At 36.4% G+C, this 72,089-nt stretch overlaps 1 protein-coding gene across 1 annotated transcript; it reads left to right on the forward strand.

Annotated features, from left to right (window-relative positions):
• The first annotated feature begins 17,461 nt into the window (after window positions 1-17,461).
• LOC149818102 (filament-like plant protein 4) lies at window positions 17,462-42,507 on the forward strand. The gene is made up of 6 exons (XM_089984734.1): window positions 17,462-17,638; window positions 26,103-26,223; window positions 26,766-26,943; window positions 27,104-29,471; window positions 29,653-29,716; window positions 41,435-42,507. Exons 2-6 carry the CDS (start codon window positions 26,113-26,115, stop codon window positions 41,891-41,893), a joined length of 3,180 nt encoding a protein of 1,059 aa, XP_089840860.1. The 5' UTR covers window positions 17,462-17,638; window positions 26,103-26,112; the 3' UTR covers window positions 41,894-42,507.
• The last annotated feature ends 29,582 nt before the right edge of the window (window positions 42,508-72,089 follow it).

The raw sequence follows: 72,089 nt of genomic DNA on the forward strand, positions 1-72,089 counted from the left end.
GAGTCTGCATTCCAGTGAATCTGAGAAATGAATGGAATTTTTGTTAAAAATTGAAACAATTATTCAAATGACGGAGGTCAGGGGCAAAGAAGGAATTTTTGGTTTTTTGGAAATTTTGGGGTGTTCACAATGGAGCATGTGCATTTCATCGCATCAAACGATACCCGCAAGGGTTTATCGTACAACAAATGGTGCCAATTAACTAAGGCACAACATCTATAGCCATTAGCAATCTCAATTATGTTTCACTTTTCAGCACCTTCATCGGTTTAGAATGATAAATATAATACAAATCTCTTTTGTATGTTTTAGGTAGTTTAGTTCCTTTGAAGTTGTGGCTCAACAAATTGTTGCCCATAACTGCCCTATATGTATATCAGTCAATATAATCATCCAGTTCTTATGCATCCTGTGTGTTTTGTATTATTTTTTTGCCTTAATAAAATTATGGATGATATATCAGCTGAAGCAGAGGTTTGGATTGACATCGCTGTTATAAATGTTCAGATCATCCTTCATGAATATGTGGTTACTTGTTCAAGAGTTGATAAATAGACATTTATGCTTCAGATCATACTCATATCAGATCGTTTTATTTTCCAATTTCCTTTTTTTTGTGTTTCCATTTTTACTTTCCAGTAGTGGCCATTATTCATATATGAGAAGATTATTTTATGGCATACAACATTATCTGTATCGTATAAATCAGTTGGTCATGCCAAGGTGCTTTGAATCTCAGAATTTTGTGTATGTATATTTCTGATTCAACGATGGCTATATTAATGAATGGTTGCATATGAAACCTAAGTATGAAGTTCTGTGTGAGATAAACCTGCTTCTCAGTCATCAGTTTGTAATTATCAGCTAAAGGAAACAGGTCCAACTCGGGTTTCTATTGCCCATCTGACGCCCCTTTATGTTTATGCTATTTAGAACATTCAAGGTCAGATTTACCATTTGACTAAATAAGAGGAGGTCCAGATTTGTTCAGTCATTCCTTGTACTGTGGGTTCATTTACTGCATGTATTTACTGATTTTTTTTTTATGCCAAGTTCTAACTTCTGTAGGTTTATGTTTTCTAGCTAATCTTCATCTGCATATAATGAGAGTTAGTTACATTTATTTAGCATTTAATTTCAAGTATTTGTTATTTATAACTTAATTTCTTTTAGCAACTATTGACTTTATCGTTTATAATATGATTAGTTAGATCTTATTCATGGGTCTATCTCCATCGTCAAACAGTCTTAGTCCGATCCTTTGTAGGAACTACCCGTAATAACGAATTTGCAAAATGGATCTGTTTATCATAAAGAGATTTGTTGTTCCTGACCCTGCTTCACTTTAATTGTTATTTGAACAAAAAGATCACAATAAACTTTTGGTAAAAGTTATGTCTTGGTACGAGTGGGGATAGCATTTCTCTTCTGCATGTCCATGGAGTTTTGAAAAATTCAAACATCTCTGAGAAGAGATAGATATAGAGGTAGGAATTTGTCGAACGAACCGCACTCCTTCGTATACGTCAGGAGTCCATTGATGAAAAGGGGCTGGGGAAAGCTTGAACCCAATTCCTACAGTGATGGATATAAGCGCAATCGAAATTCCTGGGGAGTTATACATTTGTGTATTGATAAGACCGTTCACTATTTCTTGAAGCTCGATCTCTCCCCCGGATGAACCATATAGCCAAGAGAAACCATAAACCAGAATAGAAGAGCTTGCCCCACCCATGAGTAAATATTTCGTAGTAGCCTCATTAGACCGTACACCTTCATTAAGCCCTCACACTCATATTGCATATCACCACCCTCTTCTATAGCCATTTTAATTTCATTATGTACCCTTACTCTAGCACATCCTTATGATACCATAGACATTGTATTTGACCATTTTTTTTCTTTTTTTTAGCTCGTCGATCTCATTATCTATATATCCCCTGTAGATCACGTTGTACTGCTGCTATGTATTCCATTCCTTATCCTTTATGCTCATTTGTATTTGCATTAGCATATAGTCAGCCTATTATATAGTCTGTTATCCATATTTTCAGAACCTAGGTATCAATCCCTGTATAATCAGAACTCATTCCAGTTTCAATTTAATTTAATCACCTGAGTCAACCCTCCTTCCTGCAGCTTTATATCCATTATATCCTTATTATTTAGTATATTAATATAGCTATCGGTGTCGCTGTTTTGCATATCTAATCCTTGCAGCAGGCCCATCCTTGTATTATTGCTATCTTATATCAATAACCACCATTTGGTTTTTTTACAGCATATCAGGATGTATATCATAATACCCGCATATGTATATTATACTGATAGCTGCATATAGACATTTAGGCACTTTCCTGTGCATTCCATTCAGGCTTTTGATATCAAATTGTGCATTCCTATTGTAATCTACACATAATCGTAGGTGTGTTAGTGTCAATATGAGACGCCCAATTTCTCTTCTATATGTTGCATTTCTTGTACCAACTCTCATTTGCAGGAAAGTCTGGAAAGCGCCAGTTCTCTTGATTTTTTTTTCTTCCTTTATTTCGTTTTGTTAACAATGTAACTCTCATTTGCCTCGTTCTTCTTTTTGGTTTTTCTCATTAGGTTGTGGTGTTTGACAGAACCTTTAGGGATTCTTTTTTGCTCTTTGTGAGCGAAGACGGGATGAATGGAATTGATGTTTGTTGTGTAGGGTTTTGTTGCTTGGTCGAGAACTAGGGTTTAAGATTTTCTACTATTCGTGTTCAGGTGGAGCCAGTCGATTGTTTTGCCTTCTAAATGAGATTTTGTGGCATTTATGTGTTAATCTTATTGTGACTTGGTGCTAGTGTTTTCTTGCATTTTTTGGTTTCTGAACCGGTTACACTTTTGTGAAAAAAATGATACCTTTTTTTCTTTTCTTCATTGGATTTCGTTCTTTTTCTTTTGTTCTCTTGATAAATATGGCATTGTTGGTAATGAACTGTTTTCTTTTACTTTATCTTCCTTTTTATTTTTGTATTAACTCCTCTGGCACATGGCATCATTTTTTTGTTAGGTACTTTACAAACCTCGAAGCTTGTGTTTTGTGCTTATTGTCATCTGGAAGAAGTTTGTGATTGTGGGGTTGGGTGGTTCTCTGTTGTGCCTAGTTTATGGTTCTGTTGATGGCTTTAAGAAGTCACTACTTGAAGTCAGTGACATCAGTTACTACATGTAGGGAATATCTTGAAATAAGAAAAGGTCTTTGTGCTTATAGATTGAGCCATATACTGAATATGTTATGGGATTTATTCATCCATGCATATGTACATCTCTGCACTGCTGAATGGTTTATACCATCTTTTATATGGAAAATAGTTGGCATGCTATCTTTGCTGCCCATATGCATTTTGTCACTCACGAGTTGTTGCCTCATTCTTTTTGTCTGGTGCTGGCTCTTTTATGTATAACATTACTTTGAACATTTGTATTGTGTGTATAATAAAAGCTTGAAATATATTTTGCAAACTGGTGCCATCAATGACAAGTCTTGATAAAATCTAGCAAGTCTAAGAACAAATTCTCATTATGTACAAATCATGAAAACCAAAAAACATTATAACGCTAAATCTAGGAATATATATATATATATATATATATATATATATATATATATATATATATATATATATATATATATATATATATATATATAGTTTGAATTCCTGCAATATCCTGATTATGTGATTCATGCATTGTATTTCAAAATCACTGTGGATGAACACGAATGACACGTGCACCAACTCTTAGGGAGTTGATGAACTCGGTGGAGTCCATATTTACGGCCCTAGTCGGAATATGGACGAGACCCAGATTCAGCATCTTTTTACTAGTCACACAGAGCCTACACCCTTAGGCTATCTTCAAAATACACATCTTTTCAATTTTACAAAATATTGTGAATTAAATCAATTAAACTCTGAACATGTTCATGACCACAGTCGGAATATGTGAAGAGTTTACTTTGGCCTAATACACATTTTTCCAACAAATTTCTCAGAAAATCTTTCTGGATATCTTTCTCAAAGTGCATTCATCCATTCAAATCATCTGCATCATGGCATCATCTGTTTTTCTCATGATTTTCTCGAGAAAATTTCATTCCAAGGAAATTGATTCCTCAAGAAACTCAAAAAAAATTCAAAGTTAGATTTCCCAAGTCAAGTTTTTCCACGATTTTCTTTGGAAAATGTTCTTTTCTTAAGATTCATTTTTCAAAAGGAGTTTCTCATCATTCTCAAGAATCAAAATTGATTTTCAAATAATTTCAAGGCTAAAATTCTCAAAATCTCAATTTCCTGAGTTTTGATTTTCCTTCTCAAAAGAGTTTTCCTATAATTTTTCAATCATTTTTTAAAGAAAGTTTTCAAAGTTGGAATTTTCCCTGACAAACATTTTCCCTTTAAGTGTTTGCCCTTTTCTCAAGAATTCTCTCTATTTTCCCAAGATTCTCATTCCTTCATGATTTTCCCAAATCTTTATAAACTTTCTTGAGATTTCAAATCTCTTCATCAGAGTTTTCTGAGAAATTGATTTCTATCTTTTGCCTTAGAAACATTTTCCAACTTCAAAAGCAATTTTTTAAGCATGTATCATATTTTCCAACTTGCATTTTACAAAATTTCATAACACATGCCTGAATTCTTTGTGCATTTAGGATAGAACACGATTTTGATAATTCAACTAAGTCAAGCACACATTTGGTCATTGGTTCGATTATCCCTGTTAAAGGCGACAGGAACGATCGAACCTCGTACCGACAGGTCGAGCCCCATCTTATGGATTTTCCTGCTATTTTCAAAACGGAGGCGAGTATTTTCAAACAATTTTCAAAACTCTGGTCAAGATTCTTTGACTCGCGGAATCGTTTCCCCTCTCTCCCGCAGGGAAGGGAAAAAAATTTGCGACGATAACATCGTCTCTAACCCATAATAAGTTAATTGATTAGCAATTTAGCACAAAGAAAAAGAACTCCTATTAACAATTGTTTTCATTATTTATATTTACTAGATAATCGGGCCCGCCTATATGGCCGGGATTTATAAAATCAAATGGTAAAAAAAGTCTGTATCAAATATATTTATCAAGACTGAAAGTTAACATAACTGGAATCATGAATATATTGAACCCCAGAGTTGAATCAAGATGGGTTGGGTTTGGGTCGAATTCTTAGACCTGATTAAAAATATGTATATTGAAGACATGGTTCGCTACATACCCGAACTTGTTAACCTGCATGAGTCCACAATTTTCACCTGCATCCAGACCTGGACCCAAACCTGAATTAAATTGATTTGGATTTTGGTATAACTTTTAGACCTGATTTTAGAATTAGGTACGATAAGATCAAACATGAACCTTTATAGCCTAAATTGTTAATAACTGATCATGCATAATATTCATATTTTATTAATCATTATTTATGCATGATTCATGTTAAAATCGCTCTAAAATCCATTTTTGTCTCTAGTTTTAAGAAACTGCATTGAATTGAATTTTATCAGAAAATCAGGTTTTTCAAAGCTTTCCCTGCAGTTTTAGTGTTTTTATTAGATTTAGATTTTCTTAATTGTAGTTCAATTAGTTTAGGCTTGTATTAGCTAAATTTTAATTAGTTCAGTATGTTTTGATTTTTAGAAAAATATGTTTTTCATAAGCGACCTTGTTTTGGAAATTAGTGAAAATCTTTGAATTCTTTTTAAAAAACCTGTGTTAACCTAATTAGATCATTATAACTACATCTTTTCCATCTATGAAGACTGTTTTTCCAGCAGCCCTCACACCCCTTTCATCTTGCCTCTCTCTTCTCTTTCTCCCTTGCTCTCTCTCCCTCTATTGTCGATTTCTCCTCCTCTCTTCTTCTCCCCTTCTTTTTCCCCCTCTGTTTCATCAAGCCTCGAACTCCTTCTTCATCAGCATCCTCTTCTACTTTGTCGGGGCAGCGTGGATGAAGTTGGAAAGACCACTTTCTCCTCTCAACCAGCCCGTCGGAAGCAATCCGCAAGGTGATCTTCTTATCTCCCATCTCAGAAGTTTAGGACCATTCATTGCATGCATCCTATTAATTTTTTTTCTGCATATTCATCACATATAGCACTACTGATTTTATATATTATGTTTTAGGTAGATTACAATGCCTTCCATATTGCCATTATTGTTTCCTAGATTATAGGATGTTCGTTTCGTTTTTGCAAAGATCACACGGGTAGTAGAATCGCTAAGCCATCAATCAAATCTGCATGGATTTCTATTCACACATGTCCAATTGATCAACTTCAATCAGCACTGTGTGATCATGTGTTTGGTCACGATCCAAACCACCACAACCAACATCAATCATGTCGGTCTGCCTGATTGATGGTGGCCATGGATTTGAAATGATTATTTTGTTTATGACATCGGATCATGATCTGTAGGTCAATATAGGTATAATTAATAGTAAAATCATTTTTTTAGGAACCCAGCACAACATCTCACGCTGTAATTAATTGTTCTTCACGTAGCATGTTTGACGATACCAAGGGAAACTGCGTGAGAGGTTGTTGCTATTAGTATTAACAGTCATTTCATTAGGGGTTATTAGTGGTTCAATTGAGCGTATTTAGTTGTTCTATTTGTCAGCTAGTGTTAGGTAATTTTGTTAGTTTAAATAGATCAATAGATTTATATCTATGTTAGGTTATGTTTTTTTTTATAGGTTAGTTGTTTGACAGTTTTATTCAATCAACGTTAATAGTTTTTTTGTTTAGTTTCTTTACAATAGCACCTTTTGTTTATTTTTAGTTTTGTCATTAGTTTCTTTGCAGCAACGCTTTTAGTTTTTTTTGTTAGTCGGTCTTTGCATATAGTGTTTTATTCTAACGTAGGTTAGAGTGATTAAATTTCATTTGGGTTAGTTGTTTTACTTAATTCATTATCATTAGATGTGTAGCTATGTTAGTAATTATATGTTTTAGTTGCATAATTGTGTTAACTGTGATTCACTAGTTAATTATTTGTTGCATTAAGCGTTTAGTAGTTTAGCTAGTGACTGCCTTAGACGTATTGGTTCTAGTGAATTTATTTCAAGGTTGAGCTGTACTGTATGCTGCATTGTTTCCTCTCAACTCAAATAGTCAAAGTCATCCTGTTTAATTTAATTAAATCCAATTTAATCACTTTATAAGTTTCTGGTCCTTTGTTTCATAATCTGTTAAGTAAGTTATTACAAGTTAGTTCATGTCATTAGTTTATTTCATGTTAATTACTTTATGTTTTTTTTTTGTGATTTATCTTCAATATTTTGTTAATTTTCTTGTAGATTTCCTGTTTATGCTGTGTGTTTTGTTTTTTTTTGTGTTTTGCAGGGAAGCATTGGAACGTGCGATAGAGCCTCGTTCGTGCCCTCACAGTACCTTTTGAAGTATCCTCAAGCCCTGAGAAGTGCCCTTAGAAAAGCAAAAGTTCAAGAAAATATGCATTACCTCAAGAAGGGACAAAAAGATTTGAAGCACTGAAGCCTTTTCTTTTCGTTTTAGCTTAGGATTCTTAGTTCTTTTATTTTATTGGGTTTGTAATAAAACCATTTATTTATTTTGTGTAAGCCCTCTACATAGGGTCGTACTTCCTTAGTTAGTTAATTATTCAATTAACTCTTTTTATTTATTTTTTTGCAATAAAGAGTAGTTTAACTTGTGTGTTTGAATACAAGTATTTCCCGTTCCCTGAGATCGACCCAGACTCCACCACTTGTGTGAGCCAGTTTTATATTTTTGGTGTCTGGCTTTCACTAGATTTTATACAAAATATTATTTTAAAAAGAGTTTTCATAAAACTCACACCAATAACCAAAGGTCATGACTGTCCCAGGCCAATCTTTCGGAGGGGCATATGCAGAGCGGAGCTCTATTGAGTAAAAAATGCATCGAGTGTAGGAACGCATGGTATGTGTTCGGTTAATTGATGACGTGTGGTGATAACAGTTATGCATGAAAAAGTAAGTTCATGACAATTATGCATGAAAATGACCAATTCCATGCATAAACATTTTTTTATGGCCAATGAGAGAGAGAGAGAGATCATTTTATGCCTATTAAGGAGGGAGAGACCCTTTAGAGAGTGAAAAGAAAAAGGTTTCTTCTTGCCATGGTAATTAAAGAAAGAAAGAAGAGGGCTTATATATAGAGAGAGCAATTATAAATGGTAATTGATTTTATTTTATTTTATAATGTATTAAGTGCTTTTTGTGAAAATTTATTATCAATTGGCATGACAAGAATGTCAATTAAAACAAGGTTATAAATCATCCAATTGTTTGCACCTAGTACCCTTGCTTATGGTTTTAGAGTATTTAGGATTGTTCTTTGGCTTTCCTTGGAGGCGCTTACATCTTCAAGAACAATAAAGTGGCCACCGACTTTGGGTGATAGTGCAGGGTCTAGTCTTATCAGACCCAATTCTGGATCATGTCTAAAAGTTAGACCCAAACCTGACCTAATTTAATTTGAGTTTGGTATAGTTGAAAATTGTGGACTCATATGGGTTAATGGATTCAGGTATGTATCAGATAAGGTCTTCAATAAACTAATTTTTTAATCAGGTATAAAAATTAGACCCTGACCCGACCCACTTTAATGTGTTTGAGTTTGAGTATGGCTGAAAAATATAGACCTATATGGGTTAATAGGTTCGAATATGATCAGTTTGGGTCTTAATGGGTTTGGGTTTTGATACGATTGATATTCTATACCTAATCACCAATTAATCATAAAATATTTAAATTAATAGAATTGACTATTCATTAAAAAGATTACATGTTAACAAATGAGAAGCTTATCAACTATTCTAAACAATAGTGGGTTGGATACGAAGCAGGTTTGGGTTAAGTTTATTTCAACTATTAAACAAGTTCAGATACATAGATGGTTTGTGTTTGGGTTGGTTCAGTTCAATTATAAAATGGGTTCAAATATATAATTAGTTCAGGTTTGGGTCGGTTCAATTTTACATTATGTAAAACCATTTGGGTCAAGTATAAAACCTAGGTTAGGTCCAAGATGGTCTCGATCCTTAATTTGATAAAAAATATGACCTATTTTTTGTTATGGGTCTATATTTTGGACCCGACCTCAACCCATGAGTCTACATAAATTGAGTAGGGTCAGGTATAATCGGTTTGAGAAGTTGGGTCTATATAACAAACCCAATTACACACAATTTGTTTATGGTCTATTGAACATTGTTTCCACACCATGTAAATACTTGGAACAAAATGTTAAATTTTCTTTAGCCAGGTATTCCTCAACAATTAAGCCTTCATGCTGATTTTTTTTGCGTACATATGATTTTAGCTTACATAAGTACCTAAAATATGTACACAACAATTGTAATCATTGATAATACATGATTGGTTAAAAATCATAATAGTATTGCATTTATAAAGTATTATTGTATGTACCTTTCGATATGATATATTCATTTGTATGCAATTGGCCCACCCAACCAAACCTCTAGTGCTAAATGAACAGACAAATACACCATAATATCAAAAAATGAGGGCAAAAAAATCTTTTCTCGATAACATAATATCAAAACAATATACTCATGTAGTTCTTGCATCTCATCCTCGTTCACAACCTTCGAGCACAAGTCCTTGAAAAATGTGTAGAACTCAATAAGTATTGTACTGACCTTCTTGGGTAACATCCTTCGTAGCACCAAATAAAAAAGTTGATGTAATAACACATGTCAATCATGACACTTTAGGCCAATAATATTATGCACTTTCTTGCGTATACATCATGACACGTTTGTCGAATAACCATTTGAAAATTTTATATTCTTCAATAATTTAAATAATGTAGTTTTCTCCTTCTTACTCATAGAAAAGCATGCAACATGGATGAACACTCTAGTAGAACTAGCACACCTTTGTGGATGAAGTGTATGTTGTATATTCATTGTCGGCAAATCAAGATGAGTATTGAGATGATCTTTTAACTTCTTATTCATGTCCAATAACATTTCAATGTTATTATCGCATACATTCTTCTCGATGTACATACTTGAAAATAAAATCGAATTAAGCATGCATTCACTAAATAAAAATTTAAATTAGTAATTAAAATAAAAAAATCTAAAATCTAAATCATACTTAAAATAAAATCAGATTAAGCATGCATTTACTAATAAATTTATAAATTAACAATTAAATTATAAAACTCTCAAAATTTAAAGCATACATAATAAAAAAAATTAGATTTAGCATGCATTCACTCAATAAATTATAACATTAGAGATTAAAATATAAAACCCCTAAAATCTAAAGCATACACTAGAAAATAACTTAGATTTAGCATGCATTTACTCAATAAATTAGAAAAAAAAGTGAATTATAATTCAAAACTCCTAAAAATCTAAAGCAAAAAAAATCAGATTTAGCATACCTTGGGTGAGAACATCAGAGAAGATGTTACCGAGAGTGAAGGGTGCTAGAGAGGATGCCGTCGGGAGTGAAGCACGTCGGAGAGAGAGAGAGGACACCGATGGTTGACAAAAAGAGGAAACATAAAGAGATGGAGAAAGAGAGGAAGAGATAGAGAGAGAGAGAGGGTGTTGGCAGTGGTGGCCGATGATGGTGGCCAAGAGAGAAAGAGAGCCTACGAACGAGTGCGAGAATGAAAAGTTTTTTTTAATGTCTTTTTTACTGGCACACTTTTTATGTGTGCAAAGAAAACCACTTTTTTCTAGTGCAATTCTTTATTGTGCAAGAAAAAATTACTTTTACTTGCGCACTTTTTGTGTGCGCTAGCAAAAGATCATTATACTGGCACAATACATGTAGCGCAAGTATACCCATATTTTCATTGGCATGCTAGGAGGGGTGCGCCAGTAAAAGAGTTTTTTGTTGTTGTAGTGAAACTTATTGAATAAGTTGGAGATAGTTATTGTAAGCTCGTTGAGATTCTTTTATATGATATATAAATCACTGAACCCTATTTTTGGATCATCCAATAGACACCCCCACAAGAAAAAAAATAAAATAAAATCATCAGCCGCAAATTGGCTGGCCTCTGGTTGGTAAATCTCTTGAGGTCTCCCCTGCCTACCGGGAGTACACAGCTTCGTCCTTGATGCAAGGAATGCCACCCACGGGTTTTGGACTTGTGACGTCCCGTCAACTTGGTGACATTCTCAAGTTGCCCTTACCAAACGAGCGGAGCCCTTGTGGACGTCAAGCATAGTGACAAATCTCACTAGATTTATGAAAATTTGGTGAAAATATCCCATGAATTTACTCGAAAGTTAAAAATGATAATTTCTCACGATATTTTCAATTGCTTGTGAGTTTTTCATCTAAAACATAAATATATATCACATTCTAAACGTGATATTTATGTTTTTTATTGGCTATTTATCATGAAAAAACCATGTAGTTTTATTTTTATATATTTTTTATTTATATTTTCTTATAACATTTATTTTTTATTGCCAAGCTTTTGCAAAAAAAAACACAAGATTTAAAAAAAAAAATCAAATTCTAGCGAGTCTTTAGCTGCCGATATTTTGCCGTTTTTAACTATTGTCACTATGGCGTCAGCGTCAAGGTAACCGTCTTAACCTTGTCATTGTAATTGCACTTCTTGCTTGGGCCATTGCCATGTTGAGCACAGTACAGAGGTGGGCCACGTAGGGCAGGATGGTCCTGGGGGCCCACTCGAGGTTTTTCTGGCTTTGATGAGGATTCTTCTTTAAAAAAAGTGCGCCCTACACTAGAATGACTGGATAGTCAAAGACGCTTTATACAGTAAGAAATGAGTTTAGGATCATGTAATTGCGATATTTATGAAGCATCTTCTAGGTCTTCAAAAATCAGCAGCCCAATATGTATCAAAATTTAACTATTAAAATATCACAACTAGCACACAATATCAACTTACATGCAAGTTTTTAAACAAAATTCTAAATTAGTGAAATTAAACTAAAAAAATGAAATGTAAATGTAATCAATGGGAGATTTTTAAGCAAAAACACAAGCAAATGAAAAATAATAATTTTAGATAAAAAAAAATAGATGAAGGCATGAAACAGGAACACAATATGAACGGTGTTTGTCATTTTAAAATTTAAGATTTGGGAGGGCATTTTCGTTATTAAAGTTCCTTGTCTAAAGCCCCCCTTTTCTCTAATTATTTCGTTTATTTCTTCTTTTTTTTCGGTTTGCACAAAAACACTTTCCTGCGTACGAATTAGGAACGGTGCCAGCCTTTAAGATATCCACGTGTATATTGGTGGTCCCACTTTCGGCCGTGCGACCTTTACATGGGGCCCACCCCTTCATTTTGTATGTTCCTTTCTCGATGAACACTAAGACAGGACCGTCCGCCACGTGTCCAAACGCGCGACAGGTCACAAGGGATAGAAGGTGCTTCGCGGGCCCCACGGGCGGCGGTGCATATTGGCGTGAAAAGGACAGAACCGCCACGAAAAAGTAAATGACTAAAGTATCCTTCATCATCTTTGGGACACGGGTCTCGCTGTGGTTGCCCTAGGGGAATGGGAGTTGGGAGCCAAGGGGAACCTTTTCCTTCCTTGCTGGCAAAAGGGACCCCCGGTTCCCTTCTTGTATGGTCCCCAAACGCCTTAGATTGTAGGGTAGATTGGAGATTGGAGTTTGTCCTGATGGTTATAGATACCCCCACTATCTTTGGTGGATACTGTTGAATTAGTGACAAAACTAAGCTAATTTTGCCTAAGAGGGTTGGCATTTTTGTGACAAATATCGCGAGATTTATAAAAAAAAATCTTGTGATAATATCATGAGAAATTGCTTGAAAGTTTAAAGCATCAATTTCTCACAAGTTTTTTAAAACCGTGACAAATACAACGAGATTTACATTTTTTAACATATATTCATCTTGAAAACCCTTGAGAATTTTTTAAATGTATTTTATTTATATTTTTATTGCCAAGATTTTGCCAAAAAAATGTGAGATTTATGAAAATTTCAAAATCTCCCAAGCTTTTTTACTGTCAATATTTTTGCCATTTTAAACTTTTGTCAATATGGTTGTCATGATGGGATGGGGCCGCTGCTGCACTGACACTAATTGTTTCATTCTCATGGTTGTTCTTCTTAAGCCAACTCCTTGCATAGGAGTCCTAAACTCAGAGTTTTAGGCTGCCACCACGATGACGGTAGGTATGGCAGGCTGAGCCAGGGCAACCAAGTATTTGTTCCAGTGCAGTTCTGGTAACACTAAACTTTTTGGGAAAGCCATAACGAGCGATGTTTTAATATGGTCCAAAAGCCATTTCTGGAAATGGCTGTTCAGTGATGAGGAGAATATCTCTCCTGATTTCCCAAGAATCGGTACCCTAACACATCTACAAAACTAAAAACTATAAAAAACAAAAAAAAATGCTGAAAAAATAATTGAAATTCATGAATAATCTATGGTCAAACTTTCTTGTTGTCTCTCTACAATAAATATATATAGTAAGCAATAAAACAGCCATAAACACCTTGATGTTAATATGAACTTAAGATAGGTTCAATTCTAAACTATGTTCCAAATATGACTCAAAAACCAATATGGATCTATATAAAATAAGATTCCAAACAAGACCCTAAATTAAGATTCAAACTAAATAATTACAAAAAAAATAAATAATAAAAATGGTAGTGCCTTGCTTTTGCTCCTACGTCAGGAGAATACCCAACTTTGACATTGAAGCAAGGGATAATGCTTCATGGGTTTTGAACTAACAATGGCCTTTCAGCTTGACAATGTTCACGAGTCGCCCCTACCAAATGAGCAGAACCCTTGTGAGCAGTGATTGCTACAATGGAATGGCTGACCATGAATATCTTGATGAAAACTTCAGTGGGGCTCTTCTAGTCGTCTGTTTTGTGCTTTTAAGATGCTAACTAGGCTACAACCTATGCACACTTTTAGATCATGTAGGGTTATAAAGTGACTTTTAGAGCACAGTGGTGTTCACTACAGAAGACAGAGTATTGTCAACATGCTAATCAGAGAAGACAAGAACAATTACAGATAGTAAGGGAGCGTTTGACTGCCATGGATCTTTGAAGGTCTGATAAGACTTTTGGTTCTTCAGCATGGGATCTTAGCTCGTCGGTTATGAGATCTTGAAAACCTTACTAAACATTTGAATCTCTAACCCTGAGAGGAGGCGCAGCGCTTGGGCCAGAGATTGGTGTATTAAAGATCCTAATATTTAAGATCATAGGCTCTCACCTCACCTGGCCTAGTGGGATGAAACCTAAGCCGCTAGCCAGGTACTGGTCTGGGTTCAAATCTTATGGGCGTCACTTAGGGGTGTTAATGGGTCGGGTTTGGTTCCGACCCAAGTGGAACTAGACTTGAACCAGATTTTTTGGTATGGTATCGGGTTCAGACCCAGGTCTAATTGGGTCAACTATAAGAGAAACCATACCTGAACCCGATAAAAACTACATGAACCAGACTCAGACCGTACCTGATAAAATAATATTTTTATTACTTTTATATTGAAAAATTGTGGGTCTTAATCGGAATAGGTTGGGCTCGAGTTTGGTATAAAATTCCACAAACTATACCCTGGTCCATATATTAATTAGGGATGACAATGGACTGGGGCGGGGGACAAGGTCTCCACCCCTGCCAGGGTTTGGATTTTAACTTTCACCCCCGCCTCCATCCCTGTTTCATGTCCTCCATCCTCGGTCCAAATGGGGGTGAGGCGGGGTGGGCGCGCACCCATTTTTCCTTGGTTCTTTGCCATCTCTTAGAAGGATTGAAGACCGAGGGGGCAGGAGAAAGTGTAAGTCCATGGCCGCACGAGTTTTGATTTTAACCTTCATCCCTGCCACAATCCCCGTTTCATGTCTTTCATTTCATCCCTGGTCCAAATGAGAAGAGGTGGGACGGGGCTCGGTTTCCCCCCAGTCTACTGCCATCCTTATTATTAATCAGACCTTTGGATCCGAACCTTTGTCTTAATCAGGTCATCTTATTTGTCACCGTACCCAGACCCTATAGGGTTTGGTCAGGGTTAACTCGACCCATTGACACCCCTAGTGTCACCCCTTGCCCAAGAAAAAACGTGGTTAATCCTAGAGGGCAAGGGGTCAAATTACATAGTAAGCCAATCAGAGCATAAAAAATGATAAATACATTAATAAAAAACAATTTAATATAGAAGGTACGAGCGGAACATCATATATTAAAGATTGCTTGGCACATGTAATACACATAAATTTACTACCACCGACACTTAGGGTTAACGTAAGAACGGTTGATTGATCTGCTAGAACTAACACGGGACAAGTTACCAACAAAGACTTTGATAGAATACCTAACAAGCGACAAAAAAGAATGTGTAGTGACGGGTTGACAAGACCCACGTCATTCATCAATACAGCATGAGTAGTAGGTTGTCATCTGGTCGGGTTTGGTTCGGTTTCATGTGAAACCAGACCTGACCCTGATTTTCGGGAATGGTATCGGTCCGTACTTGACTCTAATCATATTCACCAGAAAAGAAATCATACCTGGACCAAATAAGAACTACATGAACTAAACTTGAGCCATACCCAGTAAAATACTATTTTTTATCATTTTTACATTAAAAAAAATTACGAGTCTAAATCGAAACTTGGGTCAGGCCCATGTCTGGTATAAAATTTCAAAAACTATACCCGGCGCCATGTATCAATCGGATCTTCAGGTCCAGACTCGGGTCATAATCGAGTCTTCTTATTTATCACCTTATCCAGACCCTATAATGTTGGGTATGGGTCCAGGTAAACCCGACCTGGCGACACTCTGAAACAGTAGGAATTTGCTGCCAAAAAAAACTAAACCAAAAAGGAATTAATATGCATTTACGAACATTATGAATGGCAATCAATATTACATATCTTTAATTGAATTGCAACAACCAATCCAATTAGTATTTTCCGTACTCGTTGATGTTGGAGGTGGAAAAGGAGCCGACCAGCTTGTAGTTTGGTCAGCTCAACTTTTCGAACAATGTCAGTGAGTCAAATCTGAGCCAGTGCTAATGTTGTCAAGCCTAGCTGAACCTCACCTCAGCTCCCTTGCCCATTAGAGAGTGCACCCAGCTTTTGCCTGGCAGCAAGGGAAGCACACCCTACCAAACTCAATTTCTGAGCCGAACAGTGAGCTGCTCGTCTTGTTTCTATGCCATATCATGGGCTTCGTGCCATTTACCAGCTCTAATTTGGTATATATGTATTGATATTTACAAGAATAAACCATCTCCAGGAAGAGAGACTTAGTCGCGGCTCTGTTTGCCGTACTTATGGCCGCGTAAAACTCTGTGGGCCTACTCTTTGCCCCCAACAAGTTGCCATGATTAGCCGTGGGCGATACTCGTGAGATTTGAGCCTAGACCACCTGCCACACCTGGGCCCATCCCATTACGATCATACCCCTTTTAGAGGTTAATTTGATATATGCATAAATTTGTTTTAAATGGTAAGAGTATTCACATGTCTGCATGCATCCCAAAATTAAGGGGCACATCCGTCATATAAAAAAGCTGAGAGCACGAACAAAATTTTCGGAATTCCTTCTTAAGACAGAAGAAATAACATTTTTTTTTTTGTTAAAACTCAATTCACCCGCTTAATTTTCACACTGGATTATATCATTTTCAACGATCAAAAGGGTCATTTTCGGTAATTATGGATCTCTCTCTCTCTGATAACTACGTTGAACAATTACAACTTTCAGTTGGACCATTTTAGGCTTTTTTATTTTTATTTTACCTTTTGCCCAAGTCTTTATGCTAAAAAATATAACCAGAGGAACATCGGAGTGTTGTTTCGCAATGACAAGATGGCTACGAACTTCCTTACAAATGCCAAAACTATCTCCATTTCGCACCGACAAGGTCTGCCAGACTTCCACGATAGTGAACGGTGTGGTGAGACGGATCTGTGTGGATCCGAATCCGGATCAAATTTTGAGGGCCAGGTCTTAATTGGGATTGGTCCCACGCTTTTTTTTTTTAAAGGCAAGCTAGAGTTAGGTACACCCCTACCAAATATCTCTTAAGCTCCATATGGCAGAGTGATTCGATCCGGGGCCTTGCACATGACACAGCTCTCAGTGATAAATTTTTTTTTTGAAAGACAAGCTGGGGTTAGGCTGATCCTATAGGAACAATAGCCGCCCCATAGAGCAGAGGGATTCCATCCTGGGCCTTCAGCTTGACACAGTACCCCGCTTACCACATGGGAAACCGGTGGTCCCACGCTTTTCTTGCCAAAGCCAAAAAGTCCCAAAACGCAATAGGGCCTTAGAAGATCTCAGTCAGTGGGGATCTTTTCGGTATAAGAAATACAAATAGGGTTATTTTCGTCATTCAGATGTTGTCTTCGCCGCCGTAACAGCAAAGGGTTGTCAGTGGGAAAGAATTCGGGGGAGGACCGGAGATTTGTACTGTCCAGCTTATCTTAAATGGACACCTCACTTCTCTCTCTCTCTCTCTCTCCTCGCTCTGAAGAGAGCGTTACACATCCGAAGAAGCTTTCCTTTTCCTCCCTCTCTCTCTTGCAATTTTCCGTGGATTCGATTTCTTGGAGTTCATTTTCCAGGTAAAATTCTTCGTCTTCCTCCTTTTTTTCCTTCTCTCCTGCGCTATCATTTTCTCGCATTTCCGGAATTCTTCCACCTTTTGTTCTTTTTTTTAAACATCTTTTTTTTTCTTCTTCTTCTCGTTTCCCTCCTTTACTTTTATTTTCCCTCCTTTTCTGCTTTTTCTAAGGTCTGGAAGGATGCTCTGTTTTCATGTCGATAATGCGTTTCTTTTTATTGCTCCGACTCGTGAATTAGTTTAGTTTTTTGCGTTTTTTTTCGTCTTTGTTCTACTTGAGCTTTGATTTTTCTTTTCTGTATTGTTTCTTTGTATATTCTCAGGATTGAGGGTTAGTTGAGACGATCTTGCTTTTAGTGCGTGCGTTTTGAAGATCTGTGTGGATTCTTTAGAGCATTTTTTTTTTTGTTTTTCTTATGATTTATTTGTTTTTTATGTGGAGAATAGGCTTTTATACGTAGGATTCGTTTGCTGGAGATTCGTTATGAGGTTTCTCTTGAAATGCAGAGTTCTGGATCTATCTGTGATGTTTGCGATGAATTAGTCGATAGGAACTCGAGATCTCTCTTGATCTGTGCTTCTGAGTGTGAAATTAGGAACCCGTTTTTGGAGAAAATTTCGAACCCAGGCTGGTTTGAATAAAGCTGTAGAAAACCTGATCTTTTTGGCCCGATTGTTGATTTGAGGCATTTTTGATCGGAAGCAAATGCGTGGCTTTGTGAGGTTGATGCATTGTGGTAGGCGTCCCATGGTTGGAGGGATTGATTTGTGTGTTTTTGCCATCATCTGTTCTCTTCTTGGATGTCGGCGTCTTGAATTGGACCGTGATCTGTTTCAACTGCGCATACAAAAAGAAAGAGCCTATCTGGTTTTGAAATCCGCTGTTTGATACTTCACGAACCGATTTGCCTGTTGCATTTCTATTGATGTGTATTTTATTTGTAAAATGAGTTCATTAGTAGTATGCTGGCATTGGCACTTCAGTGTCATCTCTCGGAATTGAAAGATAAGTTGAATATATATATAAAATCAAGCATGTACATCACATCTGTATGGTCAGATTTTAGAAAAAATCCTTCCAAAGCCCGGTAGGCTTGAAAAGTGGTAGGCAGCTACCACTTCCTCTCTCTCTCTCTCTCTCTCTCTCTCGATCGAGAGAGAGAGAGAGAGAGAGAGAGAGAGAGAGAGAGAGAGAGAGAGAGAGAGTAGGTGGTAGCTGCCTACTCCGTTTTGTACCTACTGTCAGACTACCATGCTTTGAAAGGGTTTTTTCTATTTTTTCTAAAATTTGACCATAAAGATGTGATCTACTTTCTTGATTTTATAGGAATCGACTCTTGGTTCGTCCGATTCTGACACGCAGGTAGGTTTTTATAAGATTTAAAAATTGACGGTCTACAATTTTAAAAAATATTCAATGCTTAAAAAGTCATTTTTATCGAAAAAAACATGATCCAAGTGTCATTTCCTACCAAATTGACCATGCCGAACACATCTGCAGGGTCAGATTTGCGGAAAACAACCCTGCAACACCTATTTACTGGTGGTAGGCTCAAAAAGTGGTAGGCAGCTACCAATTTTCCTATATATATTTATATATTTATATATTTATGTAGTTCATGGACTTAATGGCACCACTTCTTATGGAGTTCATGGATGGTTTGATTTTACCTTGTGTTTCTGAAGACAGAAGGTTGATAATCAAACCTGGACAATGGAACATAGTGCGTGTTGCGCCTATGTTTTTTATTCAAAGATATTGTAGGACAATCGGTTCTCCTTTCTTAAGTCTCTGGTTAGATTAATGCCTGAATTGTTGCAAATACATATATAAAGTTCTAGGATCTTTTACACGATTAATTAGATAAATTAAATATAATATGCAAGCTGGTCATCACTAGAATATTGTTCATTCTTGTTGATCTTTCATGGGGTTATACATTTTGATAACCTAAATTCTAGTGAGCACTGGTGTACTTGGAAATGACAGGAATGACCATATCAAAATGGGTAAGGAGCAAGGTTACCAGACTAGGAAGCGGAAGCGGGATACGAGAAGTGAGGTATTTTAAAATTTATAAGCAGGAAGCGAGGAATCAATTTAAAAGAAAAAATAGGAATAAAAAAGGAAGTGATATGAGATTGAATGGGAAATAAAATACTAATCAAATGGGAAGGGAGTAAAAACTAAAATGAATATTCTTAAATTTCATGATTTTGTAGTGTTTTAATTAAATTATTTTCAAAATCTAAAAATTATTATTGCAAAGTTAGAGAAAGTACATGAAAAGTGAGTGGAAAGCGTGAAAGGAAGCATATGAAAAGCATGATAGAAACACATAGGAAGCATGTAGGGAAGCAGGAGAAAAACATGAGAAACATAAAAGAAGCGTGCAAGAATCGAGATTCCCATCAAGTTTTGTAAGTGAGGAGTTTCACGCTTCCAAAGCGAGTTTTTGAGAAGCGTGCTGAAATGTAATGGGGAGCTTAAATTAACAAGGGCAAGTGTCAAGAATGACACTAAAGCATAACCCTTAAAAAGGGTATAACTGGAAAGAAAATAAAAATAAAATTGTATTCTTTATTGATATGAAAAACAATTGCTTAAGAAGCATTGGAATAAAATACAAGAGGGGCTGCACCCCTTTATATACACCTCTGAAAGAGGACTCAATAGAGCTGTTGGACACAGTCCAACAGCTCTATTTAGAGCTGTTGGAATGTGTCAGTCCAACAACTCTATTAAGAGCTGTTGGATTGTGTCAGTCCAACAGTTCTATTGCTAGTCAAGTCTGGACAGGATTTGACTAGCAACAGTCATTCTAGTTCAAACTGAACTAGATGACATAAAGACAAAAAATAAAAATAAAGGAAAAAAATTACAAAAAAGAAAGAAATGAAAAATGTATTTATATATATATATAATAATATAATATTATTATATATACATATATGTACAATTTTACATTTTAACACTCCCCCTCAAACTTACGGTACAATGAGAGAAAGTTTGTCTAAGAGAAAGTGAAATCGGGGAGTAGCGAGAGGCTTTATAAAGAAGTCTGCTAACTGATATTCTAAAGTGACATATGGCAGATCAATTATCCCGTGTAGATATTCCTCTCTGACGTAGTGACAATCCATTTCGATGTGTTTGGTGCGTTCGTAGAATGTTCTGTTACTGGCAATGTAGATCGCACTTTTGTTGTCACAACACATTTGTGAAGCCTTTGTTGCTTCAGCTCCCATGTCAGCAAGCAGTCGTCGGAGCCAAACTACTTCCATGGTCATGGTTGCCATGGCTCTGTATTCAGCTTCGATGGATGAGAGAGATACCTTCTGCTGCTTTTTACACCTCCACGAGATCAATGATTCCCCTAAAAAGACACAAAAGCCAGTGGTTGAGTGTCTGTTATTGGGATCACCTCCCCAATCAGCATCAGTATATGCAATTAAATCAAGAGAAGATGAGGAAGATAAGAAAAGTCCTCGTGAAAGAGAGGACTTGATGTATCTGATAATACGCATGACTGCTCCCATATGAACAAAAGTAGGAGCATGTTGAAATTGACTTGCTGTATGAACAACATGTGCTATATCTGGTCGGGTAATGGATAGATAAGAAAGTGCCCCAACAAGCTGTCTGTAAGGAGTAGGGTTTGCAAGAAGTTCTCCATCATCAATCTTCATTTTAACATTAACAACTTCTGGAGTGTCAACTTTCTTATCATCAGTAATACCAGACCTGAAAACAATATCAAAAGCAAATTTAGTCTGAGATAATAAATATCCTCTAGGAGAATAAGCAACTTCAATGCCTAAAAAATATCTCAACAAGCCCAAATCAGTCATTTCAAAATGAGATTTAAGAAGTGTTTTGATTGTTTCAACTTCCTGTTTATCGCTTCCGGTGATGATCATATCATCCACATAGAGAAGAAGCACAATGATCTCTGCATCAGAATTCTTAATAAACAAAGCAGTGTCAGTTAAACAGAATTGAAAATCAATATCAATTATAACACGACTAAACCTATCTTACCAAGCTTTTGGTGCTTGTTTAAGTCCATAAAGAACTTTTTCTAAGCGAAGGACTTTACCCTTAGGAATACTTAGACCAGGAGGGGGTTCCATATATACTTCTTCAACTAGCTTTCCATTTAAAAAAACATTTTTGACATCCATTTGAAAAATAGACCATTTTTTGATAGAAGCTAAGGCAATTAAGGTTCAGACAGTAGTCATACGAGCCACCGGAACAAAGGTTTCTTCATAATCAATCCCATATTCTTGGGCATAACCTTTGGCTACTAAACGAACTTTATATCTTTCAAGAGTACCATCACTCTTGGTTTTAATTTTATAAACCCATCGACATCCTATAGTTTTCTTCCCTGGAGGAAGATCTTGAATATTCCATGTAGAAGCCTTTTCAAGTGCATCTAATTCAGCTTTCATGGCTTCTATACATTTGATATCATTTTTTGCTTGAAAATATGTGGATGGTTCTTCATATGAGTGAATTAATGCAATAACTGCCCTATATGTGGGTGAGAAAGACTCGTATGATACAAACTTTCCTGGAGGCCTCGAGATTCGGGATGATTGTCTAGTTGGAATGTTAGAATATTTCTCAAGTGCACATGGAGGATTAGACTCTTGTCGCCTGGAATATTGAATACTAGTATCTCTATGAACTTCTTCATTTTCAACATTAAGATCAATAATTCTTTGATCATCATCAAAGTTACAGTCAAGGTCATATTCATCAGATGTTGATGTTAGATCTAGCAAAAAGGAGTACTCAGTGACGTCTCTTAATTTTCTAAAATCAAAGAAGCTCTCCTTTTCAAGAAAGGAAACATTTCTAGACACATAGTTTATTATTTTTGAAGTCAAAACATCTATAACCTTTCTGGTTTTCAGCATATCCTAAAAAGGCACAGGGAATCGCACGAGGGGAAAGTTTATCATTTTTGTCAGTAAATATGAAACATTTGCACCCAAATATTCTTAGTCTAGAGTAGTCTGGAAAATGTTCATAAGTTTTTCAATGGGAGTGATACTTTGTAACGAAGAAGATGACATCCTATTAATGAGATAGGTGGCAGTTAAGGCAGCTTCTGCCCAAAAGTCTTTCGGGACTTGATTTGCTATTAATAAAGTCCTAGTGGTTTCTATAATATGGCGATGTTTTCGTTCTGCCAGTCCATTTTGTTGAGGTGTATAAGGACAAGATCTTTGATGTGTGATGCCATGCAATTTAAGATAATTTTGAAAATCTGTGGATAAAAACTCTCCCCCTGAATCTGTGCGAAAAATAGTAATATCATTTTGAAACTTGTTTTTAACCATATTATGAAAAGTTTGAAAGTATGAAAATACTTCAGACTTATGTTTGAGAAAGTACATCCACGTATGTCGGGAGAAATCATCGACAAAAATAACATAGTAAACAAATCCTCCTTTAGAAATTACTGGTGCAGGACCCCAAACATCCGAGTGTATTAATTCAAGTGGTCTTGAAGAGAAAAAGGTTCTGTTCTGAAATGGTAATCTTTTCATTTTGCCGAGAATACAATATTTACAATCAAATGATTCAGAGTTACAAAATTTCCCTAGATTTGGAAAATGTTGGATTTTGGTTATATGTGGGTGACCAAGTCTCTTATGCCACAGTTCCAACTCTATTTTTTGAATATTATAACAAAAAGCTTTCTTCGGCATTTCTAAAAAATCCATGTAATAGAGTCCTCCTTCTCTATGGCCTTCCCCAATCAGCTTGCCTGACTGGCGATCCTGTACCCAACAACCATGAGAAGAAAAAGAAATATTACACCCATAATCAGAAATTTGAGATACAGATAAAAGATTTAAATTTAATTTGGGAACATGTCTAATTTCTGGAATAAATTTTTTTTTTGTTTTATAAATTTTTTCAAAATTTCCTATTCCTTCTATTTCAAGAGAAGTCCCATCAGCAGTAAAGACCTTTGACACACTTGTTTTATTTTTAACACATTTGGATAGACTTTGATTATTTGGGGTCATATGAAAAGATGCACCAGAGTCAAGAAGCCAAGAAATTTTACCTAGATCAGAAAAAAATGAGGTTGTTGCGCCGGTTGAAGCTTCAGATGAGGAAGATGCACCTTTGATGAGAGGCTGAAGAATCTCCATTAGTTGGGTCAGGAAAACTGGTGCATCCTGATCTTTAGGCTCCGATCCAGCAATTGCAGCTCTTTTTTCTCTCAGCTCCTTAAGTTTGAGACATTGTGGCCTGTAGTGTCCCGGTTCATGACAGTGATGACAAATAACTTTCTTCTTATCATAGTTACCATTTTGTCGGTTAAAGTGAGGAGGCCTATATGATCGAACATGATTCCTTGGTCTAGACACGGCTAAAACGGAATCATCTTCAATTTTTAAAGAACATTTTCGGAGACGATTTTCTTCCATTGTTAACTCTTCAATAGTTTCAACAATAGAATGAATTTTTCCCCGGTGAAGTAGGGTCGATTTAGTGGTTTCAAATTCCGGCCTTAATCCAGTGATAAACTGGTAAAAATGTTCAACATCGAGTTGTTTTTGACGAAGCTCGATGTCTTCGGCACAATGCCACTTTGGTTCTAAAAGGGAAAGTTCTTCCCAAAGTTCGGACAACCCATTGTAATATCCATGAATAGTTGTCTCCTTGTGTCATCATTCAAACTTTTTCTTGGAGGTTGCACACGTGTGCAATATCTTTAAGGGAATATATATTCTTAAGGTATTCCCATACCTTATCGGCATGATCAAATTTGGCAAGACTTGAGTATTTTTTAATGTCAACGCTATTGATAAGCCATGACATTATCTTCACATGAGATATTCTCCATTCTTTCCATTTCTTCTCGTATGAGGCAATAGCCTTGATTTTCTCTTTTTCCGATAGAGGGACCTCTTTATCTCCCTCCTTTTTAGTAAGAGATAGCTTAGGTTCCGAATCGGAACCATCCACAATCCCTCATAAGCCTTTTCCCCATATATGGTGCTTCATGATTGAAGCCCATGTTACATAGTTCGTATCGCTTAGTTTCATAGGCATGATGGTGACTTTATCATTGTCATCCATCGATTACAAGGAGAGAAAGAATAGGGATAGAAGAGAAACAAGAAGGAAAATGAAAAAGAAAGAAAAAAAAAAAACAATACAACAAGATGTGAAATCTTCTCCAATGAAGTGATAAAACACTTCTCTTCAAGTGGCGAACACTTTTGCAAACGGGCACGGAAACCGAGACAGCTTTTCCTCAAGATTTAGTACTTCCGCGGCTCATGATACCATGAAATGAAATGGGGATCTTCGAAACACGAGCTTAGATTGACAAGGGCAAGTGTCAAGAATGACACTAAAGCATAACCCTTAAAAAGGGTATAACTGGAAAGAAAATAAAAATAAAAATAAAAATGTATTCTTTATTGATATGAAAAACCAATTGCTTAAGAAGCATTGGAATAAAATACAAGAGGGGCTGCACCCCTTTATATTCACAGCTGAAAGAGGACTCAATAGAGCTGTTGGACACAGTTCAACAGCTCTATTTAGAGCTGTTGGACTGTGTCAGTCCAACAGCTCTATTGCTAGTCAAGTCTGGACAGGACTTGACTAGCAACAGTCATTCTAGTTCAAACTGAACTAGATGACATAAAGACAAAAAATAAAAATAAAGGAAAAAATTACAGAAAAGAAAGAAATGAAAAATGTATTTATATATATATATATAATATAATATTATTATATATACATATATGTATAGTTTTACATTTTAACACGTGCTTCCCACCTATTTATGAAGCTTCCTGTAACTCGGGTAAGGAGTCCTTGATGGATGATTTGTGTATACTGTATCATTTGTGAGCAGAACAGTGATACAATCTGGCACCTGCAATTCAAAGGTTGATTGCACATTTGTTAGCAAGATGACACCTGGAATTCTAAGGTTGAGTGCGGCATAATTTTGTCAATGAAAGCGGCACTGGAGTGTTCAGAGAAGTTAAGATACAGAGTGCATGGGCCATGCTGGAGGGCTATGCTGCTATTTTGTGATGGCCTTCTAACTTTCTTGGTTATGTTTACTTACTGTCTTCATGAAACCAATCTCAGTGTTCTAAAAGAATTTGTTTTGTGCATTTGCTTGAGTTTGTGACTTTATACATGGTTTATTTTAAGCTAGTTTCTTCACCAACTAGTGTATGTGTTTAGGTAATATTTCCACAGTTGATTTTACTATGTTAATATTCTTTAAGGCATTTATTTTATCGTTTATTTTGGTACTGGTGAAATGTTTGTATTGTTACACCATGCGCTAGTCTTTTAGTTGCTTCAGTATCCCATTTTTCTAGGTTATCCTTTTCTAATGCTTGTTTTGCTATGTTCTGATTATGAAGCTGTGGTGGGTATGTACTTATTCGTTTATTCACAGGATCTAATTCATGGACCGTCGGAGTTGGCCTTGGAGAAAGAAAAGCTCTGACAAGGCTGCAGCAGGGACAGACTCTACTGGGCCATCTTTGGCAAATTCAAGCAGTCATCTAGAGGATCAGGTAAGCCACCACCTTCAATACTTTATCTGGAAATCTGGAAGTTGTAAAACTTGTAAGACAATTTTTATGTTCTTCATTTTAACTCTCTCTCTCTCTCTCTCTCACACACACACACACATATTCTTCTGTATTTAAGTTACTATATTTTGTATGACTTTTAGATGAAGACTTCATATTTTGAATCTTATAGAGGTGAATTCACTTATCTATTTTCTACAATAATTTGGGATCATTCTGTCAGCTTTTCAGACTTTTACTTGGTTTATCAACATGATATAGCACTTGAAAAGGAGAACTTATAAGCCTTGGCTGGAGGAAAGTTGATAATCAATTTGATGGCACAAATGATTGTGACACACTTTCTCTTTATCAATAAATGCTTATATATTGGTATATAAAATTACAAATGCAAAAGGCAAAGCCTAATCTTGCATAGATCTCACGTTCTACTGTCAACACTTCACCCATTGCCAGCTGATTCTTTTTCTTTTCTATTTTCACGTGTAATCTTTATACTGGGTTTGCTTCATTTGTTTTGGCAGGGTGCTTTGAAGAATGCAAAATTTGTCCAAATCTCTTTAGAAGCATATGCAAAATTGACTGAATCAGAAGAGCAGGTGAACATATTGAATGAAAAGCTTTCATCAGCACTCTTGGATATGACCACTAAGGACAATCTTGTAAAGCAGCACACAAAGGTTGCTGAAGAAGCTGTATCAGGTGCACGTATATAAAGTTTTTTTATACATTGATGAAACTTGCTACTGGTTCTTTCTTCTCTAAGAAATAATGAAAAATTTAGATACTTACGTACAGTTGTGTTTGTTTCTTTCCATTTTGGCATGTTATTGTGGCTTGGACTGCTGGGTCCAATCTTCAGGCTGGGAAAAAGCTGAGGCGGAAGCTCTGGCATTAAAACAACAACTTGAGGCTCTAACACTGGAGAAGCTTGCAGCTGATGATCGGGCTTCCCATCTGGATGGGGCTCTCAAAGAGTGCATGAGGCAGATTCAGCATATTAAAGAAGAAAGTGAACAAAGAATGCAAGAATTGGTGATTACCAAAACTAAACAATGGGAAAAGGTCAAGTTTGAATTTGAAGTAAAAATAGTAAATTTAGAAGATCAGCTCCTCAGGGCATCAGCTGAAAATGATGCACTTGACAGATCATTGCAAGAACGTTCTAATTTGATAATGAAGATGAAAGAAGAAAAATCTCAAGCTGATGCAGAAATTGAAATTCTGAAAACTAATATCCAGTCTTGTGAAAGGGAAATAAGTTCCATGAAGTATGAGTTTCATGTAGTTTCCAAAGAGCTTGAGATTCGCTATGAGGAGAAAAATATGAGTGTTCGATCTGCTGAGGCAGCAAATAAGCATCATTTAGAGGGTGTAAAGAAAATAGCAAAACTAGAAGCAGAGTGCCAAAGATTACGTGGCCTTGTCAGGAAAAAATTGCCCGGTCCTGCTGCATTGGCTCAGATGAAACTTGAAGTTGAGAACTTGGGCAGAGACCATGGAGAAAATAGATTGCGGCGATCCCCTGTCAGAAATTTGATTCCACATCCACCTCCAGCATCTGAAGTTCCTCTTGACATTGCTCAGCAAAGCCATAAAGAGACTGAGTTCCTAAAAGCACATTTGCTGGAAATGGAGGAAGAAACAAAGATGCTGAAGGAGGCTCTAGAAAGGCGTAACAATGAACTCCAAGCTGCTAGAAACATGTGTGCTACAACAGCAAGTAAGCTACATGCTGTTGAAGCACAGATGCAATCCCATGGAAGAAATTTGCAAAAGCCAAATGTGGAAATGCCTGCTGAAGGATCTGTGGATCAAAATAGAAGCACTCCTCCAAGCTTGACATCATTGTCTGAGGATGGCATTGATGATGAAGCAAGCTGTGCTGAGTCCTGGGCCACAGCATTGATTTCAGAACTGTCACAATTCAAGAAAGAGAAGGTTGCTGACAGAGGTGGCAAGCTAGAAAACTCTGCTAACTTGGACCTTATGGATGACTTTCTTGAGATGGAGAAGTTAGCTTGTATGTCGACAGAGTCAAATGGAATTACGTGCACACCCAACCACTTGTCTTCTAAGGAAGCTGGTGAGAATGGATCTGTACCATTTGTTTCTGGTCCAAAGTGTGAAGCTCATATTGACTCAGGAATTCTAGTTTCTCCTGATGAAGAATCTTCCAAATTAGAGTTTGCATCTGATGCAAGCAAAGCAACATTCTCCCTACTTCAGAAAAGACTAGCAGTGATCCTTGCATCAGAGGCTAGGGACACTGGCATGAAGAGGATTCTGGATGATATTAGATGTGTGGTACAGGATATACAAAACGTTTTACCCCAGGCATCTGTAGGTTCCTCTGGGGAACAACCGTCAGAAACCGCTTCTTGTCAGCAGCCGGTATCTCATGCTGCAAGCACGTCCATGGATAATGGGGATTCTTCTCTTCCATGTCTAGACCTGCATCAAAGTATGGGAATTGACTTGACAAACGCTGTATCAAAGATCCATAAGTTTGTTTTATCACTTGCAAAAGAATCTAAGAACAGTTGGAAAGATAACTCTGTTGATCATCAGTTGATTAATCAGATAGACGTGTTTTCTGAATCTGTTAGTAAAGTTCTAAGTGGCAAAATGAGCATGCCAGAATTTATTCTTGATCTTGCCCATGTTTTGGATGAAGCAAGTGAAGTATACTCAAGTATTCTGAGCAGTCATGCAGATATCTTAATCAGTCCAGAGAGCAAAGTACCCAAACATCCTACAGATAACATAGCTTCCAATGGAGCAACTAGTGGTTCTCATTGCAGTTCTGATTTTGAGTGTCTGCAAGGAGGAATCTTGGGTGATGGCTGTGAGATTAAGGACTCATGTAAGTACCTTAATGAAGAAATTGCTCAGTTGAGAATAGATAAGGATAATCTGGAAGCAGATTTGGCTAGATGCAAGGAAAGTTTAGAGCATACAAAAGCTCAATTAGCAGAAACAGAGACCCAGTTATCTGAACTCAATTTGCAGCTTGCATCTTCTCAAAAATCCAATAGCTTGGCAGAGACGCAGCTGAAATGTATGACAGAATCGTATAAGCTACTCGAATTGCATGTTTCAGAAACAGAAAGTGAATTGAACCAGCTAAGAGCAAAAGCAGAGAAGGTAGATTCGGAGCTTCAAGCAGCACAGCATGGCCATCAGGAAGCTTTAGCCAAATGCAAGGATCTTCAGGAGCAGCTTCAAAGGTTAGATGACATCGTGTTGGTTAAAAGCATACTCTATTCATGCAAAAGCCAGAGAATCCATAAAAACTCTTTATATACTGTGCAAGTTATTGAAGATTTTTTATTTTATCTAAGCATTATGGTATGTGGTTCTTTCTTCCGATATCATTATGTCTATGCATGTGTGTGTTTATGCTTGTAGGAATGAGAGATGCTCACACTGCTCTTCATCTTCAGCTGCTGATGTTGAACTCAAAACCAAACAGGTAAGCTGTACAAAATTCCTTCACAATATGGGAACACCTTTCTTTTGTCTCCATGCTTAACTAAATTAACTGTGAAATATGAAGCAGCTACTATATTGGAATTAGGAAATTCTTTACCTTGTACCCTGTCCATCCTTTACATGTAATACAACCATTTTGAAGTTAGATTCATTATGCATGCAATATTTTCTATGTAATATACAGTTACAAGCTATGTCACAGTTACAAGCTATGTCACACAGACACGCCATGTTGGATGTGTGCCCCTCGTGATACGAGTGGACATGCTTGGGCAATCTGATGCAAACACACATTTACAACTATTATTTTAATAATTTAATAATAATTTAATATTTTCAATAAAAAATGCATTTTATCATTAAAATATCAAAAAATAATTTTTATTGATTAAAAGATTGAAAAATTCCATGTCCTCATGTCCTATTTCGAACATGTGAGTCAAACTCACGTGTCCTCGTGTCCATGAATCTTTGTGACATAGTTTGGAACCACATCAATTCATCACTTCCAACAACTCATTTCAATGACATGACCAAACTTATTATCAAGACTTTGGTGTTGCCAGGAATTAAAGGTTGTTGTTGTTATCAATGTTGTAAGTGTTAAAATGTAAAACTGTACATATATATAATAATATTATATTATTATATATATAAATATATTTTTCATTTCTTTCTTTTCTGTAATTTTTTTCCTTTATTTTTATTTTTTTTCTTTATGTCATCTAGTTCAGTTTGAACTAGAATGACTGTTGCTAGTCAAGTCCTGTCCAGACTTGACTAGCAATAGAGCTGTTGGACTGACACAGTCCAGCTGTTCTATTGAGTCCTCTTTCAGCTGTGTATATAAAGGGGTGCAGCCCCTCTTGGATTTCATTCCAATGCTTCTTAAGCAATTGGTTTTTCATATCAATAAAGAATACATTTTTATTTTTATTTTGTCTCCAGTTATACCCTTTTTAAGGGTTATGCTTTAGTGTCATTCTTGACACTTGCCCTTGTGAATCTAAGCTCGTGTTTCGAAGATCCCCATTTCATTTCATCGTATCAGAGCCGCAGAAGTACTAAATCTTGAGGAAAAGCTGCCTCGGTTTTCATGCCCGTTTGCAAAAGTGTTCGCCACTTGAAGAGAAGTGTTTTATCACTTCATTGAGAAAGATTTCACATCTTGTTGTATTGTTTTTTCTTCTTTCTTTTTCATTTTCCTTCTTGTTTCTCTTCTATCCCTATTCTTTCTCTCCTTGTAATCGATGGATGACAATGATAAAGTCACCATCATGCCTATGAAACTAAGCGATACGAACTATGTAACATGGGCTTCAATCATGAAGCACCATATATGGGGAAAAGGCCTATGGGGGATTATGGATGGTTCTGATTCGGAACCTAAGCTATCTCTTACTAAAAAGGAGGGAGATAAAGAGGTCCCTCTATCGGAAGAAGAGAAAATCAAGACTATTGCCTCATACGAGAAGAAATGGAAAGAATGAAGAATATCTCATGCGAAGATAATGTCATGACTTATCAATAGGGTTGACATTAAAAAATGCTCAAGTCTTGCCAAATTTGATCATGCCGAAAGGCATGAGAATACCTTAACAATATGATCACATCCAAGAGCCCTGATCTTTTGCTGAAGCCAGTCAACATACTCGTTCGATTGATGTCGTGAATGAAGAGATTAAGGCCCTTTATGAATGTGTCACATGGTCGGTTGCGCTTAGGTCTGAAAATAAGAATGTTGCTGGATGTCGTTGGGTGTACAAAGTCAAAAGAAAATCTAATGACAACATTGAGTGTTTTAAGCCGAGGTTAGTTGCAAAAGGTTACACTCAAGAGCATGGACTGGATTTTGATGAAACATTCAGTACAGTGGTTTGGATGGGCACAATTCACATCGTTTTATCGTTAACTGTATCAAATGGGTGAAACCTATTTTAGCTAGATGTTAAAAATGCCTTTCTGCATGACGATTTCTATGAAGAGGTGTATATGGAGCATCCCCTTGACTATCCTGAGGGAGACCCGTATTCCACTGTGCTTCAGTTAAAAAAGGCTATCTATGGCCTTAAGTAGGCATCCTGAGCATGGTTTGATACCTTCAGTGTTGTAGTTAGATCCCTTGGTTTTTAGCGGAGTCACTGTGACTACTCTCTTTTTGTCCATCATGATAAATTTGATCTTACTATTGTCTTAGTATATGTGGATGATATCACTATTACAGGGAACAATGAGGCACAAATTGAATAGTTAAAATCCATTCTTCATCAACGATTTCACATGAAGGATTTGTGACCTCTTCATTTTTTCTTGGGAGTAGCAACCAAATCGCTTGGTTCTGTCTTAACACAAGTATGCTCGGGATATTTTGCAACGCAGCAGAATGTTAGAATGTAAGCCAATGCATATTCCCATGGTTGTTTAGTCTCAATTGGGCATTCCATCTTCTGATGATGTAGATCTTCCGGAACCAGAAAAATATCAAAGCATTGTTGGAGCTCTGCAATACTTAACTTTCACTCAACCAAATCTTATTTTTTCGGTGAATCAGGTTTCACAATTTATGCATAAACCTCAAGTGAAACATATGGAAGCTGTGAAATGAATTTTGACGTACATTAAGGGTACTCTTTCAAATGTGCTTATTGTGAAAGTATCTCCAATAAGATACTAATATCAAGACCTTAATATTCTTGATAATAAACCCACCACGAATGCACAATAAGAACACTTTAGAACACTTGTGCACAAAGGCACAACTCACAGATAACTCACAAATGCACAAAGGCATAAAAACAATGGAATCGATTTATTGAGAACTTGGGCTTTGACTCAAAGCCATGAGAAATACAAGGGGGTGAAACCCCTATTTATAACAACACAAGAGGAGCCTTGGAGGGGCTCCACTCATAGACGTTGGAGCCCCTCCAACGGTCACAAATGTGATCGTTGGAGAGGGCCCAACGTCTATGTTAGTGGCCCCCCCAAGGTACCTTTTGGTACTTTACAAAAATAAAATAAAAAATAAAAGAAAAAGAAAACTAAAACAAATTACAATCACATTCATAAGGTGAATGTGCGTAAAATAGAGGAAAAGACTAATCTACCCCTACGGCTAAACAAAACAGAAATATATATTTTATATATATAATAAGTATATACATATACATATATATTAATATATGTATATGTATTACCTTATATATATAAAATATATATATTACATTGAATGATTAGGTATATAATTTAACACCCCCCCTCAAACTTAGGGCAGGATGACTGAGAGTTTGCTAAGAAGAAAGTTGAAACGCGGAGCACACAAGGCTTTAGTGAAGAAGTCCGCCAATTGATATTCGGACGTGACATATGGAAGGTCAATGATTCCTTTGAGGTACGCCTCCCGAACGTAGTGACAATCCATCTCTATGTGTTTGGTCCGCTCATGAAAAGTGTGATTTTTAGCAATATAAATCGCACTTTTGTTGTCACAGCAAAGCTTGGTAGGCTCTTCAATAGTGATCCCCATGTCTTCCAACAACTGATAAATCCAAACAATTTCCATGGTAGTAGTCGCCATGGCACGATATTCCGCTTCAGTTGATGATAGAGACACCTTTTGCTGCTTCTTACATCTCCATGAGATTAATGAGTCTCCTAAGAATACACAAAAAACAGTGGTGGAGTGACGGTTATTTGGGTCACCTCCCCAATCAGAGTCAGTATAAGCAATTAATCTTAACTCAGAAGAAGAAGACAGAAAAACTCCCTTATTAATAGTGTGCTTTAGGTATCTTACGACACGTAAGATAGCACCCATGTGAACAGAAGTTGGTGCATGCTGAAACTGACTTGCCGTATGCACCGCATGTGAGATATCTGGTCTGGTGATACTTAGGTACATCAACGATCCTACTAGTTGCCTGTAGGGAGTAGGATCAGAGAGAGGAACACCATAATTAATCTTCATTTTAGCTCCTACTATAGCAGGAGTTTCACAAATTTTATCATCTATAATACCTGACTTGTCAATAATCTCAGATGCAAGCTTAGTTTGAGACAAAAAGTATCCTCTATGAGAATAAGCTACCTCAATACCCAAAAAATAAGTTTAAAAGCCTAAGTCAGACATTTCAAACTTATCCTTTAAAATGGATTTTATGCTTTTAATCCCTTGAATCGCTCCCAGTTATAAGCATGTCATCCACATAAAGTAGTAGAATAACAATCCCTGCATTAGATTTTCTAACAAACAAAGCAGTATCAGTAAAGCAGGATGAGAAATCATTTTCTAACATTACGGAGTTAAACCTATCATACCAAGCCTTGGGAGCTTGTTTCAAACCATAAAGTGCTTTCCGAAGACGAAACACTTTTCCTTTAGGATACTCCATTCCAGGAGGAGCATCCATATATACTTCTTCGTTTAGATCTCCGTTTAAAAACACATTCTTAACATCCATCTGATAGATGTTCCATTTATTGATTGACGCAGCGGTTATAAGACATCGGACGGTGACCATTCGAGAAACGGGGGCAAAAGTCTCCTCATAATCAATCCCATATTTTTGACCATATCCTTTTGCAACTAAGCGGGCCTTATATCTCTCAAGAGACCCATCACTCTTAGTTTTGACTTTAAATACTCATCTACACCCTATTGCTTTCTTGTCTTTAGGAAGGTCTTGAAACTCCCATGTCTTTGCTTTCTTTAAGGCTTCAAGTTCATTATTCATAGCGACTATCCATTCTGGGCATTTTCGTGCTTCCTCAAAATCCCTAGGTTCTGTGTACGAGTGAATGGCTCTTAGACAGACTATATTTTGGTGAAAAGGACTCATATGAGATGAACCTAGAAGGGGGTCTTCTTGATCTTTCGGTCCTATGAAGATTTCCTTCACTTGAAGGGGTAGACTCACTATCATATCTTTCGAGGGCACTTCTAAAAGTATTCCTATCTCTATGAGAGTAGGTTATAGGATCTCTATGTGGTTCTTCATTGATGTGTTGATCAGAATGAGTTTCATTATTATTCAAGTCATTTTGATTTGTTTCATCATCACTAGTATCATCATCTTCAGTTAATAAATCAAACAGAAAAGAATAGTCTATATTCTCGTCATTAGTTTCAAGTTTTTCGAAACCACTAATATTTTCCAAGAAGCTTACATTTCTGAAAACATATAGTTTATCACTTTTAACATCATAACAACGAAAGCCTTTATGAGTTTCAGAATAACCAAGAAAGGCACAAGGAATGGCCTTAGGGGAGAGTTTGTCATTTTTATCAGTAAGGACAAAACATTTACATCCAAAAACCCTTAACCTGCTATAATCAGGTTCTTTTTCGTATAATTTTTCAAATGGGGAAATCTTGTTCAAGTTTTTAGATGGAAGTCTATTTATGAGATAGACAGAAGTAAGAGCGGCCTCCGCCCAAAGTTTTTTCGGAATATTTTGGGAAATGAGCAAAGTTCGTGTGGTTTCAATAATATGCCTATGTTTTCGTTCAGCCAACCCATTTTGTTGGGGGGGTTTAGGACAAGACTTTTGATGGAGAATTCCATAATTTTCAAGATAACTTTTGAATTCATTGGAAAGGTATTCGCCACCCGAATCGGTTCTAAGAATTTTTAAATTTCCATTGAATTGATTTAAAATCATCATATGAAATGTTTTAAAAGTTGAAAAAACTTCATGTTTATGTTTAAGAAAATATATCCAACTAAACCTAGTGAAGTCGTCCACAAAGATAACATAGTAAGAGAAACCTCCCTTGGATATCACCGGAGCCGGACCCCATACATCAGAGTGAACGATTTCAAAAGGTTTTGTTGTAAACATGGATCTTTGAGGAAAAGGAAGACTTCTCATTTTTCCAAGAATACATTCATTACAAACAAAATTTTCATTACAAAGATGCTTAATAAAAGGCAAATAAGAGATTTTAACAATGTTGGGATGACCCAATCTCTTATGCCATACATGAATATCTTTGTTTTGAGCAACATTACAAAATTGATTCTTGGGAATTTTAAGAAAATCAACATAGTAGAGGTCTCCTCTCCTAGAGCCTTCCCCAATCAACTTCCCGGACTGGCGATCCTGTATCCAACATTTATCAGAAGAGAATTTTATATCGCAACCACAGTCCGAGAGTTGAGAAACGGAAAGTAAATTTAAGTTTAGTTTTGGTATAAGACGAATTTTTGGGATAAAGAAGTCTTGTTTTTCAAAATTGTCCATTCCTTTAATTTCAAGAGGTGTTCCATCCGCCGTTGAGACAAAAGATGGAAGACAATTTTTAGAATAATCAGAAAGAAAACAATGGCTTGGAGTCATATGAAACGAAGCACCGGAATCAAGTAGCCAAAATGTTTTACCAAGAGAGGAAGATGATGACATAGCGGCTCCCGAAATGCCTCCTTTGAGAAGAGGTTGAAGAGCATCCATAATTTGATGAAGCGAAAGAGGTTCATTTGATGTCGAAGGCCGTTCCTCCGATTGGGATGCTAAAGCCGCGACAAGAAATTTCTTCCATTTGGGACAATTGGGTTTGATATGTCCCGGTTCTTTACAAAAATGGCAAGTTAATTTGTTATAATCTCTCTTGCCATATCGATCATTTTGCGCTTGATTTTTGAAATGGGGCGGTTTGTAGGTCTTCAAATTATTTTTGGGTCTTGACACAGCATTAACCACTTCATAATCACTTTGAGAAGGTGTAGCAAGGATGCTTGGGTTATTTTTACTGATCCCCATACGTGTTTCCTCACCACTTAGCTTGGTGATGACATCTTCAATAGAGGGGGATGTAAAAGCGGATAGAAGAGAGGACCGAATTTGCTCAAATTCGGGTCTAAGACCATTTAGGAAGTTGAAAAATTGATCTTCCTCTAGTTGTTTGTGCCTTAATTCAATAGCTTCTCCGCTCCATTTTGGTTCGAGCATGGCAAACTCGTCCCAAATAGATGATAATTCGGCAAAATATTCCCGAATAGATAAATCATTTTGTTGAAGAGTCAAGGCTTTCTTTTGAAGATAGTATTTGTGAGACAAGTCCCTTGAAGTATACATTTTTTCAAGGTACAACCAAGCTTCGGAGGCCCTTTTAAACTTAATGATGTTGGCATTGATCTTGGTTTCGACGGATGAAAAAATCCAAGACAATATTTTGAAGTTCTTCATTTCCCACTCATCATGCTTTTTGGAATATTCTTCTAAGGCCTTTTGTCTATCTTCTCCTTCAAGAATCTTAATTTCCCCTTTCTCTATAATAGAAAGTTTGGGTTCGGGTTCCGATATAGAACCTTGAACGTAACCCCAAAGGCCTTTCCCTTTGATATGGGCTTCCATATTGCCGGCCCAAACATGGTAGTTCGAACCACTAAGTTTAAACCCAAGGGAGAAGTGGGAGTCTTTTTCACCCATTAGAGAGAAGAAAAGATGAAAAATAATGCGTACCTTAACGGTTTTTCAAACTTTTCTTGACAAAGGTTGCTTCTAAAATATTGCCCGAAGTAAATGCTTTACTCCAAAACTTCACTAGCTTGAGGGCATGTTTTTCGAGGTACTTCACAAGAGACGAGATGCACGATCCTCCTCCTTCCAACGATGCTTTGATACCATGTGAAAGTATCTCCAATAAGATACTAATATCAAGACCTTAATATTCTTGATAATAAACCCACCACGAATGCACAATAAGAACACTTTAGAACACTTGTGCACAAAGGCACAACTCACAAATGCACAAAGGCATAAAAACAATGGAATCGATTTATTGAGAACTTGGGCTTTGACTCAAAGCCATGAGAAATACAAGGGGGGTGAAACCCCTATTTATAACAACACAAGAGGAGCCTTGGAGGGGCTCCACTCATAGACGTTGGAGCCCCTCCAACGGTCACAAATGTGACCGTTGGAGAGGGCCCAACGTCTATGTTAGTGGCCCCCCCAAGGTACCTTTTGGTACTTTACAAAAATAAAATAAAAAATAAAAGAAAAAGAAAACTAAAACAAATTACAATCACATTCATAAGGTGAATGTGCGTAAAATAGAGGAAAAGACTAATCTACCCCTACGGCTAAACAAAACAGAAATATATATTTTATATATATATAATAAGTAGATACATATACATATATATTAATATATGTATATGTATTACCTTATATATATAAAATATATATATTACATTGGATGATTAGGTATATAATTTAACACTTATATACTTTAAACTCGTATCATGCTCCTCTCCTGTATCCATCAAAGTTGTTGCATACTTTGACCCGGATTGGGCTCATGATCCTACCACTCGTCGTTCTATCACCAGTTATGGAGTATACTTGGGATCTTATCTTGTGTCTTGGGTTAGTTGAAAGCAGAAAACTATTGTCTGCTCTAGCACGAAGGCTGAATATCGTGCTATGGTAGCGGTAACGACAGAAGTTTGCTTGGATTAAACATGTTTTATTCAGTCTTCATCAGTACATTTCTAGTTCTCTATTATATTGTGACAATCGTAGTATTGTAGCTATCTCCACTAATCCTATTAAGCATGGTAAGATGAAACATATGGAGATTGACCCATATTTTGAGAAATCCACCCACTCTTTATTCGAGGAGAGAACCAAATAGTTGATCTTTTCACTAAGGCTCTTATTGCAAACCAACAATGGTTGTTGAAGTCCAAATTGTCCATTGTTCTCCACCATGTTCAGTTTAAGGGGACATGTTAAGAATATAATGGATCAAAATGGATCCAAATTCGGATCCAAATATACATGTAAAAGTTGTGTATTCAGCTCCTCAGTTAGAGCAGAGCGGTAAAATTGTAATGTTTCATATATATATATATATATTAAGTAAATGAGACATCCCCCTAGTATTGACCAGAGTTGTCAGTCGGGGAAGCGATTCAGGAAGCGAAGCGGAAGTGGGAAGCGAGGCACTCTCAAAATTTTAGGAAGCGGGAAGCGCGGGATGACTTAGAAGGGAACTAGAAATTGTCTCTGAAGCGACCTAGGAAGCAAACTGGAAGTGACCTAGGAAGTGAGGGGGAAGCGAGGGAGAAGTGAAAAAAAAAAAAAATGAAAATACAAAAAAAATAAAAAAAGAAGGGGAAGCGAGCTTCTCCTAAATTGGGAAGCGCACTTCCCATTTTTTGGCACTTCTCAGTATGTTTCGAAAGTGCTACATTTCGCACTTCCGAAATGTGCTTTGGGGAAGCACGCTTCCCCATGCCCTATGGTGCTTCTAGTAACCCTGGTCTTGATAGGGTTGACTATTATAGTGCAACAACTTTCTCTATTCCTTTTCCTCTTGTTTGTTTTCTATGCAATAAACTTCTTCCAATGGTTTCTCACAAGTTCTTCACACATACTCTCCGTGAAAAGAGAGAGAACCTTGGCATGACCAACTTTCCATTCTTTATAGTCTCTCTTGTAGTCCAAGAGAGTTTTTTCCTTCTCGCTCTTTTTAAGGGTTTCTTCCTTAGTCTCATAATCTCCCGCAATGGACTTGGTTGGAATGGGTTTAGGTTCTAGTGTGGAACCATCAACGTGTTGCCACATATCTTTTCCAACTAAAATCCTCTTCAACATTGTGGCTCATGTGTCCCATCGAATTTGATAGGAACAATCGTCACAATTTCTTTGTCAGCCATTGAGAAGAAAATGAGAGAGAAAAAGAAGAGGAAGAAGATGGCGGATGTTGATGGCGTACTTCCCGAAGCAACATTCTCTCGAACTTTCAAACCACCATGCTATCCTCGATCACACGAATTACAACTTAAGAACTCCAAAGCTCTGATACCATGTAATGGAATATAAAAATGCACAAATAAATGCCACTATGGGCTTATAAAGAATACAAGAGTGTGCACAAAACCAACAAGCCTCTTATGGGCTAATACAAACAATATCACAAAGCCACTTATGGGCAAAAACAATCACATAAAAAATAAAATATATTGATTGAGAGAGTGCTTGAGACAAGCATAACTTGATATGGGAAGAACCCATATTTATAGGCAGCATACAACACATAAGGGGCCAGTCAACTAGCAGGCTACGACAAATTAAATAAAAAACAAAATAAAAACAAAAGCAAAAATACAAATGTGCCGCTAATGGGCACAACCTATTACAAACAAATGAAATGACCAAAATGCCCCTAATAGGCATAAACCTATTACATATACAGAATAACAAAAATAAATGTATATATACATGTATATATAATTATATATACACATACATATTATATATGTATATTATATATACATACATACTATTTATGTATACAACTAATTATATACACATATTTGTCAATACAACTTTAACAGCCCTTTGTTGAAGTTGATGCTGAGTGCATAGTTGTCTAGCGAGGTTTGTCCAAGGAGGAAGCTCTTTGAAAAAAGGTGAAATCATATCATATGCCGCCGTCTAAGCTAAGTGGTTAAAAACTTGAGGGTGTCTAGCATGGGTATGTACTATGGATGTCTTGCAAGGTAACTCTCGCTGGGATACATGCAAAAAAAACTCTTCAAAGGCCTAGCTGCCTCCAAGTGAGGGGTTAGCACCCATATTTATAGGGTTTTGAGGATTTAATGCCACACCATAGTGCTGCATGATAATGCCATGCTGTATTTCCACAGTGTTACATGATAATGCCATGCTATAGTGCGACACCATAATGCCTCACTATATAGCCTCACCATAATGCCACACCATACTGCCGCCTATGTCACATGGATACGGATGTGGGAGTGGGGTGAGATGTAGATACACTTGATAGTTGATACGATACAATAATTTCCACAAAATAAGGTTTGAGGACACGGCCGTACAAACACATAAATGTATGCATGTGTGAGTGTACAAAACAACAATTCTAAATCACTATGCATGAAAGTAAATTGAAATTGAAAATGTGGTGTAATTGATGACAAATTTTAAAAGAAAAGGAACTTGAGTGAATACGAAATAAGTAAATAAGATCATAAAAGAAAATGGATAAAGTTAAACAATGTTGATTGTGTGTGAAACTGGTTTGACTATATCCATTAAATGTCATGTCTTGTCTATGAAGTGTCCGAGTGTTGTGTCATGTCAACATGGGATACACATGCTAAGTGAACTCTGTGTGATATAGAATGCCACACCATAATGACAGACTATAATGCCATCCTACAGTGATACCCGACCATGGGCACGGTATATGCTGCACCTATGGCACAGCCAATACCGTGCTAAGGGTGTGGTATTTTCTGTACCATGACATGTTTCTTACCAACAGGTGTTGTGTCCGGGAGAAATACTTGTGCAATACAAGGAAAGAATTATTCAATATTTTCTGTTTTATTATTATTTTGGGTTTCTAAGTTTGTGGGTTTGGATCTGGATTTTCCCAGCATCCAACATTCTCACCTTTTCCTGGACACTCTCATACGTTTCTACCCTTGTGGGTTTGGAAAATCTGGGTGGTTGTCATAATCCATCAATATTTTTTTTTATGCATTCATGATTATTTCACCTCTTCTATAAGTAATTTGATCTTTTATGATTAGTGGCTCTTATATGTATTTGTGAATACCAGTTTATGTTCTTACTGAGAATGCCACATTTTTTCCATCAGGTGCATGAATGCGAACATGAATATACAAATAAGACATTTATTTCTTCTTTTTCTTTGCAGGAAAGAGAGATAGCAGCTGCATCAGTGAAGCTGGCTGAGTGCCAAGAGACAATCTTTCTCCTTGGAAGGCAACTTAAAGCATTGCATTCTCCGCAGGAGAATGGAGGCACTCCAATCATTGATAAACGTCATGAAAATAGAGTCTGTTTAGAGGATGAAATTGAAATTCTTGAACTTCATGGTATGCATGACTCTCCTGAATCCCAGGCTGATGAGACGGGGTTGGCAGCTACTATCGTACCCAAAACAGATTGTGAATCCAGTGTGGATGCATACAATACGCCATTGATTTCATCAGACACAGAAGTAAGCCCAATGACAAGGTCACCCATCAGCTCCAATCACCCAAAACACAGGCATTCCAAATCATCTTCATCTCCCTCATCATCACTCCCTACACCTGAGAAACAAGCACGGGGTATCAGTAGATTTTTTTCTAGAGGGAAAACCAGCCTGTAGTTTCCTCACAATTTTGAACTTTCAGGTGAAAAAAAGGAAAACTAACAAGAGTTCAATAACCATTACACATAAACACAGCGTCAACTTTTTGAGTCTACCACTTCACGGATGTTTTTATACCTTCTCCGGAGATGGTGGTAATACAATGAGTTGCCACACACAAAAAAAAACTGTTGTTTGCCTTCAGAATGAGTTCTACAGGAGGTTCTCAATTTGGGTTCTTCAAGCTGGTTTTTTGCCCAACACGTGCTGCCAAGTTACAATGAAGCCTTCTGTCCCTTTCCAAAACAAGATGCAGATTTCTTCATAAGCTTCCCTTCTGTTGCTGGCCTAGAACAGGTACACTATGTACCTACATCTGGATTGCTACGACGGTGTAATTGCAGAATCCAGTTCTTTAGGCTTGAGAAGAGGAAGTTGGGTTGTACATAATGTTGATATGTACAGGTGCAGTCTCTTTCTTTTCTTTTTCTTTTTACCTAAAAGCTTTTAATTGGAATGAGATCTGCTGATGGCAATGACAATAGAAAAATCTTGTGATATCTTGAAGAGGAATCTATAAAGGCAGATCCTCTATATATTCTCAAGTTTCATTTATGGAGAAACTTGTTTAATTAGTTGCATGTTTTCAGACATCTTGGCATTCCTGTCTACTTATTTAGAAGTTTTGCAGCAATGATGTGTATAAGGTGAAATATATGGGCACTGAATTCGAAAGTAGACGAACTTTCGGAGGAAATTCTTCATGCCCAGAGGCTACAACATTGATGAGGCAATGCCTGGATAGTCCCCACGTCCAAGGTTGATATTTACGTCTATGCTGATGGGTGGAAACTATTCACCACTGAGGAGCTTAAAGCTTGACACTCAAATTTCTTCTTTGGCTTAGAAGTTGATATGGCCTCTTAGCGACCTTTTTTCTTCAAGGATGAACTACCTAATATTAATGGCACATGCATATACTAATTTGTGCACATAATATTGGTATTGCATTTTGATTTCATGAATCTTAAAGTGACTATATCGTAAAATTCTGTAACCGAATACATTAGCTTTGATCCGACATTTTCTAGTTTCAAGAACATCCTAAGGGCAGAAAAATTGAAGGGCACGTAAATTCATGGGATGTGTGTGTGTGTGTGTTGTCAATCGGTTCTGATTGGAAACATCCAGGCTTGTTAATTGCAATGTTTCGCAGATGATGAATGACATATCCCCTTTTCATGGGTTAACAAAAATTTAAATAATCTGGAAAAGAGTGCATTTTCATTAGTAGTATATAAATTTGAGGTGCATCTCTTTAGGTGACATTATTAGGATAACCAGAATGGAGTTGATCCCACACTGGTGATGTTTTCTAGTGCTAATTTTCCCTGTCGCATAAGGGGGATTCTGCCAAGAAAGTACCAGCCCTCGTCTAGTACCTGTTGGTCACTAAGTTCTTCTCATGCTGGAAGGAATCTAAAGTTTTGAGTTTCTCTTATCTTGCTCAACCTTAGCACATAAGCTCTTTCTTGTATGGATGGACCTCTTAGAATTTGGTTTCCTCCACCAGCTAGCTGATAATCATCAACCTACAGATTGGGAATTGAAGTGATCATTGGCTGCCATGTATGGCCAATAGTGCTGATGTTTACAGTTCCTATCTGAATCTATATCCGATCTGTTTTTTTAACTTCAATTTAACATCAAGAGTCCATATTTAACCAAGTTAGTGGATACTTGATGTGCAATCCATTCAGTTTCAACTAGTTAACTTTTGAGTTGGGGGTCATTCCCGTTACAATACTCAAATGCAAGAGACATGTCTCTAGGGGGATGAAGGGATTTGAAGAGAACTCTTCACATTTATAAATGTAGTGAAAAGGGTATGATACAAATATGATACTAAAGGCATTTAAACTTCTAAAAGGGTTGAAAGTGTAGACTTCCTAATGATTTTGAGCGTAATAGTGACATCTTCACCCCTGCTGCAATTTTGCATCCATGCATAAAGGTCCCTACATTGGTATCAGAGCAGGTTCAACAAATCTCTGACGGTGCTGGAAGCAGTCTATGCATGCGGGTGTGTTGATGCAGAAATCGAACGCCGGTGACGACAATGACTCATCGCCAAAAAAGATGCATAAAGAAAAATAAAAAATCAAAAATCAAAACAAGAGGTCAATTTTTTATTTTTCTGATTTAGACAAATCGACAAACCAAGCATTCTCGATTTGCATAAAATTGAAAAAAAATTAGGAAGAAGGTTCGACCCACTTCGGGTTTTTGATTTTTCAGGGTAGAGAAAAGGAAAACCACCACCGACACCGGTGGTGGCCCGATCGTTCTTACCCTTTCTCTCTACGCTGGATCACCTGATTTCTCGATGGTCACAGTGTTGAAAAAAGAAAAAAAAGAGAAGAAGAAGAGGGTTTGATTCCCTCTTTCCTCTCTCTCTCTCCGTTGAGAGGCATTACCAAATGAAAAACGCCTGCAAATGGGTTACCGAATGAAAAACACCCGCATAGGCGTCGGCTGAAGCCATTGAAAAAAAGGAAAAACGAAAATTGAAAGAAGAAGAAGAAAGGACACCCAGAATCGCTCACCCTTTTCGATCGGAGGTCGGATTTTCCACTGGAGGTGTTGTCGGATCGTCGTTGACAGGAGTTGCCGCCAGACCGGTCGCTGAATTTTCACCTGTAGTTGCAGACAGAGGCCAAATTTTCTCCAGCCTTCAAACCCGCACTAGCGGAGGACTTCTGAGCTCGTGCAACAACCGCTGGTCACCTAGTCTGGTGCGTCGTGCTACCGTCAGACTGGTAGTCGGGTGCCGTCAGGTGCACTGTGCTGCCACCAGACTGACACCGAATTTTCGCCTGCAGCAGCAGATAAACAACAAAATGAAAGAAAAAAATAGAAAAGGGAAAAAGAAGAAGGAGAACAAGGCCTTCACCTTGTCGGAGTCGGGTCATCGCCGAACTGGCTAGAGGAGCTGGCCATTCCTTGCTGAAATATCAAGCACCGAAAAACCCGATGCCTCTCCAACATCGCTCCGGCGGGTTCCCCTCTTTTCTCAAAACAAAAGAAAAAGAAAACAAAAAAAGGGAACCCTACCCTAATCGGGTTCTGCCTTCATTTTAACGCATAAGCTCTTTTTATATAAAAAAATAAAAAAATTAAAATTTCAATTTAAACTTGAAATTTCTTGCAAATTCAAAAAAAGGTTGGTTTTCCTAAAAAATAGAAAATAGTACACCAACTTTTCTGAAATTACAGAAAAGTGTTTCGTTTCTTTTTTGTTAAACTCAGGAATATATATATATATATATATATATATATATATATATATATATATATATATATATATATAGCTTGGTGAATAATTACGAAAAGGCTATTGATCTTTTCTGAAATTATAGAAAGAGGGCTGAATCTTTCTGTTTAACTCATAAAATTTTCTTTTTGAGGTTTCTGTTTTCGCTTTTGCTTAAAAAGGCTTCTGGTTTTCTTGAAATTGCAGAAAAGTGGTGTATCTTTTTTGATAAACTCAGAAATTTCAGTAAATGTTCTGCTTTATTGAGTTTTTGTAGAACAAGGCCTCTGAACTTTTTTGATATTACAGAAAGAGAGCCAAAACTTTCTGTTTAACTCAGAAAGTTTTAGAAACAAGTTTTTATGATTTTTGTTTACACAAAACCTTTCATATTACTTTATAAAATTATAAAAAAGTGGTTTTAAGTTTCTAAAAACCACCTGCTACTTATTTTTGTCAAATAGTACTTAAATTTAACATTTTTTGTGATTTTTTTGCATACTTAAAGACCATATTATATGCTAAACTAGTTTAGAAGGATCAAAATTAGTTATATTTACAAATATTAGTTGGAATAAGCTTTATTAATTCTAATATTTGTTTATAATTAAGAATATGGCAAATTGAATAGTCATAACTGAGTTATCCAAAATCGAAAAACTCAATGAAACGAATTTCAAAATGTGAAGAAGGAAGATGAAATATCTATTAACACATGACAAGACCCTATACGTATTGAATAATGTAAAATCTTCACTAATTGATAAATTGAGTGAAGAAGAGAAGAAAGCTCATAATAAGTTTATCGAAGACAATCAACTTGCTTGAGCAACTCTTCTAACATTTATGCAAGATGACATCATTCGAGTATTTGAAGACTTTAACATTGCAAAGAGAATGATGAAAGAAGTCAGAAAGAAGTATGATATGACTTCAGAAACCCATATGCAACTTTTTCTGGAGCAATACAACTCATGCAAGATAAAAGAGTCAGATAACATGGTTGATCATGTGAATCATATGCTGATAATGGCTAAAGACTTAGCCAAAGCTGAAAATGATATTCTTGAGCGCATGCAAATCTTCACCATATTAAACAACCTTCCTCCAACTTGGAAGATGGTGTGAATTTTCATGAGATTAAATCAGAAAAGCCTTACTCTAACTAAGCTCTCTCTCGAATTAGCCCTTGAGCAAGAGCATATGTCAAAAGACAATAAGGAAGAAGTTATGAATACTAAAAAATCCTTCCTGTCAACCTCTCACAAGTTCAAGCCTAAAGGCACATTCTTCAAAATAGTTAAGAAGAATAAATTTATAAAGAAGTGTCCAGTGCAAACCAACAACTCCAAGACTGCAACCAGGAAAGTATGTTTTTCTTGTGGAAAAGTTGGGTATTTCAAGAATAATTGCATAAATAGAACCAAGAAAGAGAATTCAGGAAAACAAGTAAATGAATAACGAGAATTAATATGCACTATGTCTGAATCATTGATCATAAATAGTGATCTCCCAGGATGGTGAATTGATTCAGGAGAGATGCGACATGTGTCTAAGATAAAAGGACTTGCGGAGATGAAAGAATTGAAACCTGGAGATCATAAAGTTTATATGAGAAATAACACATATAGTAATGTGGTCATAATAGGGCCCTATAGGCTTCAGATAGAAGGAACCAGTCTCCTACTAACAAATGTACTTTATGTACCTTTCATGAGAAGGAATCTTTTAGCAGTGTAAGAGTTTGCTTAAAAGGGCTTCGAAATCCGCTTATAGAGTGATAAGGTCACTATTGGAAAAGATAAAAAGTGAAGCTTAAGGGTCGCTATGATGCTGACCATGGCCTCTTTTGTCTTAATGCAACTCTTTCTATAAATAATACAATTAATATTGCTGGTTATATTGATTGTGTATTTAATGTCGATTCATATTTATAACATTTAAGGTTAGGGCATGTAAATGTCAATAAAATGAAAAGAATAATTTGCATCAGATTATTATCTTCTCTTAAAAATATAGAATTTGAAAATTGTGAACCATGCATATAAGGTAAAATGACTAGAAAACCATTTTCTAAGGAAAGTAGATAATGTGACTTACTAGTTTTGGTATACATAAATATTTGTGGACCCTTAATAGTAGAAACATATGAAAGAAAATCATATTTCATCATATTTATAGATGACTGCTCAAGGTATAACTACATATACCTAATCTCTAAGAAATCTAAAACTCTAAAAAAGTTTAAGGCATATAAACATAAAGTTGAAGGATTACTATGAAGAAAAATCTAAGTTATTAGATCTGATAAAAGAGGTGAATATAACTTTGATGAGTTTAAGACCTTTTTATATTGATAATAATATAACTCCTCATACAACTATGCCTTATACACCACAACAAAATTGTATAGCAAAATGAAGGAATAGAACCTTAATGAATATGACAAGGTCCATGTTGGCACATGCAAATCTTCTCAAGAAATTTTGGAGAGAAGCAATTTGCACTGCCATGTATATCCTAAATAAGATTCTTTTTAAGACTGTAGAGCTTACACTCCATGAATTATAGATTGGTAGGAAGTCAGACTTGAGTCATTTGCGAAAGTGGGGGTCACCAGCTTATGTGTTGATTTTTAGTCAAATGAGAGACAAGTTAGATAGCAAAACTATTAAATGCAACTTCATAGGATACCCAAAATGATCAAAGGGATATCAACTATATAATCCTGAAAATTGATTTATAGAGAGTAAAGAGGTAGAATTTCTGGAAACTCAAGAAAGCAATTTTGATCCTAAGGATGATAATGTCTTTCTTGATATTATAAATGATCCTGGGGTACCCAGTTAAGAGTTTGAGCATAACAATTCAGTTGTAAATAATGAGCAAAATTCATAACCAATAATTGGATAGAAAAGAACAAGAACTCCTCCATCCTATTTGAATGATTATTATACATTCTTGAGTGATGAATTATGCTCTTCTATGAATTTAGATAAAACTCTTGACAACTTGAGTTTTGAATATGCAGTTGCTTCTAATGAGTTTGAACTATGCAAGGAAGCAATGAAAGATGAGTTGAACTTTATAGAAAAGAATGGAATTTGAAAACTAGCTACTTTGCATAGTGGATATAGGGCAATTAGTAATAAATGGGTTCTCAAGAAAAAAACTCAAGGCAGATGAATCTATTGATAGATTCAAAGCAAGATTAATAGTCAAAGACTATTCTCAACGAGAAGGGATTGATTATGAAAAAACTTACTCTCTTATAGCCAAACTAACATTTATTCATATTATTTTGGCATTGGTAACTTATTTTGATTTTGACCTATATAAAATGGACGTGAAATAACCTTCTTAAATGGTGAATTAAATAAAATTATTTTCATGCAGCAACTAGAAGGTTTTGAAATTAAGGGTCAAGAGTATAAGGTATACAAGTTAAATAAATCCTTGTATGGACTTAAGCAGTCACCAAGTTATTGGTATTTGACTTTTCATAATGCTATAACCAAATTGGGTCATGAGGCAAATAGTCTGGACCACTATGTATATGTCAGGAATAGTGGGAGTAAGTTTACTATATTATTCGTTTATTTTGATGATATATTAATTGCAGAAAATGACATATACATGATAAATATGACTAAATCATGATTACGTTCTTGATTTAAAATGAAGGATATGGGTGAAGCTTCATATATCCTTAGAATTAAGATAAAAAGAGATAGAAAATCGAGATTGCTATGTCTAAGTCAAGAAAAATATCTTAACCACATTCTAAAAAAAATTAGAATGAAAAGTACCAAGGCAAATGGTACTCTTGTAGTAAAATGCCAAAAGTTAAGTAAGAATGACTGTCCAAAAGATGGACAAAAAACTTGAATGTTCCCTATGCTCAGGCAATTGAAAGCATGATGTATGCAATGCTTTGCACTAGACCTGATTTGAGTTTTTCTATTAAGTATAGTGAGTAGATATCAAAGTAATCATGGGCTCTCTCACTGGGAAGCACTGAAGAGAATTTTTCGATATCTAAAGGGAACCAATGAACTCAAGTTATACTATCAGTTAGATACTTTAAAACTTGTAGGCTACTCAGATGCTGACTTTGCTGGAGATATAAATGAATTAAAATCCACTTATGATTATGTATTTATGTTAGGAGGTGAGGCAATTGCATGGTCATGCAAGAAACAAGGGTGTGTGACACATCATACTCAGGAAACTGAGTATATTGTCTGTAACATGGAAACCACATTTAGTGTGTGGATAAATTGTTTTCTAAATGAGTTGAAATTGAACATTCCAAAAGATCCAATTTAATTTTATTGTGACAATAAAACTGCTATAAGACTAATACAAACATGAGTTGATAGCTCTAAAAGTAAGAATATTGAAGTTAAATATCAATATATTCATGATATGCTTATGAAAAATGAAATGACACTGGACTATATTCCTTCAAGTGACATGGTAGCAGATCCGCTAACCAAGGCAGTCACTGATGATATTTTCAGTAGACATATGACTAAGATGGAACTCAGATATGTCTAAGTGGTGAGTGAGTAAAGATCACTCAAAAAGTGTGTATACAAGGTTCCGGTTGAGAACAAAATATAAACACAGGAAATCCGTTGGCCAAGTGGGAGATGTAAGGCCATGTGGCCATAAGGTGACTCTTGGGGGCCATTCCAATAGTCACAATACTCAAATGCAAGAGACGTGTCTCTTGGGGGATGAAGAGATTTCTCCCAGGGGTGTGTCCCCAAAACTTGAACTCTTTACAACTATAAATGCAGTGAAAAGGGTATGGTACAAATATGATGAATCATACAAAAAATTATACAAGCATTCACAGAAAGTAACAATTATAGTTACTAAAGGCATTCAAACTTGTAAAAGGGTTGAGAGTGTGAACTCCCTGACGATTTCGAGCATAACAATGACATCTTCACCCCGCTGCAATTTTGCATCCATGCATAAAGATCCCTACAATGAGAGAGAGAGAGGATCATGTTGACGTCAACTCTAAATTGTAAATTGCTTGTCCAACAGAAAAGGTATGTACTTTTAAACTTATGTTGATCATTTGATTTTTATGCGCAACAAATGTTGTAAGTGACCCAAAGTGTTTCCAAGCCAATGCATGTGCATGCAAATTTTGAAAAGTTGAGGGTTTACCTATTTACTTGAAAAGGTGCTCAAACAGATCTTGATCCACATTTGAACCAGCTAACATAACTTCTGCTCCAACTATTAACAACCTGGATAACAGAAAAAGTCAAAAAGGGTTGGAAATAGTTTGAGCCCGTATTGGACCGATTTATACTTTATACTATCCATAATTGTGAGCTTTTGGCTAATTGTCCCCTTCCTAAGCTAAATGTCCATTTGGGTCTCATCCCACAAAAAGCACTGAGAAAGAATTTTAGATACTTTTGGAAAAAAAAGTTGTTCAAGGAAAATCTAAATTATCACTTGTAGACTAAGATAGCAGTCTTAGATTTAGATGTTAATTTGTCACACATCACTAAGAAAAAAATACATATAACAAACATTTGACTGGAAAATTGCAGGAGTCACATCTAAAAGAAAAGTCACAAAATATTATCGAATAATTAGTGCCAATAATCAGGTTAAATTAGTTGGAAGCTTTCTTGTGAAAAGGACTTTGATCAACTAGAGTAATAATTGGAGCTGAGGGATGTGTGAAAGAGACTACAAACATTTTTTACCAATATAAAGGAGGGCTTTGAACAAGAATGCATACAGCGAAGATGGATGATCATTTCTCTTTATTAGGATTTTTTTCTTCACTGAGGACCATTTTATAGTTAATCAACACCTGACCACACTTGATGATTATGTACTGATATCTATTTTACTGTTTATAAATAATTGAGACAGTTTGCAGACCAATTATTTTGAGAGAGAGAGAGAGCATGTGCGCTTACAGTTCTTCTCAATCATAGCCGAGTAATATCTTGCTATAATGGAAGGTCTATGGGGTTAGTACTCACATGCGCTCATCACTCTCTGCCCATATTGGCTGAAACCAAACCCCAACTTGAAAAAAAACTTCAAAAAGGAAAAAAATCTTAGAAGAGGAAGTCCAAAAGAAAAAGAAACAAAACCAACTATGTGCAAGTGACGCAGACTGAAGATGAGAAATAATAGTGTGGCATCATTCTGCAACATCAGCAGGCCTCTTTGATGGAATACTTATGTGCATCAACTGGCAATCACCCAAATACGCGTATGCTATGCACATCCTTCTGGTGGGAACTGTGATACAGAGACACGTTTTGCTGAGATTTTGTGTTAAACTCATGTCTTGCTGTTAGTTTTAACGCATCTATCATCAGAGACAAAATGAAGAAGAAAAGAGAGATAATTAGCTGGATGCTGCCTAACATATACGCATCCTTATGACCCAAAATGGAGTGAAACTGCTCTGAATCCTATCATGTTTCTTCCACTAGTGAAATTCAAGTCTTCATTTCATGTGTTTTCGATGAAAAGAATGATATTTTGAGCCTCGAAAATTTACAAAGATTTTGTACCGTTGATTTTTCGAACCTTATAAAAACCCACCCACTTGTCGGAACCCAAACACTTCAAGAGCTGATCCTTATAAAATCAAGTACATAAATGACATATGTACCGTCAGAATTTAAAAATAAAATAAAACCCCCTAAAAAACTCATCAACCCGTGTCACAAGCACCTATGTTTTACTCATATATATATATATATGAGTAATGTAACATTAAAGTTTAACATTAGATGAATTCAATCATATAAAAATGTAAATAATATTTTTTAAAATATATGATTACTTTTTGAGGTTAAAAGGATAATTTTTTTTACTTTTTAATTCTCTTGAAGTTCAAAAAACTTAATGTTCAAAAAGTAGCCATGTATTTCCAAAAGTATTATTTTTTAGAGTATTTTAATTTAAAGATTAAATTTATCTCATATTTAACTATGCGTTTAAAAAAAAATACCATTGTTAAGGTATTTTAGTCATTTTCATAAAAGTAAATTTATGTCGTGTTAAACACCACTAATTTAATGTTAGATTAATATATAAAGTTAAAGAGTCAATTAGCATGAGAAAAAGAAAGACAACCCATGTGAGGAAGCGGTACGATTTCAAGATTCAAGTGGGAACCGTATTCATCAGCTGTCCTTTTTCTGGTAGAAGCTAGTGCAACTTGTCACTGGCTAACTGCCCCTGCATCACTGATAGTGACTTTTGTGAGCACTAAAGCCAATGCTATTAGAGATGGGTCACCAGCAGTACACAAGTACGTAAGGAAATGGCCTTCACTTTCAATGGAGATTCTTACGCATGCTTGCCCCTACCACCCATTGCCCCAGTTGATGCCTTGTCCCTGTTTCCTTTCTGTAACTGCAGTAACAGGCTCCACATGAATTGAATTATTGCCCCATCATTCCTTCTCATGTTCACCCTTTTGAGTGAAAGAGTCGAACAACCCAATGACCACTTTTCAATGACCATGATGCCTTCACACCCACTTTGGTAATTTATTGTCATGGATTTGGCCATTTACACAACTCCCTTTCTCTCTTTTACTATACTCATCTTTTGGTGTGGTGTTGCTATGTTTTATTGCATCCTAGCACAAGCTCGTTATTTTGCCTTCAATTTGGTGAAAAGGACTATATAATGGCTATATAAAGGGGACCAAGAATCTTAGGCATTGATTGCTCTTACGTAACGGGTTGAAATTCCGATCTAAATCTATTGAATCACTGTTAAAAACCCCGACTTCAAAGAAGTATGGTTTCTACAAAATTAGGTATCCAAAAGGCTTTGATGCAGAAAAAAAACTGAGAAAGAAAAATCCCTTGCTGATCCAGCTAGACTTTTTTGCTTCATAGTCAAGGGTAGAGCCACTACAAGAAAAATGCTAATTAGCGACATAAATTTATGATAGATTTTTTTTCGTTGTAAATTTACGATGGAATAACGAGAGAAAACTCTCTGTCGCTAACATTCAAAATATTTGCGAAATTAACGGCGAAAAAAATTTTGTCGCAAATCCATCGCTAATTAGCGATGGATTCTCGATGAAAAAATTATGTCTCAAAATCCATCGCAACTTAGCGACGAAAAGTTTTTTATCGTTATTCCCATCGCTAAGTCGCGACGGTTTAGCGGCGATATTTTTTCGTCACCAAACATTACAAGAAAAAATGCTAATTAGCGACGAAATTAGCGAGAAAATTTTTCTGTCACTAATTAGCGAGGGAATTAGCGAGAGATTTTTTCTGTTTCTAATCTTTCCCTGATTAGCGACGAAAACATTTCCTCGCTAATCCGTCGCTACTTTTCAATTTAAACCGACCCATCTAGGACGCGAAATTTTACCTCTCTCCCTATACGAAATTTAAACTGATCCAGTCGTTCGATTAAAGCGTCGGACGACGTGCTTCTCTTTCAAATCGTCTGGCTTCCCCGAAAAGCCTCGCAGGTGACGACCGAAATGTGACTTTGTGGCGGAGGAACGCGAGGAAGAAGAGGAGTTGGAGTCGCCGGTGCTGGTTGGATTGGGGAGCTCGTTGTCCCCTTCATCGTCTCCCTGCATCGATCTGTGCCCTAACCTCTTCCTCTCCAATTGAAGCCTTAGAGTCTTAGCCACGCTTTCCTCTCCGCCGCCCTCGTCATCTACTAGGCATGATGAGAAATCGATTGAGAACCGGCCTAGCCTCCTCCGCTCATACTTTCCAACCTGCTATTGAACGATCGCAGGTCGACGAACTCAAAACCGCGGCGAGATTTGATTGAATCACGTTTCTTGGACGCTCTTTTATTTTTTTGCCGCGTCTAGGGGTTCTCGGTTTGGTTGTCATCTACGTCTTCGTTGATTTATATGTTCTAAGTTTCTTCTGATCGCATTTTCGCGTAACTAAGGTGCTTGCTTTGTTAACTGAATTTCTTTTGTTGTTTCTTAATGGAATTAGGATTACTAGGCATCGAGTGAGTGTGCTATAATGCAATGCAGCAACATGTACAGAGGTAGTCGACCTCAACGAGCTTCTTTGAAAGTCGCATTGTAAAAAGGATTATGTGTGCCTCGGCTTGAGGCGCGCCTTGCCTCGAGGCATGTGCCAATTTCAATCAAGTAATGTTTTGCGAAGACCTTTAATCCATCGCTAACTTGTCGACCAAAAGTTAGTGACGGTTTATATCCGAATATAATCCGTCGATACGCCGTCGCTAATTAGCGACGGATCAACGACGAACATGAGTCATCACTAATTCATCGCTAAGTAGCGACAGATAAAGTCTGTCACAATTTAGCGACTAGGATTATGCAGCAGACGCTATCCATTGATAATTAGTCGTTAATCCATCGCTAAATACGTTAGCGACAAAGTTTGCCACAGATTAACGACGGATAACGTCTGTCGCTAATACACATTTTTCTTGTAGTGGCATATGGATAATATCGATCATTCTGGGTGAGTTGCCACAAAAAAAGATGTGAAAGATGAGAAGGAAAAAATGTGTTCCCTCTAACGCTGAGACTTAAGAACAAAAAATGAATTAATTCATTAATTTTATTCATAATTAATAAAAAATTCATAATACTTATTTATAAAGTTCACCAAAAGAGTCTAAATCAGGTTGAATCATATGACACAAATTTTTAGTGATTTGGTGCTTAATGCACAAATATTTGTGCAATCATATGGCACATAAATTTTTCAATTACCAAAAAGTCTTAAAAAAAAGTAAAAGATCATAAATAAGAATTCAAATAAAAAAAAGAGTCCTTCAATCCCTGTCCTGTGTCTCTTGGACGGATCTAAATCTAGAATGCCTTATCAAGGTTGGATCTAAGACAGTTCATAACATCGACTTAATAGAATCTAGCCTAATCAAATCTAAATTCAATGTCTGTGATGGTAAAAAAAGGTAGTACCGAGTCTACGACCAACTAGTTAATTCTTGAAATGTCAAAAAATCAAATGTTGTCTGATATCCAGCCCCATCGCTCAAATTCGAAATTCGACAAAGCAAGCTTAGAGATGTCAATATATCAGATCTTATATGTTATTGAGTTGGATTTGGTAAGTCAAAACACCATATCTGATTATAAGCGGATGTGGTTATGTTTTTTCAGATTTGATGGATATCCAAATTCAATTAGATGTGAAAAAAATGGGACTTTTTATAAACTTTTCACCATCCAATATGAATTTGTTAGCCAACATCCAATTACCCAGATCTGGCATTGGCCACATTTAACCTGAATCTGAACGACTTGAATTCCTAAGCAAATTGAATCTGATTAATAACCAGATTCAGATTTGGTTGGGGATTCATCATCCAAATCCGATGGATATTCATATCTAGATACACGTGACTAGTCAGACTCGGTTTTGGGTTTTTACCGACTTTGAATCCAATTTATCCCATTAGGTCAGATTCAGTAACTGCATCCAACACGTTTACATCTTTATGATCAGATATATTCTAAATATAATCAGGTCAGATTATCCATTGGATTTTGACAAATTCAAAGGCAAACTTGCATACCGGGTCCAAATTATATTATTAATAGGACATTGTGCACCAGCATGATATTTTTGTGAGTGAAATTGATCTAATCATGCAGACTGTCCATTTTTTATTCCTCAAAATCTCTCTTTCTTTTTCTCCTTTGCTCTCTCTCTCTCTCTCTCTCTCTCTCTCTCTCTCTCTCTCTCTATATATATATATATATATATATATATATATATATATATATATATATATATATATATATATATATATATATATATATATATATATATATTCATCCTACCAGGTTTTTGAAGGGTTTTTTCACGTTTTCTTTAAATATGTATTCTACATGATTAATTGTATAGGAATGGATGATTAATTGTATAGGAATGGACTCTTGGATCGTCCAACTCCCGTATGCATATAGGTTTTTACAAGGTTTAAAAATTAACAGTCTAAGATTTACATAAATATTTGAGGCTTGAAAATTATATTGTCTGACAGTACACTACATGCTTGATTGTATAAGAATGGACTCTTGGATATTCCGATTCTAGTATGCATGTAGGTTTTTATAAGCTTTAAAAATCAATGGTCTAATATTTACATAAATATTTGAATCTTAAAAATCATATTTTTTATCAAAAAAATATGATCTAAGTATCATTTCCTAGCAAAGAGATCATGCCAAACACATCTACAGGGTAAGATTTGAGAAAAACAATCCTAAAAAGCTATTTGATAGTGGTAGGCTGGTGATTGGCTATAAAAAGGGTAAGCAACTACCACTTTTCATATAGAGGGAAGGGGACTGTCCAACAGAAAAAAGGTCCAAAATCTAAAACCAATGACAATAGGATATCTCCTCTTATCCAATGTTGAATGTTTCATCAATTGGACCTTATATATTTGCTCTTTATAATTTATTTAGTAAGAAACATGCTTTATACATACATGTTTTTCATGATGAGAAAAAATGATGGCTCCCAATGCATTTAAAACTTTATAATACAAAGTATTGTGGGCTTTAATTTTTAGTGCTTTAAAAAATGCATCTAAATATAAGAAATTCAAAATCTAAAACATGTGGCTTACTAAATGAATGACAAAAATCCAATATGTAAAGTCTGATCAATGAAAAACTCAATCATTAGAGAAAGGCCGATGATCATCATCCATTGTAGATTTCAGACCTTCCTTTAGTTGGATGGACTCCCTTATATATATATATATATATATATATATATATATATATATATATATATATATATATATATATATATATATATATATATATATATATATATATATATATGTGTGTGTGTGTGTGTCTTTCTATTCATTTCCACTCATCCTTGTTGCTATTATCATGCTCCTTGGGATCTTATTGTTGCAAGTTGTTTTAATCAAATCTAACCCTGTAGATGAATGCAGCATAGTCAATTTGATAATACTTGGTCCATGAATTGCATTTTTTGATAAAAAATATAACTTTTAAAATACAAAATTCTGACATTTTTACTACCTTTGATTTTTAAATCACCAGAAAATTCTGTACACATGTTGGATTCTAGTGATTAAAATGTCGATATTCACTAAATGGACCATGTGGATCACATCTATCGGATCTAAAGTTGATGGTCTCACCAAACCGTCACAGTTATCATATGCTTGATCAACCTGACATTTGGGCATCAAAGGCTTGATTTTTCTTTGCATATTTGACATACTCATGCAAGAGGGTGTTACGGACTTGGATTGGAGGCCAACTAAAGTGGATCCTGGACAGGTCCCACCATCAAGCTTTGATCTCCAATCCTTGAATTGTTTAAATGAACAACAAAATTTATGTTCCATTCTTTTGTTACCAGCCAGAAGTATTAGCCTTAGCATTTGGTCCCATTGGGTCGGGTTCCAACCTTAGCAGTATTGAGGAACCGGGTCCAAGACCAAGCTAAGCTTTTAGGCCCTAGCTACTTAATCGAGTTGGAATATGAAACATAATTAGCAAAGTGTTGTTCTTTTTTTTTCAGTCAGATTTATGTATTCTTTTAAGAAATCACAAATAATTTGTGACCTCACGTTATTAATTTTTTGTGGGCAACATAGTACGCCATTTATTTTAGTTAATATATACATTGCACTGAAACTAGCCAGATAAGTTAGCTCTTTAGTCTTTGAAATAAAGTTAAATTATTTAGCTCTCGGATGTGATTGGATTTTTTTCACAAATAGAAAATCAAAGTCGTGAGATAAACTGAACTTTTAGTTTTATACGGAAAAACTTTGGAAAATAAAGCATAATTATATGATTCATAAAAATGAAAATAATGTAGAATACTTTTTTTAAATGTAAAAAATAAAAATAAAAACACATTTACACAAAAAAAAACTTGGTGTCTTAAAATACCACCAATTTATCAAGATTTTATTGTTTTCTGAATATATCACAATAAAATTGTTAAGAACTCATTTTCAAAATGTTGACGATATTATTTTGACTATTTAATAAATAAGGAAACCAACAAACAAAGTTGGAGAAAGGCAGCACCGTAGATGCCACAATTTTGGACTCCGGGCCCACCAACCATTCTGCCTTCAAGAATTCTATAAATACCCATATTGCACCATTCAGTCATTAGTTGATTCTCTTGAGCACTCTGCTTAATTCCCAAGATTCCACCATGAGACGTATCCTTGGCAAGTGTTGCAAGCTAACTCACCCACCATTCTCCATGGGGAAGAGATGGTTGCAGTCCAGCCGGCTCGAAAGCAAGAACCTCCCGAAGACGGACATGCCCAAAGGACACTTTGCGGTCTATGTTGGGGACCAACGGCTCCGACATGTCGTACCAGTCTCGTACCTCCGGCAACCGCTTTTCTGCGAGCTTTTGCAGATGGCAGCCGATGAGTTTGGGTTTGAGCACCTGATGGGCCTATGCATTCCATGTGATGAAGTGCTCTTCAATTCCCTGACTTCATTGATTGAGCAGAGCGCAAAGAATGCGGCACAGGGATTTTGGAGATTCTCAAGGGTATTTTGGTAAAATTCATCTTGGGGGATGTTCACAAATTAAATTTTTTTTTGTTCACATAGCTCCCTCAGGGTGTTTTGAATAATTTGGATAAATTGAAGGCGGTTTTGGGGAATAATGGCATGGGCATTGGGTACAATTGTACAAAACTTTGCCATATTGCTAATGTTAACCATTGTTGCTAAGCAAAGAAATTTCAGTAACTTGGCATTATCTTGTGCTTGGTTTGGTCAACTCACTTGTTCTCACTTAGTTATTAATTATTATATCAAAGGATATACCCCCGAAAGGAAGGAGATGGCAGATCAGGTGTAATCACATTGTGCACTTTAGACTGCCTTTCATCTTCTGGAGTCCGGATCGGGTGCATTCACATGTCACAAAATTTGTGCATTAAGCATCTGATTGCCATCCATCATGCATTGGACTCCACAATTAACCGGCATGTCCTCAAGATGGAGGGTGATCAGGTGATTAATGCACAAATATTTGTGCAATCATATTGCAACTACTGATCTTCTGTTGGACCCTACAACTGTCAGGCTGGAGGGCAGTCAGGTGCAGTGGCACACTCAAAAGTATGAAACGTGATTGCACCTGATCCATCCTCCTTCCTTTAATGGGTTGGTTTTACCCAGACTCGACCTGAACTAAACCCTATAGGGTCCGGGTATGGTGATAAATAATAAGACCCGGGTTCAGACTCGAATGTCCGATTAATACATGAACCTGGGTATAAGTTTGTGAAATTTTATATCATACCTGGACCCAACCTGAGTTCCGATTAAGACTCACAAATTTTCAATGTAAAAATGATAAAAAATATGGTTTTACCGGGTCCTGATATGGTTTTCTTATAGTGGACCCGATTAAACCCGGGCCTGAACCTGATATCATACCCGAAAACTGGGTCCAAGTTTGGTTCCACCTGGGTCTGAACCACACCCGATCCGTTGACACCCTACATGGAAGGCCATATTTTTCATCTTCTTATTCGTTGTCAAAACTCATCTGCAAACCTTTCTTACTCATCGCCGTGGCTTCTAGTCTCCTACTCAAAACTCATTGGACAACCCTTTTAAAAGGGCGGAACACTTTATAAGTGATAAGTGTTCTGCCCCGGACACTGAACCATGCCTCCAATTCTTATAAAGCCGACTCCATGCTACAGGATTACATGAGACAGCAGATCAGGTGCAATTACATTGTACAGTGTGCCGTTGCACCTGACTGCCCTCTACCTGCTGTTGGGCCCATAACTGATAGACTGTCAGCCAAATTAAGATGGAGGGCAACCAGGCACACTCAAAGTATGCAATGTGATTGCACCTGATCCGCCCTCTTTACGTAATGCCATTTACTTATCAAATCCACAGTACTACTGAAATAGGTATTTTTTTTTCAAAATATCCTATGGCCTAAAAAGCATACATAAAAGACCTAGGATGGGATAACTCTGTGTAAGATCTGCAATTTTTTTGAAATAATAAATAAATAAATAATGGAATTTCATGGTTTAATTGGAGTGTATTATGTATATTCAATGGTAATTGTGGATGGATTATGTTTTATTTTCCATTTTCTGGCTAAATATTGGTATAGTTAGCATTTTTTGAGTATTTATCATGTAATTATTAATTATATTTATGTATTAATTAATTGGATATAATTAATGAAATATTTTTGATTGATTAGATTTAGTCAACCTTTAATTGTTAAGTAGATATAGTTAGCATATAATTAGATTAGCACACACTAATCCACATTTAATGGTGTAATAAATTGAGGGTATTTTTGGACATAAATATGAGTTTTAGTGAACCTTGTGCCCCATGTGGGTTCAAACCCATTGGGCCGACCCAATTTAATGTCGGGATCTGAATTTTTTATTTAATCATCACTTAGAATTTATGTGATGATTATTTGGGTTTATTCTATTTTTTTTATGAAATATCATTTATTTTGGTTAGTTAGTTTAGTTTTTATATAGTGGTGTTCACTCAGTTTGGAGTGGGAACTGATCCATATTGGAGACCCAAAAAAGGGTTGGGCGCATGAGTGGAGAGTGGGGCCCATGACTTAGGGCACCCACCTCACTTCTCTCTCTATTGTTTTCCCATGCTCAGCCGACACTGTTTTCCCCCAAACATGCACTGTAGCTACAGTGCCGGGGTCTCGACTGAGTGTCCCGTGGCGCTCAGTCAGGTGTATGGGACCCCGTACACCGTCGTACACTCGCTCGTGGGTGTATGGGTCCCAGACACCCGACCGAGCACTACAAGAAAATTGTTAATTAGCGACGGAAATTTGCGACGGATTTTTTCCGTTGCTAATTAGCGACAGATTAGCTAGAGATACAATTTGTCGCTAATTCGCGACAGATTAGCGAGGAAACAACTTTTATCGCTAATCTGTCGCTACTTAGCGACAGATTAGCGACTGCAATTTTTTGTCGCTAATTTTTATTACAAGAACACCATTTTAGCGATGGATTTAGAGAGGGAACTCTGTCATCGCTAATCCGTCGCTAATTAGCGACGGCGTAGCGACAGAATATATTCCGTCGCTTTTTTGGTATTTTGATTTACGACGGCTTAGCGACGGAATTTTTCCGTCGCTAAGCCGTCGCTAAATGTTGTGTAAATCCCTAATCCCATCCCTCTTTCTCTTTTTCCTGTTTCGCTGTCTTGCTCCCGCCCACCGCCCTCTCCCTCCCGCCGCCCGTCGGCTCTCGCCACCTCCCGACCGCCGCCGCTCGCCAGCCGCCGCTCCCCGTCCACCGCTCGCCAGCCGCCGCTCGCTAGCCGTCCACCGCTCGCCAGCCGCCGCTCGCCAGCCGTCCATCGCTCGCCAGCTGCCGCTCCCCGTCAGCCTCCCGCCACCGCCCGGCGACGCGCAGGTAATCACTTGCATCTTCTTCTTCTTCTTGTTCTTCTTCTTCTTCTTCTTCTTCTTCTTCTTCTTCTTCTTCTTCTTCTTCTTCCTCCGATTCCTCATCTGCAGCCTCCATGTCATTATTTTTGAAGTTCATATGATTACGAAAATTGGGAGAAATTCGGGGTTTGGTTGATGTAGGTTTCGAATGAAATTTATGCATATACTCTTTTTTTCATATTTATGTCTTTGAATTTTGAGTGAATTCCGATGCTTCGGAATGAGTCGAGCGTTTTTGTGTTTTCTATAGTTAATTTTTTTAGCGTCCAGGAGAGAAATTTCTAGTGTAAAATTGTTAATCTTGTTGCCGCGTGATTTGGGTAATTTACTCACCGTTCTCTTTTGGATGACCTTTGGTTTTAAAAAGTTTTGTTTTGGAATATAGATGAAATTCGTAGTTTTTTATCGACTGGCCAAATTTTCCGTGGAATGGGATGAGTGAGTTTGCTTAAAATTTCCTTGTTTAAACTGAGTAGAGTTGTGAAGAGTATAGGCTTCAAATCATTTTCCAACTTCTGAGGATGTGTTGGTGAGATTCTGTGGCCGTTTCAGAATTATTTTCTAATTGTTATACTTGAGAATGATGAATTCATAGAAGAATTTATTTTTATCATAATCACAAATTTGCTGATATTTTTAAAATTGTGATACTAACATATAAAAGAATGTTGCAATATTTTCAAAATACCGGCATGACACAAATATTGTGTTTGTATTGTGATACTATCACAGTAATATCACAATTGCATTTTTTTTATTTTCTTTTAAATGCCAAGATTTTCATGAGAAAAAGTGCTTATTTCAAAATCTCCCAAGTAAGATATTTGGGAAGAAACAGCCAAGACTTGACATTGACAAGATGACTTGTAGTGCCAATGAATTTTTGTGTAGTCTCTGCTTGACATCATCTTATGAAGAAATGGTTAATATCTCACTCTTCGATGGCATACTTTGTTTTGTTATTCAAAACCTGGTATGAATGGTGTTAGTATGAGTAGGATCATTTTAGTCTTTTTTAGTTTGTTACTTTAAAATCTGATATGAATGGTCTTAGTATGCTTAGGATCATTTGTCTTTTTTGTTTTGTTACTTTTTCCAATTTATGAAATATTATTTTTTACTTTTTTGGAAGTTGTGATTTTATGCAGTTTTTCACTTATAATGATAATCCGGTGTGGTTCCTTTTCTAGTTGTGTTTGCAATTATGTGAAGTATGAAAATTTGCATACTGTACACTGGTGCGATAATTTGAAGTTCATAACAATGCATAAATTTTATTTATGACAAAATAAATCAAAATACAAAAGTATTAACTAAAATAGACCCCGACGGTTACCCGCAGCATAAAAGTCATCTATAACTAAAGTCATAGTATATTCTCGTTCGATGTAGAATGTCATATAGTCAGCAAGAAAATCGTCGTTCATTTTGTTACAAATTTTCATCTTACATGCTTCATCACTGAAAATGCTCATTCTGTAGTGATTATAGAAACTAGTAATGTCAATACAAAATAAAATAATCTAGTTAGTATGACATAACTTTCTGACTTTCCACTTGTAACCAACTTTTGATACAAATCAGGTAGAGTAGGTATTTGAAATCGAGGATCAGAAACCACATCAATTTGCTAATATTGTAACTTTGCTTTCAAGTTAAATATATCTTGGATATCAGAACATTAAAACACAAGTTAGAAATAAGGACTTTTCTATAATTCTATATAATTTGGTCATGCATTTCAAACTCATCCTTGTCACTGCTGATTTTTATAAGAGACCTATGCGATAAGGTATCAATTGCTATGTCAGGGTAGAAATCACAATCCCTCCACATGTGAATTGCTTCTTCTTAATTCATTTTTTCCATGATGTTCAATGCTTCTTTTTCACTTTATTTCATCGCATTTCATCATTAGATATATCATCAACAGTTTAGTTGTTTTTTGCATTGCATAAGTGTTTGTGTTTCCCTAATTAGCTTTAATATTCATTTTAACACAGTGTTTTTTGCAGATTTCTCAACGGAACTCGCTTGTGCCCCGCCACCCGTGGTAAGTAAGTGACAAAAACAATGCAAATCGGGTAAATACCCGTGGTGAGTAAGTGATGCAAGCGCATCACATGTTATTTAATTTATTGAATGTAACACTTTATTGTTCACACACTCACTTAGTTGTTGATATCTAGCACTGCTTTGTTGGAGTTCGGAGATCATGCTGAGCATGATTTTAATGTATGAATATGGAAGTGTTCTTATTTTTGGAGTACGGAGTCCATGCTATGCATGGTAGTAGTTAGTGGGATATTGAAGTGTGTTTGCTGCAGGTACATGTTTGACATTTGTTTGATATGAATTATTTCGATGTATTGCAATGTTTGATGTGATTGTATCCATGCTTACATGTAGTTACTTTCAATTTGATTATGTCTTCCATGTGAAATTGTATACTGAAAGCATGCTTCAAATGAATGTATCGTGTCATGAATAGTTTGCACATGAAAATATTAAGTTATCAATGCATGCATCATAATTCTTGTGATTGTATGACATCATATATTGCATGATAAATTTGATATTTTCTTCATCATAGCATTCGGATGGTTCTCTTTTAACTGGTTAGGATACTATTCGTAACATCATACGACAGAATGACTGTAAACCGTGAATGGATGTACCGTAGGATAGTGGACAATGAGTTATCGCATGAATATATGGATGGTGTCGACAGTTTTATTGAATTTGCAACGACAAGTGTCAGTACGGTAGATCCCACAGGTCGGATTAGGTGTCCCTGCAAGATTTGTAAGAATAATCGATTTGTAGAACCTCATGGCGTTAGACATCACCTATACAGGAAGGGTTTTGTGAGTGATTATCAGAACTGGACGTTTCATGGAGAAGAATTTAGAAACGATTTTGATGCACGGGTGAATGTGGTGCACGATAATCCATATACGAATTTGATATTTGATGCTGCAGGAACAGAACTGGGTTCTGCTATAAGTTCTAGTGATGTAAGAACTGCCGTAGATGAAGAATCACCAAACGATGCAGCTAGTAGATTTTATGATTTACTTAGAGATGCTGATGAGCCACTTTGGAACGGTTGTGAGAGTCACACTATCTTGTCTGCAATTCTTCAACTAATGAATTTGAAGTCCGAGTATAATTTGAGTCAATCATGTTTTGACCGTTTGTGCATGATTGTGAAGAGCATGTTGCCTAAAGATGAGAAATTGCCACAAAATTTCTATCGTGCGAAAGTTATGGTCAACGCTCTAGGTATGGGTTACAAAAAGATTGATGCTTGTCCAAATCACTGCATGTTGTATTTCAAGGAGCAGGAAAACGACATATCATGCCCGTCATGTGGGCATCCTCGGTTCAAGCCAAAGACAAGAGGCAATGGTAGCACGAGATCAAAGGAAGTTTCATACAAGTCGCTCCGCTACTTTCCTATCACTCCTAGATTGCAGCGATTGTATATGTCTTCAAGGACAGCTAAACACATGAGATGGCATGCAAATAAAGTTCGACACGATGAAAACAAGATCACGCATCCTGTTGACGCTGAAGCTTGGAAGCACTTTGATCGTACTCATCAGAACTTCGCAATGGAAGTGCGAAATGTTAGACTCGGTCTATGTACAGATGGATTTAATCCATTTGGGGGTAGATCAATTCCATACTCATGCTGGACAGTATTTGTAACTCCATACAACCTTCCACCAAGCTTGTGTATGAAACGTCCAAATCTTTTCTTGTCTCTGTTGATCCCTGGTCCGACCTCACCTAGCCAAAATCTTGATGTATATCTAAGGCCATTGATTGATGAATTAAAAGTACTGTGGGATGACGGTGTTACCACGTATGATGCCCACAAAAAGCAAAATTTCAACATGAAGGTCGTTGTTCTATGGACAATCAGTGACTTCCCTGCATATGGTATGTTATCTGGTTGGAGCACACATGGGAGGTTGGCTTGTTCGTACTGCATGGAGGATTCCAAAGCTTTTAGATTGAGGCATGGAAGGAAGCCTTGCTGGTTTGATTGCCATCGTCGATTTCTACCCAACGATCATCCGTTCCGACGTCAAAAGAATGCATTTAAAGCAGGCACAACTGAAATGGAAGGTTCATCCTCAAGATTGTCTGGCATAGAGATTCTAAGAAGATTGCGATACTTTCCAGATGTATTAACAGATGCCCGCAGTCCTACACCCTTCCGTGGATTTGGGAAGGATCACAATTGGATGAAAAAATCTATTTTTTGGGAACTACCGTATTCGCCGACCCTATTGATACGACATAATTTGGATGTGATGCATGTAGAGAAAAATGTGTTTGATAATGTGTTCAATACAGTAATGAATATTAAAGGAAAAATGAAGGATAATCCGAAGGCTCGTATGGTGATGTCTTCTTTTAAATCGTTGTAATTTTGAAAAGATTTTTAAATGTAAAACATGTGAAAACCAGACATCAAATAATAAAAACCGGTTCTCACTAATGAATGAGACCGGGTCGAACTCAGGGAACGGGAATATATCGTATTCAAGCACACAAATCTAAACTAATCTTTATTGCCAAATTATTGAAATATAAAATGTTCAGAAAAATAAAAACAACTAGCTATTACAACAAATGAATACCCTTCGCAGAGGGCGTAAAGTGCAATATTTACAAACCCAATTAAAATTCCTAATTCTAAAAATAAAAGCAAAAATTCTTCTATTCTTGCACTTCGTGTGTCGTGTAATCACTTCCGCTCCACTCCTGTGCGATCCTGCACAAATCAAAAGGACACGAGCAGTACAAGAGAAAGAAGTAGAAAATATACTAAACAGAACATACTAATTAACTAATTGCTAATACTAAAAAAAAAAAACTAAAATATAGCATGAAAGAAATCTACATTACAAACAAAGATATGCTAATCAGTTAACTAAGCTAATTACAAAACAATTAACAACGAACTCATTACTTAACTAATCACTTAACTAATTTGATTAAAACAGTTAGCAACAGCAATTTCAACAATGAAAAATCATAGTTAAATCATCCAACATACTTTGTATTTCAAGCATCCAAATCACATTGAAAATCAAACTCTCAAGTTGCAAACATCCACCGAATTTTCAAATGAATGTAATCTGTCTTTCTTAGGGAATTTCATACTATAGGATTTAACTATTCATAACCGGCTGGAATAGATCCAGTTCTTCAATCACTGCTGGAATTCAATCACCATTTACAACTCAACATTACAAAGATCAACTACATTAACTTCAATGGATGGCTATCAAAAGTCAGTGACAGCCAACAGAGATCTGTCAAGCACAATCTTCAATCTAATTTCAAACAGTCGATCACTAAAAAAAAACAATCAGAGAAAAAAATCAGTCACCGGAAAAACATTCCAGTAATCAAACTAATTACAAATCAGTTTCTCTAACACTCACATTGAAATCAATTTTTTCCAATACTCATTTGAATTTTTAAACAACACTCACATTTACCAGAAACTTCAATAAAATCGGTTTGAAATAACACTCGTGAAATGAAATTTAATTCCAAATAAAGCAGAGGATAACAATCGTGAAATACATTTCACGGTGGCTCAAGAATGAAACCACCGGATTCACCTCTTCACGGTAATCGTGAAGTTGTTCCAGTTAAATCAGGAGATTCTGGCAAGAGGAGTTCATTCAGGCAGAAGCATCACCGGATTAGTATTCCGACAGACTGGATTTCAATCCAGACCTCCTCTGATCGGTCGATATTAGAGAATCTATCGATGGAATTAGGCGTTACAAAGGGGATTCCAGCAGAAGAACAACAGAAGAATCACCGGAAGAGGCACTGGCAGATTCCGGCAGAATTTTTTTTAGTCTTGCAGATCTAGAATCTCACGGCAGGCTGAGGAGAAATTCCAGCGGCTGAAGCAAGAAATTCCGGCAATGTCATCTGGCCGATCTATATAAAAAAAACACAGGTCCGACAGATCCTATTCCAACAGAGGCAATTGATCCAAACTTCTGATCGATTTAGAAATCAGATCCAATTCATTTTGAAAACAATAATCGATATGAGTAATAGTAGTTCAATCGTATTTCTTCATTTCTTTGCTGGAAACAGTAAACACTTCAATAAAGCAATTTTGATCGATTTAAACCTTTGATTGATCAGACTTCATATAGTCGATCCATCCGATCTGGCTATTTAATCATCCGATTTCAATTACTAGTTGATCAGATAATCAACTAGTCTTTTCCAAAACCATCAGATGATCAAATTCCAACTATTAACCTCTGCTAATGTTTATGCTGAGGCTTTTGCAAAAACTGAATTGCTGCTACTACTACTTTGCAGAAATGATACTAGATCTTAAAGTACTTACTCTACTATTAATGAAACACTAATTACTTCAGAAATTAAAAGATGAAAAGAAAACACATGAATGCTATGTAATATATGCTACCTGAAAAACAAGATATAATGCATAAAAAATGATCCAAACACTACGTGATATCAAAAAGAAGAAAGAATAAGGAACAAAGAAGAGAAGAGGGAGGAAGGAGAGAGAAAGAGAGAACTTACAGTTTTGGTTGAGAAAAGAAGTTGGAATCCTCTCTCTTGCTTCAGCCTTTGTTGGAATTCTCCACCGGAAAGAAGATGAGAAGAAGAAGGGAAAATAGGGAGAAAGAGAAGAAGAGGTAAGAAGAGGTGGAGAGGAAGGGGAAGAAGAGAGGGCTTGGGCAAAAGAGAGAAGACAAGCCTCTCTTCCCCCTACGTATGATATTTATAATTTTGAACTTTTCTCCATAAGTCCCTTTTTTTTGTAAAATTGCATTTCAAAAACTTCTCTTCAAAAAGTTATTTACAAAACAACTCAAAATGACTATGTTTTAGAAAATACAAAACTAAGTCTATTTTAACTCTAATTTTTTATGATTTTCAAAAACTAAACTACTACAATTATGTCAAACACTAAAATAGGCATTAAAATGTAAAAAAAAACTATTTTTCATGTATTTTCTATTTTTAAATCATTTTAGCACATTTACTCGAAACTAGCATAAAATTGGGTTTTTAAATCATTTTCTCATGAAATCATGCATATTTTTATATGAAAAATCCCTAAAATATATGCATGATCAAATACCCCCATGCTTATGTTTTGCTAGTCCTCGAGCAAACTAGAAAAATGCAAGAAATCAAACTATCACCTAACTCACTTTCGTAGGAATCACGGTTGCATTTAGCTCATGCAACAAATCCTTTCAACCCCTGGGTTACCCCAGTGGACGAGTAAGGTCTCGTGAGGGTTTGCAGTGATGCTACCCACAAACATCTCTGTCATGTATGCATAATATTACACATCCTCACAATCAGTAGATAATCAAAGACTTTATTTTCACAAATATTTCCTGTTATTTCAAAATCATAATATAATTAGAATCTTTTATGTACCACCACAGAAAAAGAATTTCTTTCACTTTTCTAAAAATCACAATTATTTATGTTTTATTCTTAGAAAATCTAATAAAAACATATTATTATTTACTTATCCTCACTCATATGTTTTCTGCACAGGTTTTCTCAATCATACTTCTAAGCATTGAACTTTTCTCTCTTTTTCAGCTCTTTTCTCAATTTTTTCATTTTTTTCACGCTTTTTCTTTTTGCGCACTTATTTTTCTCTTATAGCTTGCGTGTGGTCTGCTTTTATGCCTTGTGCAATGTCAATATCTTCTATACTTTTTCAATACATATCACAAGATATCAACTAAGACATAAAAGTGACTTCCTTCATTCACCCTTATAACATGAGAGTCAAACATTTCAACTTGTATCTGTTCTCAGTTACTTAGGATCACAAAGTTTTCCACTCTCCTTTTCGAAAATGGAATTAAAGGTTTCAATTTACGTCTAATTTCCATCTACTAAGGATTGTGGAATTATCCAAACAACCTAACACATGCTTTTTCTCACTTTTTTTTTTTTGAGCTCATTTTTATGCTTTTGTTCATTTGCTTAGTTTTTCAAAAATAGAACTGTGCATATTCATATTTATGATTCAAAATAAATTCTAACATGTATCTATCATCATTTCTTCGAAATCCGCATAAACAACCATAATTTTTAGATTTATGTCAGAAAAATTTTTCGTGGGGCTTAAAAATCCTCTAAAAACATCAGATTTGAAATAACATTCATATAAGTTCAAACTCTTTCTTTAAAAATCTACTTTTCATTAGATATGTGTAAACATGTGCAAGAACGTAAACAGAAATATCAAGGTGTGCATTCTACACCCTCCCCCATGCTTGAATAACACTGTCCCAGTGGCACTCCCCCATGCTTGAATGAAACTAAGTGAATGCACATAAGAGAATTAAATGAAGGAAAGAGTAGAATGAATTAAAAATACACGTTCTATGAATGGAATGAATGCAATGTATACATAACAAAACATGAAACTCATAGAAAAGATAGAAAACGAAAAATAAAACCAAATGAAATCTACAAATCCTAATAACAAATGTAAAACTGTACAGAATATGGGTTGCCTCCCATAAAGCGCTAAGTTTCACGTCCCCAGCCAGACGGATCCCTGGAAAAATCCTTCATCGTCCATGAGATCAATGGACATGAAGTTAGGCTCAACCGGGCTCTATATAGAAAAGAGTGTCATCTGTGACACTACGCACTGTGTTTCCATCCCTTCTACCTCTAAATGTAGTATCATGACTCTCTCGACATGAAGGATAGAGATTAGTCTCATCTGAGAGACTGGTCAAGAATTGAGAGTCTAGGACCGACCGACTATCAATAAATGCAACTTCAGACAAGTGGTGAATATGATCATGCTTGATTTGGTCAAGCACCTTCTGCATTTGTACCTCTTGCTTACTAAAAACAATCGGTGATCCTAAAGGCTGAGAAAATGGGGCTTTATATGATGACTGTAACAACTGAGAGCCTTGCCCCTTCTGCTGAGGTATAACGGAAATCGACTCATCAGTAGAAATGATATAGGGCTCATGAGTTGATTCCCGAGTGAGGAGACATACCTTCTCGCTCTGAAGGGATGTAACAGATTCAACTTGCACAGGATATGAAGCAGTGGGTTGCAAGTCAAATGACATGGATTCATCTCCCTTGGATGTGACAACAGACTCACTATGAAGGTTCCCCTGGCTTTGTCTACTCAATGTCTGAGCTAACTATCCCATTTGAGTCTCTAGCTTGGCTATCGACTGCGTATGGGAGCAAAAAGTGGCCTTGATATCAGAAAAGGCCTCTAACATCTTCTCCTGAAATGATGAACTTGGAATAGGCTCCTGAAGAGAAGGTAGACTAGACTGAGGATGAACCTGTGGAAAAATGGGATGCGAGTAACCTTGTGAAGGGTTACTGGGTCTATATTGTGTCTGAGAGGGCTGATGGGATGGGGAAATGGAATAGTTTCACCAACCTGGGTTATATGATGGTGTAAATGAATCAGGCATGGGTCTAGCGAAACCTTGGGCAGCATTCACCTGCTCCTGAACGAATTTAGGATATAATGGCGCTGCCGAACATTCAGAAACACAATGTGCAGGGCTAGCACATAGCTCGCACACTCTTCCTATTTGACTTCTCGAAGAATTTGCTAGGAATTGATCTAACTTCCTAGTCAACTGGTCAACCTTGTTATGCAAATCTAACTCAGACCCAACTTCGGAAATCCCAACTTTCCTAGGACCACTAGACAGAGATGTAGTCCTATCGAGCCGTGAAGACAAAGCATGATGCATCGTGTTTTCACTCAAGGTCTCGAATAGAGACCATGCCTCGTCCTCACTTTTGAGCATAAAAGTGCCCCCACAAGACGAATCAACCATTTGACGATGCTTCTCAGTAAGCCCGTCATAAAAATACTGCACCAACTGCCAACGAGGCACTTGGTGATGGGGACACTTGCGGAGAAGATCTTTCAATCTCTCCCAAGACTCGTGAAATTGTTCTCCCTCAATCTGCGAGAAACTGATTATGGCTTTACGAAACTGCTTCGTCTTACCAATTGGGAAGTATTTTTAAGGAACTCGCGCTGCATTCCTTCCCAAGTGGTAATTTGAACCGTATCGAGAGCCTTTAGCCAATGTTTAGCTTTATCTTTGAGAGAGAACGGAAACAACGTCAACCTCAATGCGTCATCTCCAAAATTGTTGATCCGCACTGTCGAGCAGATCTCCAAAAAATCATCAATATGACTATATGGGTCTTCGTTGCTAAGGCCATGAAAGGATGGTAGCATTTGAATGATACTGGCCTTTATTTCAAATTGATTGGCTCCTACATCAGGTCTCGTGATGCAGGAGGTGGGAGTGTATATGGT

This window comes from Nuphar pumila, chromosome 13, assembly GCF_984573655.1.
Source record: "Nuphar pumila chromosome 13, dmNupPumi1.hap1.1, whole genome shotgun sequence".
Lineage (NCBI taxonomy): Eukaryota > Viridiplantae > Streptophyta > Magnoliopsida > Nymphaeales > Nymphaeaceae > Nuphar > Nuphar pumila.

Excerpts from the sequence above, each read along its gene's own strand:
- LOC149818102 (XM_089984734.1), top strand. The coding sequence starts at position 26,113 with ATGGACCGTCGGAGTTGGCCTTGGAGAAAGAAAAGCTCTGACAAGGCT. Across the intron at positions 26,224-26,765 it reads GCAGTCATCTAGAGGATCAG|GGTGCTTTGAAGAATGCAAA; the intron begins GTAAGCCACCAC and ends TTGTTTTGGCAG. Across the intron at positions 29,472-29,652 it reads CTTCAGGAGCAGCTTCAAAG|GAATGAGAGATGCTCACACT; the intron begins GTTAGATGACAT and ends TTATGCTTGTAG.